Source organism: Python bivittatus, unplaced genomic scaffold (genome assembly GCF_059951505.1).
Source record: "Python bivittatus isolate LINGU-HERP-01145 unplaced genomic scaffold, Pbiv_v1 ctg000350_np1212, whole genome shotgun sequence".
Classification (NCBI taxonomy): Eukaryota; Metazoa; Chordata; class Lepidosauria; order Squamata; family Pythonidae; genus Python; species Python bivittatus.
This window is the reverse complement of record NW_028277074.1, coordinates 35126966-35199054: the sequence shown is the minus strand read 5'-3', so window position 1 is coordinate 35199054 and position 72089 is coordinate 35126966. Positions and strand designations below refer to the sequence as shown.

General features: G+C 38.9%; 1 protein-coding gene and 2 long non-coding RNA genes across 8 annotated transcripts; 2 read left to right on the top strand and 1 right to left on the bottom strand.

The window, feature by feature from the left end:
* The first annotated feature begins 8690 nt into the window (after positions 1 to 8690).
* On the top strand, positions 8691 to 10952 carry TMSB4X (thymosin beta 4 X-linked). Its single transcript, XM_007426916.4, has 3 exons — positions 8691 to 8847; positions 10052 to 10165; positions 10486 to 10952. The coding sequence occupies exons 2-3, from the start codon at positions 10066 to 10068 to the stop codon at positions 10518 to 10520; spliced, it is 135 nt and encodes a 44-aa protein (XP_007426978.1). The 5' UTR covers positions 8691 to 8847; positions 10052 to 10065; the 3' UTR covers positions 10521 to 10952.
* Positions 10953 to 22859: 11907 nt separating this feature from the next.
* On the top strand, positions 22860 to 50406 carry LOC148215154 (uncharacterized). 2 transcript variants are annotated; one of them, XR_015796834.1, is made up of 3 exons: positions 22860 to 22916; positions 45151 to 45244; positions 47628 to 50406. It is a non-coding gene; the product is annotated as an uncharacterized LOC148215154 (long non-coding RNA). The 2 variants fall into 2 exon arrangements; XR_015796835.1 differs by lacking the exon at positions 22860 to 22916 and adding an exon at positions 25342 to 25406.
* Positions 36418 to 44252, bottom strand: LOC112540486 (uncharacterized). 5 transcript variants are annotated; one of them, XR_015796832.1, is made up of 6 exons: positions 43540 to 44244; positions 40903 to 41047; positions 40450 to 40575; positions 39148 to 39343; positions 37713 to 38291; positions 36421 to 37569 (listed from the first exon to the last, which is right to left on the bottom strand). It is a non-coding gene; the product is annotated as an uncharacterized LOC112540486 (long non-coding RNA). The 5 variants fall into 5 exon arrangements; XR_015796830.1 differs by having other exon boundaries at positions 36423 to 37817; positions 38211 to 38291; positions 43540 to 44234; XR_015796831.1 differs by having other exon boundaries at positions 36425 to 37569; positions 38211 to 38291; positions 43540 to 44233.
* Positions 50407 to 72089: the final 21683 nt, after the last annotated feature.

Sequence of the window (72089 nt, the reverse complement as noted above, 5' to 3'; positions counted from 1 at the left end):
CATCTGTAAGACATCAATTTAGGGAAGATTAAGAGACCCTCAGGAAATTTCGCGGCAATAGGCCATCCATCCATCCATCCATCCATCCATCCATCCATCCATCCATCCATCCATCCATCCATCCATCCTCTTTCCCAGACAGCAACAATGACAAACTACTTTTATCTTGTTGCCAAGAACACTGCATGGACATGTCCATAAAGTTTCCAGGAGTTACGTTTGGCTTGAGGAAACGTTATCTTGTCCCTGCAGGTGACAGCAGCATACGGTTGACATGGTCTGGGCTGAGAACGGTCAGATCTGGTCAGCGCTTGGATGGGAGGCACTCAGCAAATTCAATCCCAGGGCTATAGGCTAGTCTGGAAATTTGAAAAGCATCTTAGAAGAAAGCAAAGGCAAACCACTTCAGTACTACTACCAAGAAAACTGCATGGTTATGTCCAGTCAGTCTGTCTGAGGGTTTCTTTGCTAATTCAGTGTTAATATTTTTCACTTGTTAATTTCAGCAACGAACAAATCTCTGACTCTGGCTGGTTGGCCCTTTTGCAGTCGAAATACAACACGCCGCAGCGGACTAAGTCAAGGGAGGCAATGGTGAAATGATAAGCTTTCTCCGCCGTTAGGAAGCTGCCTGTTGAGCAATGCTAGCCTTGCATAACAAACCTGAAAACAAAAGGGCCAGCAGTGCATTTTCAGGCTGAACTTCAGTCATTATGGGACTTAACAGACTCTGCAAACTGAGTATTAAAATAAGAAAGCCTGGATATTGATATTCTGCCGAATCTGTCCTTACTTGGGTCAGCATATTTTTATACTGAATTTAAGCCAATGTTGAATTTAAGCAATTGAATTCAATCATAAAGTTGCATGGTGGCCTGTATGTAACTTCTTGTTGGTATCATCCAATAGGAATGGACATTCCTGATTCAGTAGAAGTGTGTTTTCAACCATGAGAGTATTTTGAAAGTGGAGAATAGAGACTGGTGAGGATTCAGATTTTGTATCTATTCTGTCTTTCTACAGATTAGCTATTTTCAAATATTTCCCTCAGCAGTTTAATAAGAGTTCTTTAAGGAGACTCTCAGAAGCAGCAAACACCTCCAAATAAAAACTTGCCTATTACTGCTGCCTGTATTTTCCAGGAGATTGTATGGTCTCACATCGCAGTACTGAAGAAATACATGCTAGCCTGGCTTTAATGAAGCTACATTTGCCAGTATACGGAAGAAGAGCATTAAAAAAAGTAAAGATCATGATGGGTCATGCAGCAAACATAGGAAATATTGTTCATGACAATATGATTCTATCTGAGATATGCCTAGATAGGACTCAGCTGCAGTCCTGAAGCCATTTGCTGAGAGTAATTCCATCTGAACTCCAAAAGACTCCCGCTAGAGTGGACAGACCTGTCTAGACTTCTACTGCTTTTCAAACAAGAGCAGTCTTCTGTTATAATTTTGGCAAGGCTTTAACTTCTGTGATGGTCATCTTGCTACATTTTGTCTGCTCTGTCAACATGCTTTGAGAGTAAAAAGGAAGAGTGATTCAAAAGGATATTGTCCTTTTGTTTAAAAAGAAAGAGTTCAAGAGTCACTGCACAGGAAGACAAAAATGGTTGTCTTAAAAGTTTCTATACTATTTTTTTCATTCAGACAAAAAGCAGACAATTACCTCTACTAAACTCTAACATTATGCTATTGTTTCTCAAGGACACAGAGAAAGGCTAAGACACACAAGGCTAAGCAGAAAGAGACGATCAAGATCACGTATCTTAATACAACACCAACTCATAATAGATCATTGCTTGCTGGAGTCTGCTGTTTTGTTCATAGATCTGTCTCACCAAATTCAGATGTAATTGCCTGAAGCTCTAGCATCCCAGCCTCAGTCAGCTTCAGACTACTAATATTTTAGCTGCATTTAGATACAACAATACATTTATTACTATGAAATAAGCCTAAGTTAAACTTTGGAAGGCCATCAGAAGGAGATTGTTACTTTTCTTTCAGTTCTGGATTAATCCCAACTGCGAATTATGACAAAAAACTAAACTATAGTTAATTTTTAACTATGACTTATTGAACCAGGACAGCGTAAACCTATGAGTCAGAGGCTCAAATTATTCTACTTCAGACACTTTATGCAAAGATCCAGCTCTCTGGAAAAGGCTGTAATGCTGGGAAAGGTAGAAGGAAAGAGAAGAAGAGGACAACCAGCAACAAGGTAGATGGACTGTTACAATGGCAATGAGTGCACCATTGGAAGACCTGAAAGACCAGGTTAGGACAGATCATCTATCTGGTCGCTAAGTCTGGTCTCAGCAGCAGCAGCAGCAGCAGCAGCAGCAGCAGCAGCAGCAGCAGCAGCAGCAGCATGTTTATTTATTTGGATAACTAGTGAATATCTATCCCAGCCTTAATATTTTCAACTAAAGTTGGGGTATACTGTATATATTTGATAAATATTATAATAGAGATCTTCATAATATTTTTATCCAAATGGCTTAATCAAACAATTTCATGCAATAAAATTAATAACAAAACCACCATTGCAAAATTAGAACAGCAGAAGAAAAATACACATCAAAGAAAATGAAATACATCTTCAGCAGAGGAACATTCAGCATTCTCAGCTGTACCGCAGGTAGAGTAGTAATGTCCTGCACTTCCCTCCCTCCCTCCCTCCCTCCCTTCCATCCATCCATTCATCTCTAATGCTATCCCACTATCCATAAAAAGTGACAGGCTTGGCTAAGATCCAGACGCTGTCCTTTCACAGTTCTCCTCCCAATATGCAAACTGCCTGCTAGAAGTGAGAAGTAAAGCAAAAGAAAGAGAAATGAGAGAGACCTGCTCTCTAGCAGAGCTCCCACCTCTTGTGAGAAGTGCAAGCCTTGTGGTTTTAGGGTTTTTGCAAGACACAATAAAAAAAAAGAAACAGCATATATTTGTAATCTTTTAAATCTTAATTAAATGCAAGAGAACTTGAAGGCCTAGAAAAAGTACAAAAAGCAATCATATTGCATTTGTCCATGAGACAAAACTCCAAAATCCATTGCTGGGTAATATGCTTACTAGGGATCAAAATACAAAGAGTGTGCAAGCTTCTTATTTCTGCAGAATTCTTCATTGAGCAAGATTTTGTGCAAATCAAGAGATGGGGAAGAAGCAAGAGAATTCAAAAATTAAGTCTCCTGGTCAAGGTGTGTGTGTGTGCCGGCAGGGAGGGGGGGTCGAAACAGGCAGGATGGTGAAAAGCTTGTATAATAGAAGTCCTACCCCTTTTTCACGTTTTGCGATTGTGCATTTTTATCACACCTGTGGGCAACCCTGCACCTAGTATAACGAGGAGGCATTCTGCAGCCCAGAATTAGTTTTAAGCTGGAGATTGTAGACAAAATGCATTTTGTTATGATACATTAATTGGATTCACTTAGCATTCTGACAAAGTAACACTCAGTGTCATTTTCACTGGTCCTAATAAAAGTATTATTTACTACAACAGATACTGTGGAGCAGTGTTTCTCAACCCTGGCAGCTTGAAGATGTGAGTGGACTTCAACTCCCAGAATTCCCCAGCCAGCATGCTGGCTGGGGAATTCTGGGAGTTGAAGTCCACACATCTTCAAGTTGCCAAGGTTGAGAAACATTGCTGTGACGTACAGTATACAAAATTGTAGCACATTTTTATAAAGCTATTTATAAATTCAATAAGCCAACAATCCTAATGGCGACTTTTAAATTAGTCTCATGGTGTTTAGAAAACTGGCTTAATGGTTTTTCTGAATATGTGGAATAAGGAAATCTGACTACACGAAGCTGAGCCAGGACTATAGCAAGTGGGGACGGGATCCTCACATAACATCCATATTATTGGGAAACATATGGGGACCCTTAATGAAATCCATTAAACGTACCCCAACTCCCCCATTTTATTGAAAAATGTGAGCTCTGTGCCTTTTAAAAAGAGAGCATTTCTTCCAGCAATTTCAGTATAGATTCTACATACAAGACTAAACATGTATCATAAAATATATAATTTTATTTCATCTCATTATTAGTATTATATTTGGCTCCTGTGCCAAATACTATAACTTGACCTTTAACTCTTCATTTATTACAATTACAGCAACACTTTACAGGAGGGAAGCCAAGTCACGAAACACTAATTTTTGTGGGCCATCTATGCAGTCCAATAGTGTAGATTAATTGAATACTTGCTCTACTGTATATATAAACAACCAAAGCTGTTTTCTTTGGCAATTTTGGTAAGGAAACACCTCTGTGGCTCTGTCTGGTCTTAGCTGCACTTGTTAATACAAATATTCATTTAAGAATTATAACTAGATCCCTCAGTCATGCAATCAGTAGCTACCATGCTTTTTGGTATATAGGTATAATACAGTTAGAGGGCCAGTTTGATGTAGCGGTTAAGGCATCAGTCTAGAAACCAAGAGGCCATGTGTTCTAGTCCCACCTTAGGCACAAAGCCAGCTGGGTGACCTTGGACAAGGGCAAACCACTTCTGAAAAACCTTGCCAAGAAAACTGCAGGGTCTTGTCCAGGCACTGGACAAAACTGAACGGATAAAAAAAAAATAGCAGAGTTACACCCATTTTATGGCTGCAGTACTGACTGCCAGGAGGCTTCTGGCACCAATTCAGAAGTGCCTGTCACCACCTAGAACACTGCAACATTGGGTTATATTAGGGACTGCTTTGCTCTGCATATGTCTGACCCAGTGTTTCCCAACCATGGCAACTTTAAGATGTTTGGACTTCAACTCCCAGAATGCTGGCTGGGGAATTCTGGGAGTTGAAGTCCAGACATCTTAAAGTTTCTAAGGTTGAGAAACAGTGGCCTGACCAGTCATCCAGTGAGGGCTTCCTGAAGGTTCTACCTCAAGGGGAATTAAGAGAGGTATTGACCAGAAGCTGGTCCTTTTCTGCAGCAACTATCATAACAGTAAAGTGGCTGCTCAGGGAAGTAGGCAAAGCCCTATCCTCCTGATATTTTGGAAGGCTTAAGAGCTTTATTTTTCAATGGACCTTTGAGCCAACATTAAGAAGGCTGAGCGCCGAAGAATTGATGCCTTTGAACTGTGGTGCTGGAGAAGACTCTTAAGACTCCTGGACTGCTAGGAGGTCAAAACAGTCAATCTTAAAGGAAATCAACCCTAATTGCTCATTGGAAGGATTGATAATGAAGCTCAAGCTCAGATACTTTGGTCACCTAATGCGAAGAGAGGAGTCTTTGGAAAAGACCCTGATGCTGGGAAAGATTGAAGGCAAAAGGAGAAGAGGGCAGCAGAGGATGAGATGGTTAGATAGCATCACTGAAGCAATGCGCATGAAATTGAGCAAACTCAGGGAGGCAGTGAAGGATAGGAAGGCCTGGCACGATATGGTTCATGGGGTCACGAAGAGTCGGACACGACTTAACGACTGAACAACAAGATTGTTCTGGGGATCTTTCCCGTGACACAAGTATCTACAGCATCCCCCAAGCCTGGCACACTCCAAATGCGCTGGACTACAGTTCCCTGAATTCCCAGCTGAGCATTCTGGGCATTGTAATCAATCATGGGGGGAAACTGCTTTGCAGAAACCATAGATCATGTTGTAAAATTGTTCTTAAGCTATACCACTTCAAGCTAAAGGGGTGAATTGCCTGACTGTATCTTCTGCAAATGGACACGGTGTTCTTGGCCCATAGAGATTTATTCTCCTGAGAGAGTATTCAGACATGCCTTCTGCTGCAAACTCAAGTGGGACAACCCAAAAAACTGTTCTACTGCATAATCTACTGTTTGAGTACACTAACCCTCGAGCTTTAGGTTGTGACTGCTTTATTGATAGAGCCTGCTTACCGCTGCATGATTAGTATCTCCAAGAACACATCTATGTTTATGCAAAGTTAGAAAATTTATCAGTAGAAAGTACCTTTTTTCCCATTCTATGGTTGATAGACCTGGTCTGGCTAATTCTGGAATGTAGCTATTTCTACTGAGGTAGGAATAGTTGGGTGTGTCCTTTCAAAAACAGCATCTATTGTAAAATGTTAGTATCAGGAAGCATAGGATTGGCTTATTTTCCCCTCATCATGAATTATGAGCATAACTTACATGAACTCAGTTGCTGTACACATTTGCACAGATATAAACCAAGCCCCACAGCTGGGGTTGTTCCAAAGCTCCCCCACCAGGCTCGAGATGGATCTGGTGCAGACACTCTGGCATGTGTGACACAGATGAACTGAAAAGGGACATGGCAACTCTCAGATTGCTCCCCAAACATGTGAAGCTATAACACAGCTGGTTTGGGCTGTGTGTAGTACAAACCTAGCCATATGAAATGTGGCTAAGTCGTCTGAACACTGCCTCACTATTATAGCATACAGTATGCACCATATACAGAAGATCACAGTTCTGTCAGTGGTATCTCTGAAAAATTAGAGATTGATAGATTTAAGATTAATAGATGGCAAGACTCACTCAGGGTCTTGCAGGGTACTTCCATTCCGAATAGCATAGAAAACTGCCTTATACTGAATCAGACCAATTGGTCCATCTAGTTGTAAGTTAACCTGTCCTAGCCGGGCTGCGTTTCTTCTGCATTTCGAGTAGGAATCTCTTCTAGCCCTACCTGATCACATGAGGAATTGAATCCAGATGTTTCTGCAGGCCAGTGGGTTACAACTAACCATCTTCTGTTCTTCTCCACGACAGAAGTTCCACATTTTTATGTTCCTATGGTATTTACATAGAGAGACCTTCTTGTAACATATGACACCCCCCACTCCCAATGGCCACATAATGACCAGGAATGAACTCATACACCCACACTTGGTTTGCCTAGCAGCAGAACCGAACATTCTGTGGTTTGTTAGGAGAGGAACAAGTTTGAGTTCCCTACTGACATGCTAAGAACACTGCAGAAGGCACTTCTATGGTTAGCTGTTTGTTTTTGTTGCCATAAATCAGGATTTGGTCATAATCTGAGTTTTAAAAGAATTCCCTGCCAATCCAAGAAAAAAAAGGCCTTGATAATCAGTCAGCAAGTTTTCATGATCGTATAAGCTAACAAATGCAAACAAATAATTTGGGAAATGTGAAAGATAAAGCAATCACCTCAAGGAAAATTAACATAAAAACTTATTTTTATACTATTTTGTAGATGCCTGTCCTTTTATGTTTCTGATTAACAATCCAGCCAATGTAAACATTACGCTTTTTTATTGTATTTTCTTCCTATCTTTCTCCTCCATATGTCTCTAAAGAAGTCTGTCTCAATATTCTCCAGACTTTATGACTCTCATAACAAACGTTTAATCTCTCAGATGTGTCACCTTGGAATTCTTGAGTAAACCTGAAATATTTCTAGCCCTTGCTCACCTAAGCGATGCCTCTTTCAAAATTCTCCCTTCCCTCCTTCTGCAATAGGTTCTTAGATTGTGCTTCTTCCAGACAGAAACATGCAAGAATGCACGGTTTATAAGAACGGGGGAGGGGGAGAGGAACGAGAAGCTCCTTACACTGGAGCTATTGTCTGCTGAGCCTCGAAGAAAGCATGGCACGTGAGACTGCCAGGGACTGCAGAAGAAATTGCAAAAGCAGGAGGCCGGCCAGAATCCCCCCTTTCTTGCTCTGAAGGAAATGGGGAGGAGGGGTCGCCACACACGAGGAAATACGCATGATCTGATTAATTAAGCAGAAGATGTTGCTCAATAGCAGCAGAGGCGCATCTCCAGAATATCACGATAGGCAACCATTTGAGCAACAGACTGCCTCGTGGAAGCAGCCCCCGAGACATCCGCGATTACGCTCCTTATAATTTTACAAGCCGTTTATGGTTGGAGTGTATCCTATCACAACTCTGACGCACAACTTCCTGCAAATGTTAAGGAAATGCCTGTTGAGAATTCATAATCCTTTCTTCTGGTTACCTCCACGCCATACTTGCACTCTCAATTAGCTCATCATCCTGGAAGTGAATGTCTTTGTCTTCTGTGAAGCTCTGAGCTAAGCTCTTGAAACTATTACAGCAAAGGCTTCGGGAGAAAGACTGCAGAGTGCATTTGCTTTTTCACTTCCAACATTTAGCGTACATAAATAAAAACGCTCCCCCAGGGTTGGGAACTAGCTAACCAGTTTAAAAAACAGCCATCGATGGCTTTCCTATAAACAATTGAATCTAGGCGTTGCCTACTACGGGCTCCTCCGTCAGCAGCCATTGTTCGCGCCGTCGGAATCCCCAGCCACGCAGCTGAATTCCGACGCTGCGGGGATGCCCCTCCCCCACCCCGCATTTCTGGCCGAAGGGATGCGGGCGACCGCGAGCACATAGAACTGCGTCGTGATTTCAAGCCCCCGCACCGAACTAGGCCTCCTGCGCGCGCTCCTGGTCTGCAGCCTGACGGTGAAATCACCCCTCAGTCCGGGAATAAAAGCCGCGTCTGAGGAAAGCCAGCCCTTCCCTTTTTGCTAGCAAACGCGCTTGCTGGAAATCGAGCCCGCGCAACATTTCTGGCTCCGGGAGAACCGAAACTTGGGCACATCATTCGTTCTATGTTCAGGGGCGGGTTAATTGGAGGGAGGGGTTTTCCGTTTCATGCCCGAACATTGCCTTAATGGTTTGTGTGTGTGTGTGTCTGTGTGTGTTTTTTTGTTTTAAGGGAAGTCGAGCTTTGGCTCGGCGGTGAAACAGTTAAGCAGATTTGGGATGACATCACTGCAATTTGCATAAAAGCGGGGCTATAACTGGTCACGCAGAGAGACGCTCCTTTTATATTACGGTTCAGAGCGGCTGCAGGAAGGCTTCGGGCTGCGTCTGTTGGGACGGTCTCACTGGTGAGGGTGCCGTTTAAGCTCTCTTGGGCGTGCCGTGCGCGTTTTGCGCCTCGCAGCTCTCCTTCTGGCTGGGTCAAAATCTTGGGGTGGCGTCCGGGCGAGCTCCGGATTCAGAGGGGATGGAGCGCCGCTTTGTTGGACGGGCGCGTGGAGCAGCCCTTCCTTGACGCCTCCGTCGGCGGCGGAGCTGCGTGGAGCAGCTCGGGGGTTGAGGCGCTGTGAAGCGGAGAGACGCCGTGCAATGGCGGGAGGAGGCGCTCGGTCGGACGACCTTCTGCAGCAGAACCTCCGGGGTGTGCTCGGGGAGGGAGTGGGGCGTGGGGGGGTGGCGATGCACGCGCCTCGCGCTCTCCGTGCGGCGCCCTGGGCGACCGCGGGCGTGTCGCGCCTCCGGGAAGGAGACCGCGGAGCGCTGGGGCTTGGGCGTGACCGGCTAAGTGGAAGGCGGCGGTGCTTGCGCCTTCTCGCCCCGCGGCCGCCCGTCTGGCTCGCGGGGCAGGGCTCGTCTTTGTCTAACGGGAGGCAGCCTTGCGGACCCGAGGGTGCTGAGCGGGAGGAAGTGCGGCAGCCGGGAGAAGGGCGGTGGTTGGGGCTTCTCTTTGTGAAGAATGCAGGGCGCCCGCCGACCGAACCGCGGAGCCAGACGCCCAAGATGGAGGATGTGCTCGGCGGCGCTGGGGAGCCTCGTCTGGACTCCCCTTGGGCGTCGAACCGCTTTGGCGTCCTCGGAAGAAATTAGCCTTTATTTGATTTCCTCTAATCGCCGCGCGTGCATAGGCTGGCTGGAGAGAGACGGGGAGATGGCTGTGCGGCCACGCCCTCTCCCAGCGATGAGGTTCGGTTTGTTGAACGGGAGAAAGCAGATTAGTTTATATTTCTAGCATGATTTTCACTTCTAACGCTTTTTTTAATCGAATGCATCACTCCGCCCTCCCCCCCCGACTGCTTCGTCAGAAACCCTGCCATGTGGGCGTGCAGCGATCGCTTAGATTCCCCCCCCCCCCGGGCGCAGGAGATAGATGAATCTGTCATCCTGAATACACGTTAAAGATAGAAGATAGGGTTTTAAAATAAGGGCTATTATGCAGCATTAAACAATATGCAGAAGCTGAAAGGGCTGGCCTGATATGAAGGAACTTTCTCTGGAGAAGGGAAGGAAGGGTGGTGTGCTATAACACTGGGTTTTTTGTCCTTTTGTACACAGATCAATCAGCAATTATGTCTGACAAACCAGATATGGCTGAAATTGAGAAATTCGACAAGTCTAAGTTGAAGAAGACAGAAACGCAAGAGAAAAACCCACTGCCTTCAAAAGAAAGTAGGTGAAATCTTAGAAAAGAGGGCGTGGGCCACAGAGACAAAGAAGTCAGACCATCCTTCTGTATGCTTTTTCTTATCAATTTCTTAATATTGCTGGGGGTTTCATTAACAAATAGTATGCATTTCCATACATATATTTAATTTCATGCACATATATATATATATATATATATAAAACTCCTTATGTAGCAAAGTCCAAATTTTAACACATTGGCATTTTAAAATTTGCATTTTGGATGCTTATTGTGTAATTCACATTTAATTTTTTTCTTTTTGTTCTTTCCCCTTCCCCACCCATCCTCCCTTTTCATTTTGTAGCAATTGAACAGGAGAAGCAAGCGGGTGAATCGTAATGAAATGGGCCCTTCCAAATTATGCACTGTACATTCCACAAGCATTGCCTTCTTATTTTACTTCTTTTAGCTGTTTTAACTTTGTAAGATGCAAAGAGTTGGATAAAGTTTAAATGACTGTACTGCCCCTTTCACATCCAAAAAAAAAAAGAAAGAACAGAGCAAACTACTGATGCTGAACGAAGGCGCTTTCCTTTCCATCTGCCTGTCCAGCTTCTGGTCCGGTGGCACGAAAGCTTGCATGTTTCTTGAAAGAAGATTCTAGGAGGGACTACAGTAATCTAATAACACACGAATATACGCAAAGCTGTACCAGGGTCCTGCGAGCTGTAAAATGCATTTTAATCGAGTGCCATTTTTTTGTTCAAATAATTTTAATTATTGGAATGCACAATTTTTTTAATATGCAAATAAAATGTTTTAAAACCTGGATTGCTTTGCTATGCTATCTGTTCTTTTGGATAATATTACCTAACGAAGAATTATAAGTGCCAGTGCTAATGTGGAATTAAATGCTAACATGGAATAATCCTGGAATTCTTACATCAATTTGACACTAGAACCAAGCTTTGTTTTTTTCTTTTTTGAAAAAAAGAAATGCTTTATTGTTCTCTAGAAAAACACACCTTAGTGCCAGTGGATCTGAAGTTCCAAAGTCCAAATCAGTCAGTGCTTGTTTTACTAGTACGACTCATTTGTATGCTACGGTAGGAGTCTAGCGCAGGGAGTATATCGGAGCACTGGGAGGAACCGCCCATGTTAAAAGCAATGGAATTCTATGGCATTTTCTGTGATGTGCGCACACATGATGTTAAACTTTAAGGATTCTCCACCGATAATGGGTTATTGGATCCAGAGGTGGGTATTGGTCGTGGCAGGGACTGCTGAAGGTTCTGTTGAATGTACCTGAAGGAAAGCATGATTTATATTTTTTAAATTATATTCAAAGAAGGCTATGTTCAGTATCAGTGCAGTAAGGTATCAATGGCAGACTTACTATTTTTAAAGTAGAATTCTGTCAAATGGCATTACTCAGATCTACCACAATTAGACTGTTTTGCTTGATTCTTCTACTAAGCTGTTTTCCTACTTGCCTGATATTTATGGTTTGATGTAGGTTATAAATTGTGATTTTACCTCATAAAATTGGTTCCGTGCAGCAACCGATCTAATCTGGGAAGCGTGTGATTTTTTGATATCAAGACTAGTTCTATCAGCTTTGCCCAACATAGCTAGTAGAGATATTAGGAAACTTAAACATTTAGTAAGCTACAGATTCCTTACTGCTTCTGATACTGTAGTCCATTTAGATGTAGAGTTGGATGTACTAGCCTACTGGCTTGAATGGGCACAAATATGCCTATTTTGAACATTAAAACTAGCCTAGTCTTGTATCTAATTCTCGAAAATATTGGAGACCTAAACCATGAACAGAATGAAGACCACAGGTTTACATATTTCACAGAGCAAACCCTTTAGTGCATGTGTAATAAATGAATTTTGAAAACCATGTGTGACATGTAGGAGGTGAGTATGAGCAGTTCAAGACTTACATTCTACTTGGCACTTAATCCTGTTTGAATTGGTGAATATCTTCTGGGTAAATGTATTTCTGCCATGTCTACATGTTATTTGGGTCCAGGCAACAGAACTTGGGTTTCAAGAACCAGAATGGAACTCTAGGTAAGAATTTGCTTTAAAAAAGCTTAAAAGGCAGTTGACAAAGCTAGTTGTACTAGAGGATTGTATTTGCTTTTGCTCTACCTATGGGCTGCACAGGAAATCATTTTGTTGAAGCTAAGAGAAAAGAGCCACTTACATAGTAGTGATCTTAATCAGAAAGCACAGGATGTAGTAGGGTGCGATGACTCAAAAATAAAATCTACAGTGAATTCACCAATAAGAATGAGTGAGAGCAGTGGAAACTGCAGCAGCCTGTAATTACAATCAAAGGCTCTATCTTAAACAAAATAGCAACCGAGCATTTTTTTTTCCTTAGGCACTGAGGGCTTTTTAATTTTAGATTTTTTTATCCCGCCTTTATTATTTTCATAAATAGCTCAAGGCAGCGAACGTACCTAATACTCTTTCCTCCTCCTATTTTCCCCACAACAACAATCCTGTGAGGTGAGGGGCTGAGAGTGACTGCCCCAAAGTCACCCAGCCCGCTTTCATGCCTACGGCTTTCACGCCTAAGGCTATTTGCAGGGGACTTGCCCATATGTAGCTGCAGATAACCAAATGCGAGGTTATTCTGTTTGGTTTGGTTTTGTTTACTAAGTTGGCATATTGACTGGCTTCAAACATTAAGCCATGGTTCCTTTCAGCCATTGCATATTGAATGAACTACAGCAGTTGGATTCACATAATAATGCTGAACCATACGCATAGTTACAAATCACAATGCCCGCTACACTAAACCCCAAACACATCGTGGCTTAGCACACCCAACCACACCATTTAAGATAGCTTTCCCTAATTGGATGCTGCTCAGATGTTTGAGACTACAACTCTATTATTGTTAGTCAACAGAGTTTACTGTCTTACGAGGTATGAAATTATTGTGTAACTTTACTTATGAGCTTGACTCATATGTGCTAGTACCATTATTCTGTGTATGATATATGTCTGTCTGTCTCAACCTTGTCAACACAGTCTTCTGAAGAAGCTCAATCTGAGTATCAGTATTATCTCAGTGTAATGAGAGTTAAACATGGTGCCCTGTATCCAAGCCCAGTGCACAAGTAAGTACCATAACAGTCCTTAGCTTATCCTGGACTCTGAAGAACCAAATGTTAGTGGTTTAGGAAATGAAGGGTATCTTCAACACTTTTGATTGCTATTTTGTCATTCAGAAATGACATATATCCATAAGGGACAAATCGTATTATAACTCATTACTCATCCTATGGGATTAGAACTCTCCCAGTAAGTTTCACATATATTTCCAACAAGCATTTTTTTTGTGTGCAGACAGATAATATTTTAACTGCCTCTCAGGCAAGCTTCCTTTTTAGCTATTCAAGTTGCTTAAAAATCGTGTTGCAATTATTGTCAACTTCAGATAATGTTGAAATAAACAAACATAAGCAACATTGTTTTAAATGGTTTGGACTTGATCCCTATTTACTAACTCTAGTATTGAAGGCAAATTTATGGTTGTCTTTTGGAAACACAATAGCCGTTTGGACATGTTTTCCTTTTTTTTAATAGTAATTTTATTAAAAATCACAATTACAATGATAAAAAACTAATACAAACTAATTTTTTTTTTAAAAGGAAGATAACTTTCCGATGTTATACGAGGTTCAGACGTGGCTTCCAAATATTGAAGACACAAGTTGCTTTCCATGTACAATTAGCATGCCCTCTTTATTTAATGTATTTATTTATTGCTGCAGTTTCAATGTTCATTTTTTTTCAGGCTAAACCCATTCAAATGCATTTCCTATTACTGCATATACATTTTGGCTTTGTAATTATTATACTTCTATGCAAACCTGAACGTTATGCTATAATGTGATTTCCTTGGAAACCATTCACTTCCTTAGTAACAGAGTAGAACTTAACAGCAAAGAAGAGATTTTGTGTCTCTTATTTAATTGATATGAAACTGTGCCAGGCAAATCATTTTGAAGAGGCAAAAAGGGCACGATGATTCAAGCAATTAGTTTTAATGACTACATAGATTTAAAAGATAACGTAGATATAGAATATAGAAATATATTTATGATATATTGCAACAACAGAAACAAACATTTCTACAGCATCTGTTATTATACTAAGTGTTGCACTAGAGGAAAATCAGTGTGTTAATAGTAATAAACTCAAAGTTCCAGCAAGGAAAATTATCAAAGCAAATGGGGAAATTGAAAAGCAAAAACAAAAACAAATATTGGGCAATGAAGTCATCGAAATTAAACCATCTTGCCCTAGGTACCCTCTCCAAGAGATACACATGTATAGCTTGGGACATATCTCTGAGGAGGTATGTCTAGAATCATACTTGAAACAGATCTCACAAAAGTTCTATTATCCCTGTACAGTGGGGATCCAATGCAAATTTCCACCCACAGAAGGCAGAACAAGAGATTGCTTGAGTTTCCTATAGGCAGTAAGATGCTGTTATGGTATACCCATTCAGTAGTTACAAGGCCTCCCCTTGTACGTACGTAGAAGGTGACTGTAGAATGAGACTGCTTTATTGCTTGTAAGATTTGCTAGCTCTGCACTAACCTCCTACAATGTGCAATGAGGAAATAGAAATGACTCTTTCTTTTCTCCTGAGAGAGAAGGAAGGAGGAATTTTTTTGTCAAAGGCCTGCTATAAATAACAGTTTACTCAACATTAAACCCAAATAAATGTCATTCCCTAACCCGTCAAAGCTGTGTCTTGCTTAGCATTGAAATGCCCTGTAGCATATGGGATCTATGTTGACTTAGGAGCAATGTTTACTTTTGTTTCTGTCCCCAAATCAAATTCTTGTAGAGTTGGCTAAATAACACAAAAATTAAATGCAAATATTTTTCTAACTAAAAGCAGCATGCTCTTAGTATTCTTTGTGGGAACAGGTCAGATTATCAATGGCTCTTAAGGAATCAGCTGTTGGGTTGCCTAAGCTTTTATAAGGACTATTGCAATATGATAGACCAAGCACAAATTATGCTTATTCTCTATCAAAAAGTTATATGTATTTTTTGACCTAGGAGCATCTGTCTGAAAACATATGCAGTAGATTTCTTAACTGTAGCCTTGGTACATGTTGGCATAATTATTAAAATTGTAGAAATTTGGAGTTTTCCAATGACCTGCAGATTTATAGATATAAGACTGATTCTTCAACATAGACACACAACCATTGTCACATAATAATTACTGGAAATCCTCATGTAATTGCTGGTTGCATCCTGTATCAGCTCTATGCTTTCACAAACAGATAGCATTTCAAATGCTATCACAGGACCTGTCATTAAACTATATTGCACAGGCATGTTGGATAAATGTATCTGTTAATTTTTATGTGAGTGAATTTTTTAACATGAGCACTGGAGAATAATAATGAGATAATTTAAGAGTCTCTTTGCTGACCTTAATGGGATTGCCTGAGTGTATCTGTTCTTCAAGAGACTAAAAACACTTTAAAAAAAAGATTGTATTTGCAACTTTCCAGTTCTGCATTCACTATATGCAATGTGAATGTTGGAGATAGATAGATAGATAGATAGATAGATAGATAGATAGATAGATAGATAGATAGATAGATAGATAGATAGATAGATATTTAATCTTAATCTTAAATCTGCATGGTGAACATGCCTGTGGCCATCTTCTCTTTTCTTTTTCTTTTATTTATTTCCCCAGGCGCACAATTCAACTAAGATGCCACAATGTCAAGCCTCAATGAAGATGCTTGGAGACTGTCTTGTGCTTATGGTGAAGCAATCCCAAGATCATTTTTCCAACAACACAATTCACACCCTCAAATTCTATTTTCACCACAAAGGCTCAATGTAAATAGCTGCTGGGTGCAAACTGATTGCTGGAAATCCTCTTGACACTTTGGCTGCTATTCGTAAAGATCAGAAAGCCCATCATATTACACAAATTAGAAATTTGGCTTCCTCTTGTTGAAATTAATATGTATTTTGATCAATCCCACTGAAATTCCATGTGACTTTATTATGGCTCCTTGATAGTCTACAAGCACAAATTATGAATAAAGGCAAATATAATGAAATATTTTATACCTAATAGCTACATCAAAAGCCAGACTGATGTCTTAGTTGAGATTTTATCAGCAAAATCCAAATATTCCCACATTATTTTGGCAAGATGGAAGAATAAACACTCAAACTTCTCTGCTGCATCTGGTTAAGGATAAGGTAACCATCAGACAGATTTACAGAGATGTGTATAAGGAGAATTCACAAAGGAAAAAGTCAATCTGGAAACACAAAAATCTACTTAAAGATAACAGGTTAAAGATCCCCCAAGGCATGAGTCAACTTTAATTTCATTTCAAATTTCATGCTAGAGAATGTGATTACAAGAGGGAGTTCTCTCTACAGGACATACAATTTTGGGTAACTAGTAACATGATAGTCAGAAATGAAACTTCCACCAAAACAAGTTTTATATGTTTGGAACAATGTACAAAATGAAGGAAAATGTAGACATCTTGCAAACAGTTTTCAGGATCATTGCCTTCTCACTCCTTGATCAAAGTGTCTTCATAACATGGTGAGAGATCTGCACCACAGTACACTTTCAGGTAGCATCTTGAGGTTTAACTAAGAAAATTAAATTGACTATACACTGTGCTTGAGGTGGTCAAGTACAGCCTACCCCAATCTGGAACCTCTACCCTAAGATGTATTAGGACTATAATTCTTAAGCTGGGGCTAGGAAAAATTTATTGGAATGACTGTGGAATGCTCAGTAATGGGAGGCATGTGCCAAAAAGTCCTGCATTCCAGCATCGGCCACAAATACACTTCAATAGACTTAAGGTAAGCCATAATCTTTGCACTTTAGTGCCATAACCCCCTGGCCTGTAATGGGATATATATTCATTTCAGTCTTTTTTTTTCTTCAATGTGTATTCAAGGTATATTTTCAAACCTTCACATTGTTGCTTTCTGATTACAATTAGTGATTGATTATTTAACTATGCCTACTTATTATAGAAATATAGTGTTGCAAATACTGAAAATACTGATAGTAGAGAATAATAATTATCCATCTAATTATCCAATTATCTATCAACTATCTCTACAAATATCTACTTTTATTTACATTCAATATTTATGCAGGATTTATATGAAACTTAAACAATCCTTTCATTTCATTAGATCTTCAACACAAATGTTCTCTCACAGGCTTCTAAATTCCATAAATGCTTATGCATATTTACTTCTCTCTGATATGCAGTTAATTTAGATAATATAGCTAGATTACTAACTTATTTCACTATTCTTCTACATTGTTAGTAGCAGTAGTAGTTTTAATCACTATTTTATATGTTTGTCCTTGAGCATCCCATGTCAGAGTAGATATGGGAATTGGGCTTTCTCATTCCTTCTCTCATATGTTTGCAAGGTAACAATGGGCAGAGATAAATGCGTGGTTTGTTTATATTTGATTCTTATGACACTGATACCATGACCTGTAGGTTTTCTTGAAACCCACATGACCTAAAGTGGTTGTATTGAACATTGGATAGTAGTCTGGGTAAAGCCTTCAACCACATTTGAACCTGTGGACGCAAGGGTGGTGTTTTTAAAAAAGGTCTCTGTGTACTTCAAGTTGGTTTGCTTTTGCCCAGTACAGGCTAGGCTTGTAGGAAGTGTTTTAAAGTAGTTTCAGAACAGAATCAGAATCAGTTTTCAAGGAGTGGGCTAGTTCGGATTGCCTTCTTGGCTTTGCTTTTAGTTTTCAAAATAATAACTGAACTTCCTCTCTTAGTTGCCTATATAGTCATCACCAAGGCATAGACTTCCAGTAAGAAAACATCCTATTCACATCCTTTTAAAAATGACTTTGTCTTCCTTTTCTATTCACCTTTGGATCAATGCCTTAAAAGAAGGCAAATGAACAGACAACTATATGTAGTTCAATTATTATGTGATGATTATCCATTCTGAAATTGTAGAGGATTATAGTAAGCCATAGCAATCAATCATAAATATCTATACTGGGCACTGCATGTGGGTGTCTTTGTGCTCAGCTGAGTGCAGCCCTAAAGCTGTGCCCTAACATCCTCCCAGCAGTGTTCAGTTGGCATCACCAAGTGCACTATCTGGCATGCTGTCCTAATGTGACTTTTGGAAAACCACCATAGATCAAACTAAATTATTTATATTTATTCAGGACATTTATATTTATCAATCAGGAATTTCTGAAACGGAGTTTAAGGATTAAGTTAATAATGGCATTGTCATGATTTTACTTTAAGTAGCTGTAACAGTGGGAGCTATGGCATCAAGGGATGAGGTCATTAAATCGTCCCTTTTACACAGTTTATTCACAGTGTGAACTGAGATATTATTGGTTGTAAAGCAGCTTTCTCTCTTTTGCAAACAGCAAATATGGCAGAATTTAATCATGATCACAGTGGTGACAAAGAATTCAGTTCCATTCCTCTCACACTAATAACATAATCTAACTTGGTTCCTTTCCTTAGACTAGCTTTCTTAAAACACACACACACACACAAAAGGCAAATATCCTCTCTAGTTTGACCCTAAGAAATATCTTAGGGGAGCTCAAGCTCATTAAAGCAGGGATGAACAAACCTGTGGTGCCCAATTCCTTTTGTGTGTTTGTGTGTGAGTGCAGGGGATCCTCAGAACCCCTCTGACAATCAAAACTGAAAGCAGTGTCCCATCCCAACACATGGACACTGTAGAGTAAATTCTAAAATAACCATATTGCAGTAAAAAAGCAAAGAAAAAACCCCAATCCTCAGTCCAACTCCACCCATATGTCTGATGTAACCCCATTCTCTTTGAGGCTCTCTGAATCTAAAAAAAGGTTACCCACTCCTCTGTGATAGTAATTGAAACCCAAGGGACACGTTATGGTTAAAAAATGAAATACGGTATTTTTTTTAAAAAAAATAGAAAACATAAGATGATGATGATACCAGCCAGGTACCAGCAGGATGTTTTAGGACAAATAGTCCCCAAATTCAAAAGGTACACAGCCACTGTAATTTTAACACATAACAAGGGCAGCAAACTAGAGAGGTTGATTTATATATTCATAAGTAATGGATAAAAGAATGAGAGTTATTTGACCTGGGGGTGTCAAACATTATGCTTGCAAGATTATATTTTATTTTTTCTATTGCCAACAGTTTCCTGTTCTAGATTAGCAAGAAGTCAATGGTGCTGAAAGTTAATCTCTCCATGAAACTTCAGCTCCTTGGTATATTCCCCTCATAGCACTCAGGTATTTAACATTAGAATCATTATTTACATGTCCACAGACCCAACACAATTCAGCTCCTTTATAAATACACATTAAAATAATTTTAACTCCTATTCAGATGTTTTCTATTTGGTCTGTGCTGAAAGTCACTTGTCTTCAGCAGTAAAGGAGGAACTTCTTGAGAACATGGGTGCACCCTAACCTCCAGTTTCTTAAGAGATGAGAATTTCAGAGAAGCATTGGTAAGGTTGCCTTTATTTCATTTTTAGACATCTTAGTAGTAGAGTTAAGGTGGGAAGATTTTTAAAAATTCATATTGTACAAATTTGTTTGCACAATGTTGTTTTTGATGACCCCTTCAGCTAGCAGGCCAGGAGAGGTAAAAGGAAATTTCCTCCATACAATACGTCAAACTATCTACCACAGCTTGACTTCCAGTTTGCAGGAAAAAATATGACTGCTGAGATGCACAAGTTCTGTGAAAATCATTCTAGCTTATTTTAAGAACATTTCATTAATTTACATTAAACGTCCCATTAATTTTAATAGCATTTATGCATGACTCCTGAACTTCTCAGCACCAAGGCCCTCTGTTTTGATCCTACAGAATGTGACCCAAAGAACAACGCATTCATTTCATGTTAAGGTTTGCTGTCTTTAAGATGGGTTTTGCAAAATTCATTGCCAAGATTCAGTTGAACAGTGAGTAATTTTTATTCCACAGGATTTAATCCAATGGAAAACTTTCTTCTTTAGGCTGACATCTCATAAGCCAGGGCTAAGCAATGAACAACAACAACAAATGGTGTTGTTCTTATTCTCCTTCTTCTGAGTTTTCAAGTAGTTGCTATGAATATCATGGCCTGCAGGAGAAAAAAAGAGAGAATTAAACTTAATAAATAAAAAGAAGGCATGCTGTGCCATTAGTTATATAAATAGCACATTATACTCTCTACTCCAAATATTCAGGATACTGATGCCCACGCATTTCAATAATACAGCATGTTGCTGCTGCTGTTGTTGTTTACTTTGAGATCTACTGCGCTGGGTTAATCTGACTATTCTGGGAAATGTTCAAAATGCCACAGAGATTTTGGAGAATCTGGAATGTCAAAAAAACCAATATTATGCATATAATGGGGACTGAGGTACATGGGCAATCAGATGCATATTAGGGCCGATCTCTGTCTGAGAGTTATCCTCAGCACCGAGGCACAGGCAAAATGTTAGCAAGGAGTCCCTTAATCAAGTGGCATTGCATGTGCTGTTCCTTCAGCTAAAAGCCTCATTCCTCCCACACCATTTTTTCTTCAGAAAAACAAGGGAAGGAAGCTGATCCAACTGAAAAAGCTCCTCCTTCTCCTGCTGTACTTTCAATCAAGAGCAAAGAAAGCAGAACAGTATGTAATGAAAAGAGTGGCTAAATCTTTTTTCCCAAGATTAATTTTGACAAAGTAGGAAGAATGATTTCATCACAATAGCTCCACGGTAGATGCCATTTTTATCTCCTTTTTCTTTTAGACTGCCTGCAGTCCTTTTCTTATGGTCTTGAGAGTCAGTTCAACTGAACTCCATGGGCCTTTCTTGTGAGCAGAAAGTTACCGGGTTTTGTACTATAATGCTCCCACTTTTATTACAATGCTTGGATGTAGAAACAGCTCAGCAGAAGCAAAGAGAGCACCCACAGCATGCTGTGAAAACACTCTTGATTCATTTCTTATAATAAGATTAAGATTAAAATTTGCCTCCTCAGATTTTCTGGGAGAAAAGTCCCTGCGTTGAAACTTTTAGCAGTCTGGGCTGTAACCACTGCCCACATGTTCTAGGCTGGTTTTAGGCTGTCATCATGTGTCTTCAGATCGAGACTTCATATTGAGGCAGTTCAGTTTTTGTTCTTTTACACCTAGAAGAGAAATGCACATGGAATGAGTGTTGTGGCATGGATGTTTTGGGAGCTTTTTCAGTACTGTAGCTCCTTCCTTGCTTGCCAACTCAGTGCTCCTTTCCCATTAGAAAAAGAAGAGGGTGAGGGCATGGCATGGCATGGCATGGCATGGGAGAATCAGGGAGCACTTTGAAACCTCTGGGTTCAAATGTCTCCTGCCCTCCAACCATGGCACCAAATATGGCAGCAGAAGATTCACACCAACGCGGTCGCCTCTTCAACTGCTGGAACAAGATTAAAAAAAAACAAGACCCACCTGATTATTTTCTTTTTTTTTCCTTTGTCAACAGCAAAATACACACTGAACTGGTGGCATGCCTGATAAGCAAACCAAGTTCCCAGTAAAACATACCATTAGCAAAGGCATTGGGTTGGCAAATATATAGTGAAATGTGATAGTTTTATGAAAAAAAAAACCCTTTTGTTATCTAGACTAAACGAGTGGCTGCTGAGCAAGTGAAGAATGAGGGTAGCCAAGGCGCCAAATGAGAAGTGGAGCTGGTGGGATCGCAGTGGGTGATCACCCATCCTCTGACTGGCTTTCTGGGCGGGGGTGGGGTGGGAGGGTGGGGGGTAGCACTCTGCCTGCTCTTTAGGGTCCACTGCTGTTGCACTGGCATCAGTGGCACTTTTTACAGGGAGAGGCTTCTTCCCAAGCGTGCTCTCTGACCCATTCTGCCAAAGGCCGAGCAGAGAGGCGCTTAATTTAGGGGGGGGAAACCCAATAAATGAGTGCAACGAATCAGGATCTGCTCCAAATAGGTTTGTCACGATAGGGCATCTGGGCGCTTTTGCAAGCCCCATTTGCTTTCAAATGGTTTTGTGCAGAAGACATTGTCAAAGGATTTCAGCCACTGAGAACACATGCAGCATTTCTCATATGAATCTAGCTTTGATTCTTCTCTGTTTTAGAGCATCTTTTCTTTGTTCTCCAGAAAATTGGATTATTTATCATCTACCTCTCTGGTTTGCATTTTAGATGCTGGAACCATCATTAAATTTAATCACATTCTTACACAACCAACATGATGTTAATTTTGTTTCTTGTAGATTGCTTGAGCCTCCTGGGTGGTTATGTATGATATCTGTTACCTAGCAGTACACCAATTTCTAGCAGTGTGCTGTGTTTATCCCATTTTGCAAGAAAAATAGGACCCTCTTCATATTTAGCATGCTCAACATATATTTTATCAGACAAGCGTATAACACAGACATCGGTTCTTCTTGCATAAACAATATTTGTTCTGGCAAAGATTTGTGGTGTACAACATTCTTTGATCAAGGTCACTTTCCCTATTCTCCCCATTCTCCAAGCAAATGCTGAAAAAAATCCTCAGTGTAACTGACTAGACTGTGTTGGGGATTAGAATTCTATCTACAGGTACATATATGGGCAAGAATATTTTATTTTACTCTGGTTAATCAGATTGGAATTCTTGTTCTGTACTCAGAGCAACAAACAGCAGACTATCACTACAGCTGTTCTCTGACGTTAAGTATGAATTAAAAGAAAATACAGGTTCCGAGGTCTTTTTATCACTTTGATTGGTAATACAGTTAACAACTTCAAGGGTAATTCACTTGCGTGGGAAGAGCTTAAATGTAATTTTTAAAAAACTTGATCTGTTTTAATCAAATTGGAAGTTCTTTGTAGACTTCTAGGCTAAACAGATGGATCCTTTAAACTGAAGTTACAAGTGGATCATAGTTCCTTAATTTAGACCATTCTTATTAGCATCAACTAGAATATGTTGGAGAAGTTTCTTATTAATTGACTGGACAGGAACAGGATGAGATGTATATTTAGATTAAGGAATATTGCTAGTATTCATGGATTATTCTGTTTCATTTCGTAGATCTATGTATGCTGCAAATTTTATGCTAAAATAGAGCTTGGCCTGTTTGTATAATATTTATAAGGAGAGCTGTTTAAACTAATTCCCATCCAAAAGTCCAGCCTATAATTCTAAAATAACTGGACACCATAGGTAATATGATGATATTAGCTTTCTATTTTATTCTAATAAAACTCACTTCTTCTGCATGTGATTGTTAGGCTTTATATGCACCAGCAATGCATGCAACTGCAAAGTTAGAAAGAAATGTATTTGGAAATGCAGAAATTAGATCATTGCAGGCTGTTTACATTAACAGTTCCTCATGAGATTGTTCACAGTTCAAATAAAGTGCTCTTTTCTGGTGCTCTGTCCTAATTGCTGCTGGGGAATATCAGAACATACAAAAATGAAAAAGCTTTTATAACAGATGATGGGGAGCAAATCAATCTGATGAGCATTACTGCACTAGAAGTGGTAAGCGGAGTATACAGTAGTTCTCTCACAAGCTGGGAACAAAGTGCAGGGAAGACAGGCTATAACTTGTGCAATTTTTTTTAATGCAAATTATACAGCACAGTCAGTACTGTAATACTATAGCAACAATTGGGGAACACCACTGCATTTAATTTATGATGTGGGGCCTGTAAGGCAAGGGTATGCTAGGCATGCAAAGTGAAATTTTGTTTAAGGTCCACCTGATTTTCCTGGGTGCTTTGCATAAAGTAGAAATGAAAGCATGGCTGGAGCAGCGGGTCTTTGCTATTTTAAGACCCTGGCAAACGCCTGATCTTGTCCCTGTGTGTATTTCACACCCCTCTGTATGAGTTGAAGCTGTTTCATATGTATGTTATATGACTGAGGAGTAATCCTGGAAGTGCTGATCACATAGGGCTTTTGGTTATAAAGTGTGAACCGTGTTGACATAGGTACAATATTTACTCAGCAATCAGAGCTTGACCAATAATATAATGACTCACTTCTACTAGTGATATGATTTCTTAGCAACTTTATCTTTTGAAAGCTACTTGGAAAAATGGCACATTTATTAATCAGCTAGATTGTTTCTTTTTTTGCAAAGACTGGAAATAATCCCAATACTACAGTATGTGTACCATGATTATATTTTAATCAAAATAACAAAACATACCAGACAGTCTCCCTTATAACTGTACTTCTGGCCCATAATCTAGCTATTCTAAAAAAAAAAAAACCAAAGATCAGTCCTGCCCATCCTTACCCTATAGCATTTTAAAGGCTTTGGGAAGGGTTTCCCCCCCCCCCCCCTGAAAAGTAATACATAAATGCTTTAAATAAATACTGAGATAAGCAAGAGAGCTCTGATTCTGAAAATCTCTCAAATGGAAGAACAGTACTTGAGGACGACAGCATAAAAGGTAGAAAAGGTTCAGAATAAAGGCAACCAAAATTATTTAAGGATTGACAGAGTTCTCCTGTAAGGAAAGGGAACAGTGTTTCTACATATTCAGCTTAGGAAAAAGTGATTAAGGAAAGAGATAGGATAGAAATATATGAAGCATTGAATAAAAACGTAGTTAGAAATTCCCTCCCCCCTTCATAGCTTTAGAATCCATGGAGATCCACTGAAACTAACGGCTTTGGATTTGATTTAAAAACCCTTCTTTACACGATACATGATTAAATTTCCTGCCATACATACAGTGGTGCTTATCAATTTTTATGGTTTTAAAACGATATTAATTACATTTATAAAATACATTTACAGATACTAATTAAATGCATGAAGGACTGTTACAGGAATTATTCTACTTCTGGCGGCTTTATTCAGAGTCAAGGGCATCATGCCAATTAAATACCAGTTGGTAAGGAAAAACAGTTAAAGTGGGCTTGCACCTTCTGTCCTGTTTCTGACCTAAGAATACATCTGTTTGTGTAAACAAGCTTGAACTAAACATGAATTTGGTTTGATCCATCAACATAGTTTATATTCATCCTATTGCATTTATCCTATTGCCATCTTCTCCTGCTATGCTTTTATAAACTTATGAGGCTGAAGCTTGAGAAACACAAATTAATTTATGTTTGTGGAATGAAGATTTCACACCCCTTCCTTCCCCCTGCAGCCCATCATTCCTGAGGATCCGGAACCTCTATAATGATGCCTGATACAACCATGGGGCTTCATAGAGTGGGTAAGATGCCACGGGATGACAAATGGCCAAAACTGCTTTTGCAGGCTCAGGGTTGTGTGGAAGGACCCGTAGTTAATAGGGAGTAAACCATGCTTAATATGACAGGACCTACTGCTGAATAATATGCACATAATTGCACTTATGGCTACAAATGAGCCTTCAATTTTATCATGCTACTTTTTAGTCACACAGTCCATTTTTTAGTCTAGACTCCTCATCTCATTTCTTTTGTATGATCTTTGGCTTTTTCCAGGCCTTTAATTGCTGGTTTTGCCACATGTTGTAAAACATTATAATTGAAAGCATAAAACTATTTTAAGTAAACACAAACTAAATTGTATCGTCATGGGCTGTTGATATATTGTAAGCAGTTCTGAGTCTTTCAGATGGGTAGAACAGCAGGGCATAAGAACCGATTTATTTGGAGGAAAAAGTAAAATGACAGAAATATTGATTTAACCAAATGATGTGATTGGAGCACATATAGGCCTCAGTTGGACGTGGGGTGCTTGTTTTACTTCTGTGTGGAAGCAGTTCTAAGCGATGAAGTTAATGTAGGACCAATAGCACGCTGATGAATTTACAAAAGAAAAGCACCTGCTAAATATATTCAAAATGGAGACCTTCTGGTTCTCCAAATATGACTAAACTACAATCACTAGCATTCCCAGCCAGGTTAGCCAATGGTGAGAGGTGCTAGAGCTATGTATCATCAGTTATTTAGAGGGACTTCTTTTATACTTATCAGATGCCCTTCAATTAACGTTTGAAAACAACTGACTAAATAACTAAGGCTTGGTTCTAATGAGAAACGTACTGAATACTGGATCTATCAAACCTTTATTATGGTCAAAGACCAGCATAAGGAGGGTGGGATACAGTCAATTAGAAAGCATAGAAAATATGTCAGAGTAATAATTATAAAAAGCTAAAAGACATAAAACAGAAAGTATATAACTAAAAGGAATCTAAAAGGAGGGGTAGGAGCATTATATGGGTGTAGGGGGGGCATAAATATTAGTATGTGGCAGAGTATATCAAATTACAGAGCACTCTAGTATGATGAACCAAATGCTCATTAAGACTAGTTTATGGCACAGGTCATCATTTGACGAATTTTAATCACTGCTGCGCAGAACCTGGCAACATTATATGTTGTAGTGGGGTTGGTATCTGAATACTGAACATTTGTTGATATTTAAGGAACATTTCTGACCACTTTGTTGGTGGTGTCATTCAAGTAAACCTGTGAGGGGGCAGTTTAGGAGAAGATAAAGTCTTCACTGAAGATATAGTCATCACTTTGCATTTTGATGAGAGGAAAATGAACTTGCTGAATATCATATATATACATTTCTGTTTTCAGTATTTAATAGGGTTCTTAATTGTGTTCCTTCTTTGTCCCAAATTTAGTATGGATTTCTTGGCCCTTTCTGTTCTTTGTAACTGTATAAGCCATTTATTTGATGACAGACTTATTAGCCTTTATATTTTCTTTAGAAATATTTTGGAAAAAAAAGTTTCATTTTAAAAGCTGAAATTATTTTATTGAACAAGCATGTTCTTGACTTCACAGATGCTGAAGGCTGCATATTGGGTATTTTGGTTAACAGAACGTATATAGTTTTTCTCACTGGAATATATGTTACCTTGATTTGGCTTGGGGGGGTTTAAAAAAGTCAAGATGGCAGCTGTGACTGTGAAATCATGGGCGGGGGGGAGAAAGAGAGAGAGAGAGAGTGAAGATTTTGATTGCATGGCCACAATCACTATCTTGACTTTTTTGATCACCACTGTAGGTGCCCCAATTTGGCTATATTGTTTTGGGGCTATATTAATATTGCTTTATATTTATAGATTAATAAGAAGGACTTTAGCAAACCTTAAAACTCAGGCATATATTTCCTTAAATGAAGGTCTTTCATTTAAAAAAATATCAAATATTTGAAAAAACCTATGTATTGTAAAAAACCTCATATAAAAATGTGTATTTTCTTATGTTTAGATTAGAAACTGGTGAAGAAAGAGGAAAATGTTTGTCCAGACATCCTGCCTTTCAGAGATTATTTTTATGATAAAACAAGACTTGCTAGGGAGAGGATAAAGAGAATGTATAGTCTTAGATATTAGTCAAACTACAGGATATAACCTGTTTTCAGAACAGCATTTGTTGGGTCCATAGTTGAGAAATGACATGGAAAATTCTTCCTGTTAAGAAAACATATGTGCATTTCTCTGCAGGGAGAACATTTCTTCCTTTCTTTTTTTTTAAACTTCCTAAACCAGGGAAATCAGAAGAGTTACTTCATAGCTAAATACAATGGAGTTCAACTGAAAAAACATAGGGCTATACAGTGTACTCAGTTGCATTAGCACAGTCTTATCTCATTCTTCCTCCTTCATTTCTGCACCTATGTTAAAATGAAATGAGAGTGAAAGTGAATTGCAGTACAGAGAACTAAAACATAAGAAAAATTAGTGACATATAGCAACTGTAAAAAGGAGGGCTGTTTTATCACTCATCAAATATAGATTTCTACCAGAAGCAGGAACCGTCCTTTCATTTTTAAAATTTATTTAAGAACTTTAACAAATCACCAGGAATGAGCAGGTTGGAAGTTATCTGAAGATCACCGTTACTTCTCCCACCTTTGAATCTATCATGTTTTTGGTGGCAGCCACATATCTACAATAGAATAGAATCACAGAACTACTGAATCATAGCATTGAAAGGAACCTTGGAGGTCTTCTAGTGCAACTTCCTGCCCAGAGCAGGAATCATCATAACTTCTCAGATAAATGGCTATCCAACCTTTGCTTGAAACTTCTAGTGATGGAGCGCTCACAACTCTAGGAGGCAAGTTGTTCCACTACTTAATAGCTCTCACAGTCAGGATGTTATTCTTCCTTATTTTGAGTTTTGACGCTAACCCTCTATAAAGCTTCCATCCACTGATTCTTGTTCTACCTTCAGGAGTTATGCAGAGATCCATGCAGCTCCCACCATGATGATAGGCAGAAGGTCATTGAAAACTTAGCTGTTCTCCCAGACCTTGGGGCAGATAGTGATCGAGCCCCTGTAGGATGTGTTGTTGTTGTTATATAGAGTTTGTCTTCTAGACACTTATGATCTGTTTCCGTTTTTAATTGTTCTTACTTTTTTTTAATGTAAGCTACCCAGAGTCATCTGGACTCAGCAGGCTCTAAATTGCATTAAATAAATAAATAAATAAAATCCATACCTCTGTGATACCCTTTCAAGTACTTAGACTGCTATTATGTCTCCCTTTAGCCTTCTTTTCTTTAGGCTGAACATACCTAGTGGACTAGAGGCTCTGAAACTGGGAAATTACAAGAGATAATAAAATGAATGTAACTTCAATTGGATTGTTGGGTTTGGAAGTATGCTGATTGATGTTTCTATGCATTGCTTTTTAAAAAATGGTTTGGGGAGGAACTATCAAAGTAGTTTCTGTTAGAGAGAAGTAATGGTGGTAGTATACAACCTAGCCATTGCAAGACAAAGGTATTGTTATCCTTTCTAACCAGAGAGCCATGGCGACAGCTAGTGGCCTCTGCTGCCTAAAGATTCTTCTCTTTGATCCTGGTCAGTCATTAGATGAGGTGTCACATTTAGGCCTTGTTTCCTAACAAAACCTGGTTTTTGCATGTATTGTTGTCACGCAGTCATTGATGAAGGAAGGAGTTTCTCTTAGCCAGCCGCATCTACCAGCTTGTATGGCCCAGCCAGTAAGGTTTGGAGAGATGGAGATGGAGGGGCAGAAGTTTATAGGAATCCTCACTAACTACATGCTCCATTCTGCAGTCTGCTTCTTTAGGGGCATTTGCCAAAGGGCAGATGTGAGCAACGTTTGGCAGGTCAGGGCCAACAATCCAGCCTTCTGACCTTCCAGAGGGCTTCAGGAAGCTATCTAATAATATAATAAAATCACAAAAAGAGACAGGGACAGTGTTTTGGTCTTTTTTTTTTAATTTCAAAAGTTTTAAAGCAGGTAATGGGAAGCCTATTGTCTGCCCAAAATCATATTTTGTTTTTAATATTTGGGGAGCTGAAGCCTTCTGCTCCCATTCCAGCAGGCCCTCTACTTCCATTTTCATTCTTAATTTTGCTTAATTATGCAAAAACAAGCAAAAAAAAAATCATCCTGCATTGCCTAATTTCAGCATTATGCATCTTATTTGTGGCTGGGGAAAGGCATAAATGAGGTGCTGGGAATTGCAGATTGTCCACCTTTGCTATAATTGAATAGCTGGGACTATATAAAGGTTTTGTTGCTACACTAGCCTGCTGCCAATAGGTTTCTTCTCTTGATGAAACTTGGATAATTTTGTAGTTGAGGGATTGTTCAGAGGGATTTCAACATTACTGCAGAAACTGCTCAGTCTAAAATCTCTCAGTGTCTTGTATCTGCCATAGCAACCATGGACTAAAGCAGCAGAATATTGTCATGGTCAGAGATTCTCTAATTAGCCTTATGTTGGTATGACAGGAGACTTTTTAAAATGGTTCATCCTAAGCACTTAATGGACACAAATAGTTTCCCAAATGTGTTTAAGATATGTTTTCCTGCCTCATTGGCTGATGATACTGTTGAAGCCTTGCACAATATATGGAATGCAGAAAGAGCTTGGGATAAGGGAGTTGACACCATCATTCCTAACCTCTGTCTCACTCCCTCTTTATTTAACTCTTGCTTTCCTGGCTGATTAAACTTGCCAAGGTAGTACTGGCCCAGTGAAGTGGCCAATGCTTCTTGGTGGCCATTGAGTAATTATAGGCCGGTAACAAATATGCTATTACTGGCCATTTCTTTCCCAACCTCAGGATACATTGGACAACAACTCTAATAATTGCCAGTTGCAAGTTCTTTGGGTATGCTGGCTGGGGATAATGGAAATCCTAGTCTAGGGTATTTTGTGGAAAACACACCAAATTTGGGGAGGCTCGTATAAAAATGACTATTTTTTTTTTTGGGCCACATACCTCATTTTACTGCTGAATATTCTACCACATTCAAGATAATAGTTTAGGATAGTATATAAAATCTTTCAAAACAAGGCTGGGTGAGGATACTGACAAATTACAATCTCAGTAGACAGCCAAGAATTAAGAATATTGCTCAGATTAAAGGAGCAGGTGAATACATTTTCAACATCTAAAACTTATAATGAAATCTGTGTAGCAACTGAAACTGGGCCTCTCCCAAATTAATTATTTCTGGCTTTTTTGTAATATTTAAATTCTTTGTTAAATATATTTTAACGATCTCTTTCCGCATGTTTATTACATTTCTGCTGAGAGATTGTGGTTATTAAAAATAATTAATGCTCCCAATATACTTGGCACTGAAAATTCATTCAGTCATCTATTTGCTTGCCTCTTAGCCAAGAATTATTTTGCAGCTACTAATTTTGTAATGTACTAAAACAATTTGAACTGTGCTTTTCTAGCATTTAGTTTCCAGTATCAAGTAGGGAACAATGTTAACTCAACAACAAGAACAATTCCCCCCCCACCCCCCGCACATGGAAGCTGTTGGATTTCCATCTTTCTGTATTCAGAGATCACATTGCTATTGGACTTGCAGTGCATTCCTTATTCATACTATCTATATTTCACACTTTTTGTGACAACCTTGAATTGATTTCTTACAACTTCTGAGGATTATTTAAAACCTACTGCTTTCTTTTCATTGAGTTCACAAGTAGTATTTTTTTTGTTGCATTGAGTATTATTTATCTTAGCAACTGACTTTATTTATTTATTTATTTATTTATTTATTTATTTATTTAAAAGATTTGTATGGCCACCCATCTTAAACAAAACTCTGAGTAGCTCACAACAACAAAACCAATAATTATAAAATCATAAACCATAAAAACAAAACCCCAAACCCAATGCCTCAGGCATCCCCTTGGGATGCCCCACAACCAGCTCCAGATATCCTCTTTCTATTCCAGTGCCTAGGTAAAAAGCCAGGTCCTGACGGCTTTCCAAAAGGCTAAAAGGGTGGGGGCCTGCTGAATCACCCCTGCTGAAAGGGTGGGGGAGGGTGTTCCATAAGGTAGGGGCAGCTACAGAAAAGGTATGCTTCCAAGGTCCCACTAGATGGCAAAATTTTAGGGAAGGGGTCTAAATTACATATTGTATATGTAAGTCTGGTGTGCTGATCTTAGGAAAAACCTGGAGGCTTTTAGCTGGTTAGCAATCTGGAAAATTATCTGTGGTCAGTAGCCATAGCAGCCATAGCAGACAGTATTAAATGATCAGACAATGGTATGTCATATGACATCCTCACATTTTCCCCCAATCCAAATGCACTGATCCCTATTCTCTGGATAAAATATGATGAGTTTGATGTCTTGTATCATGGGAATGTTGAGTTCTAGAGTAGACTGTCCCATTAGATCTTCCAGAGGGGGCATGTTTTGGGTCCCGTCTGCTAGGGATTTAGATTTGGCAGGTCCCAGGAGGTGGGCTTTATCTGCTGTGGTGCCCTTATGGAACATTCTCCTCCAAAGTCAGGTTAGCGCCATCCCTGTTAACGTTCTGTAAGGTCCTCAAGACCTGGCTTTGTCATCAGGCCTCGGGGTCCCAACGGACCAGGAATATTCTGAGATGGCTCTTTATTGTGTTTAATCTCTCCTGTTCTTGATGGTTTATATTTTTAATAATGACTGTTTTATATTTTTTAATAATGATTCTTTTTATATATTTATTGCTTTGTTTAATTGGTGTACGCCAACTAGAGTCACTTCTAATGAGATGGGCGGCTATATAAATTTGATAAAAAAATTAAAATAGAGTAGTTGCTGGGAGGAAGTGGCTTAAACTTGCACATTCTAATTAAATATCTTAATTATGTTTCTTGACCTTAAAGATACAGGCATCTTCTATTTTTTTATATACACCAAAGTTGCTTTTTTGATTTGCTACTACCAAAGTAACCATGGCTAGAAAAATGGAGCTCCTCTATCTTGTTCTCTTTGAAGGAGTGAATGAACAAATTCGACTTTCTCAAGATCAGCGTAAGGGTCTTGATTTTTAGGTACCTGTATAGATGATAATATATCCATCCAGCTGCTTTTCTTACATGAATTACATTCTTTACGATGACTGTATTTTATTTTCCAATAATCAGGTTCATTTCTACTTGCTTTCTTCCTCCATGTAAAAAGTAGCCATAAGACACATATATAGTTATTCTGAGCTGTAAGGCTATAGAATAAAAGGATGAAACCCAGTGTTATGGGGGCAGACTTCCTCTTTTTTCTGCTTATTTTGGCAGTCTATTGCACAGCCTCAAAATCTGATCGATTGGTAAAGCAAAATTGGAAGGAATGTGAGAAACAGGATAAGGAAAAAGTGATCCTTTCCTTGGTTCTGCTGATGGGCCCACACTGGAGCCCTTTTTGTGCTAAGCCACTTTTGAAGCAATGTTGGTTCCAAATCTAACTATTATTCAGAGGGCACATTGCAATGAATACAGTGCATTATCCATTGTATTGAAAATATAAGCATGAGGCATACCTCAATGCATATTGTAATTATGGAAGAAAGAGGAGGCACCTCAAACCTTTTACCACCGATAGCATCACAGCTGTAGGCTCTAGTTGCTGCTGTGCTTATTTTTGAAGTCCATTAATTGCAAATCTGCACAGGTACGATGTGTAATATTTAATGGCATATCTGTGCACAATTTCACATCATCATATGTTCATACTGGAATAGCCCTTTTTAAAAATCAGTAAAACTGCTTTCCACTCCCTACCATCCAAGGAGAGTCAGTGCACAGAGTGTAGCTTTCTAGCAACTTTTTAAAAATGGAACCGTTTTTGGTGCCAATTTTTCTGAGTGAAGGGATTTCTTTGCTTCTTTGCCATTCAACACCCTCGCGCTCTTTCAGTGTCCCAGCCCCACTTCCAAAGTGATAGGCTGATGCCTTCTGCCCCTCTGCTCATCAGTGCAACCAGACTCTGAAATCATTCCCACTAGGAAGAGTTATACAGTGGTAACTCTACTTACGAACTTAATCCATTCTGTGACTCTGATCACAAGTCGAGTTGGTCGCAAGTCGAAGTAAATTTTCCCATAAGGTTCAATGTAATTACCGTTAATCCGTTCCGGCGTCCGCGGACCATGCGTCAGGGGCGGAAAAATGGCCGCTGACCACACGGCAGGGTGGAAAAAATGGCCGCGGACCACATGTCAGGGGCGGAAAAACGGCCGCGGACCACGTGGAACGGGCGGAAAAATGGCCGCAGACCACGTGGAACGGGCAGAAAATGGCTGCAGACCACGTGGCACGGGTGGAAAAATGGCCGCGGACCACGTGGAACGGGTGGAAAATGGCCGCGGACCACGTAGCATGGGCGGAAAAATGGCTCGTAAGTTGAGGTGAATTTGTAAGTAGAGGTAAATTTTGGGGGCTGGAGCTGATTGTATCTCGAAAATTTCGTAAGTAGGGGCGTTCGTAAGTAGAGGTACCACTGTACTGTCACAAGATAAAAAACCATATTTTCTCTGTACAGCATGGAAATTGCCATCATGTCAAATAACTATCGTAAAGACAGTGTGGGAAAAAACAGCACAGGAATAGGATGGAGGGTGTGTTGTATACCTCATTAATGATTGAACCTTACTACAAATATCTTACATTTATGAAAAAAAATCTATATGTATAAAAACAGAATCCATTGCACAGTAAAATTCACATATGCCGTTGTATATGCAAATATGACATTTTCACTTAATTGTACATGTAAAATATGAAACCTAGTCTGTTTAATTGGGGGGGGGGAACTTCATTATAAGCTTCATTAGTAGATTCTTCTTTCCTTCCCAAACACAGTCAGGAAATGGCTATTTTCCTCAAAGACTGTACTCTCATATAACTGGCTAAAAAAACAAACACTAGAAAGAGTAAATCAGTCTGCTGCTCCTCTTAATGTTTTTGTGGTTATACTGGTCAAGGCCAAAAGTTATCTAGCTTAGCATTGGCTGACCAACTCAAACCTTTGATTCAATAAGCAATTCATAGTTGATATATTTGATTTTTAAAACTCCTAATATATATGGAAGTTTTCTTCCTCTTAAACAGAATAGACTATTACTACGGTATTGCATCTCAAAGGTCAATATGCTTATCATATATAATCCAGTTTTAGGTTGATTCATATGACCTGGAAAAACATTCTGATGTGAATTGATAGCATGTGCTGGGTTCAGAGTTATGAGTCACCATCAGCAAAAATACAAGTAGTCCCTAGTTTAAGAACAAGTTCCGTTCCCAAGGTCATTCCTTAAGTCAAATTTGTATATAAGCCGGAACAGTATTATTGTATAATACTGTATAAGTAGTATTGTGTAGTTAACTCGAATTATTGTGTATTTAACTCAAATCATTGTGTATTTAACTCAAATTTTGCTACAGTAGGCTTTGTTCTTAATTATGGGTTGTCTATAAACCAGACATTCTTAACCCAGGGACTACCTGTATAACGTGTCACTATACAGTGCTCCCAGCTATGACAATACCCAGGTAAGAACACATCTTTGGCATTTGGGTGGTCAGACTCTATATGTAAGATATGTATGTATCTATCAATTTTTGGAATATACTTATTATTTATTTAGGACTACTGTTGTATTGAATGTTTAATTAATATTGATCTTTTCTGTAAACCACCCAGAGTCACTTTTAAACAAGATGGGTGGTGACAAATTTGATATATAAATTAAAAAAAATAAAATATGTAACTAAGAAACTGATTGGAAATAAATCAAGATCATTTGGCATACAAAAATATGAATCTCTAGTTAGAATAAAAGCACTGCATGAAAAATGAATACATGATATAACAAAGCTCTTTTCAGGAAACCGGGTTATAGAAGATTTGGCTTTTGATCTACTAGCCGGTGATAATAAAGTCCTTGATTTAATACCCCATTTACATTCTCTCCCAACAAATGATCAGTACAGTATGTTTGCAAGTAATCTTGCCAATCTAAAATGGTGACTGAGGATGTTTAAGGCCAGCCATTTGTACATACAATAGCCATCAAAGCCAATTTACTTGCAGTGGTGCTAAATCATTACCATGACTACCGTACTTTCTTGAGTGTTCAAAGCATTTTGCCCATCCACTACATCAACAACCCTTGCCATTCTGCGCTGCAGGCAAGCATTTTCGTTTTTCACTTAATCTGAGCGCAGAGGAGGCAAAGGAGAAGCAGGACTGGCCTAAGGCCACCCAGACAGTTCCAAACCGAGATGAAATCCAAAGCAGTAAACACTGCCACACCTTTCTTAAAGGACAGCACCTACCATTTTATCTCAGAGTAACTGCAAAAGCTTTCTTTTCCTCCTGCCTCTTTCACTCTCTCTCTGCATTGGCAAACAGCAAGGTTGCTTTACAATAATCCTATTTTCAAGGTGTTTTTTCTTCCTCTCTTAATCAGTTGGACAATCAGCAGGTCATTGTTTTGGTGTCATGTTACTTATTGCCATAGCAGGCTAATGTCACTGTAAAATGCTTTGTTCTTGCAACCTATTCCTTGCAGAAACTTCAAGTTTGCATGATTGAGGTTAAGATATAGCTGAATTCAATGTTGGATTAGCAACAGGGTTGACTGTGGGTCTTTCCCCACTTACACCTAATCATAGTATAAACAAACCTTGCTATGCCCCCATGACTATTACTTCATCTCATTCCCAGCCCACAAGTGAGACAGGATTAAGTCATTCTTAACTTTACTGGTTTAAAGTCTATAAAATCTAACCTCCATATGATTGCAAAGCCTTTGTATAATGTGCAAAAAATGGCTTTTTACTTGTCTAGAGTTCCTCCAGCTTTTTCCAAAAGTGGAAGAAATCGTTGCACAATTCTGGAACAAATTGGCCCTAAGGAACTTATTAAGCTTCCTGCTTACATTTCCCAAATTCCAAAAAAGTTCAGCAGGCAAGTTCAGAGCCAAATGTTAGGATTTTCATAGTAGTAGACCAAGTCGAGAATAAACCTGGGTGTTCCGAGCACTAAGGTTGCTTTAGTTTGTTGTTAATGGGGAGGGGGAACTAACTCCATGGGCTATGTCTTTTCCCTGGATACACTAGATATGTTTTGGGGCAAGCAGGCATATCTGGAATTTTGGGTGCCCACTGAGGATGCTTGTTCAAAATGGCTGCGATGGGGCAGGAAGTGGGAAGGCTGTATGTTGGCTGTCGCAGCTGACCTTTCTCTTTCTTTCCACGCATGCTGGTGCTCTACAGTCACCATCTATTTGATTTTCAAAACATGTCTATGAGGCCTACATAAGGCACAAGCATTTTTGTAAATAAAGATGATGTGAGCGGCCTGGTTCTGCATTCACCACATCCACTTCTTGTTTGTTTATTTACCGAGACAAGAATATAAAAAAAATGCAAACAGATGTAGCAAGAGTTTGATACAAAGGAAGCTGCTTAGTTTTTATTTTATTTTATTTTATTTTATTTTTATTATTCAATTTTTATCCCATCTTTATTTTTGGTCAGCTCAAGGCAGCATACATACTAATACTTCTGCCTCCTATTTTCCCCACAACAAAACCGTGAGGTGCATTTGGTGGAGAGAAAGTGACTGGCCCAAAGTCACCCAGCTGCTTTTCATACCTAAGGTTGGACTAGAATTCATGGTCTGCTGGCCACAGGTAAACGTGTAGCCACCACACTGCTTAACCTGCATTTCGACCTATTCAGCTATTGTCAGCTATTCCTATCATCAGCCCTGTGCAATGGGGAAAGAGATTTAGTGCAGTGAGCTTTCTATTATCCTCTTGAATGGTTTAGGGACAAGCACAATTATATTGAACATTTAGAGCACGACAGTCTTTTCTGCTTTTATGAAAATGAGAGGCAGTTACAAGGGTTTCTGCCCCTTTGCTGGAGCATTGTGTATAGGCTGGTGAGGGGTTTCATTTTGCTTTTTCTTTCTTAACTTATGTGCAGAGAGAGAGGTATTCAGAACTAAGACAGCCGTGTGCTGATCTTGATTCAAATCAGGTACCCAGGAATCTCCTGTAATTGCAGATGTGGGCAGATCACGGACCACAGGCAGTCGGAGCATCCATTTGCAGCTTCCAGATTATTCCAAAATTGGGCTGCTGTAATTGGGTTGCAAAAATATAATGCAAATTTTTGTTACGTTGTATTTCAGGCACTCATTGTTCCATCACACTTTCCCGCAATTCCTCCCTCAACAGACTTAAAAAAAAACAACAAAAAAAACAAGGATTGAAATGGTTACCGTCAACCTCACACAGCTTTTATTGCTTTAACTCCCCACAGTACATCAACACTCCTTCAGCAGGCCAAACTTTTGGTTCCACCCAGTCTGGCAACATCACGTCATCTGCCACGGCCAATAGATAGATAGAGCAAGAGATAGAAAGGCAGACAGACAGCTATCGCCCTCTCCCAGCCATGAGAACGCTGTTCCTCTAATTAAAACAAACAAACAAAAATCGGGCTTGGCTATCTAATGTATATTGAATGCAATCTGTGCTTGGCCCTTTTCAATTCAGCATGATCAGGTTCTGACTCTTGCGAGAAGCTTTGTGTAAGTACCACAGGCTGCACGATGCAGGAAGATGGGTGGGCAGAAGGCAGCTGGTTTAGTCCTACACTCTCCTCATGCGCGTGTCATTTTGAATGTCTGAACAGACCTTTATTTACAACTTTTACTTACAACTTTTACTTTTTTCATTTGGACTCATATTATTATCTTCCAACAATAAACATTTACCTATTGTTGAAGACGAATTTGGGAGCTTGCGTGTCCTGTTGGGGAACTGCATTCTGAACATGGTTAGATTTACAGACACATCTGAAGTAATAAAAAAGAGAACTGATAGCAAAGAAATTTATAATAAAGGAGATAAAGCAACCAGAATAAGGTCTGTATATGTCCCCACAAAATTTAGTGTACTCTAAAAGTGCTATGACTGTTTTTTTCTATATTAATAAAAAACCCTGAGAGAGGTTGGAGAAGTTTGACTGGTGTGCAACTGGAAGAGTAGGAAGAGGAAGAGATTTTTCTAGTTTAGGTCCTCAACTAGAAAGTCAATGACAAAAGCAACAGCTGGAACCCTTTTTTGCTTTCCCTTTCTATCTTGAGAGGGTTCAGTTTCAGTTCAATATACCTCCAGACAGAAAATGACATGAAACACTGGTTTGGCCCCCAGCATAGTATATACAACCTTGATACATATCCCAAAGTCACAGTGTTATTCAGAAAGATGTTTCTGTTAAGCCCAATTTCCAGGGATGAGTAATCCTGGGTCTTCCTCAAGGCTGGTGCTAGACCAAAGACAATGCTAACCACTGACATGACAGGGAAGTTACATTGCCACAAAGTAAACTTTAATGAAAGAGCTCATCCTTGCTGAGCAATCAGAAAGGGAATAGCAAGTCAAATTAATCACCAAAGAAATTAAATTTTTACCACAGCATTGAAAGGTTATATGAGTTTACCCAATATCTTCTGGTATAGCAACTGAACATAAGTGGTCCAATTTAGACTTACGTGGTTGAAGTCACCCAGTGTGCTTATTGTTATTTGCAACCCCAACATTAATACCATTTAGAGATACTAGCAAGTGCTGTAAAAAATATAAGAATCAGAAAGGAGGAAGGACTGTTTATTTCAAATCAAAAGCGTGTCATTGTGCCTTTTTAATCACCTGCTTCTTTCTTTCTTTCTTTCTTTCTTTCTTTCTTTCTTTCTTTCTTTCTTTCTTTCTTTCTTTCTTTCTTTCTTTCTTTCTTTCTTTCTTTCATAATGCTCCATTCTTGGCATACTGTCTTATCAAGGAACACATACTGTTATTTCCCTTAATATTTCACTGATATTTGAAAGTGTGTTGGCATGTCTATGTGCTGTGGAGAAGGAGAAAAAAAAATCACTTTTTCATGTTGGCACATTCAAAGAAACAACAAATCCAGTTATTTGTAAAATGGGTTTTATATTATCAGTTATTTTCTCTATTGTTTTCCATTTTTCAACAAGCAATCTCTTTTAGTAAACCATCTAAAGCAACGAAATAACTATTAAATAACTTCTCACTTGGTTTTCAAAGGCCACCTAGATTAAAGAATCAGGAAATCCAAGATGGACTCAGGGGGGGTTCAGATATTAAGTGATATTACCCAATTTTGAGGGGATGAGTTCAATGGAACTCATTCCACAATTCCACAACAGTGCTAAACATTTGATTCAGAGAAGCCTGAAAATTAGCTGACAAAAACAAGGGATAAGTGTGGGGGGCAGCATTTGTGAAATGAAGGGAGAAGAAAACCTCTTCCTGGTGTTAAAAATGCCAGAGGAGGCTGTCCGGAGATAAACAAAGCAAATGAAGTGAAGCAATGGAACCACTTCACTAGCTTTTAGCAGCAAGGGAAACATCACTTTGTGAGGCTGCTTCAAGGGAAACAGAATAACAAAGGAATTCAAACATGATACTCTAATACCTACAAAAATCAAAATTTATCAAAAAGGGTAGTAAGAACTTTCGACTTGTCCTGGGTTTACTTACATTAATTTTAGAGTAAGCATATGTGAATTGGTAAGGTATTTGGAATCATCATTTTGCAAAAGGTAAGCTGAATTTCTTTGTTCCAATTCAATGTATTGCTGACCAAAGGTATTTGCTATTGATATTTTGCTCATTCAACTCTTAGGGACAGCAAATTGAAAAATATTGATGCTCTGCTCAGATTTGGGTTTTTTGCACATAATACACCAACGTATGAACATGCAGAAGCTCCATAATCAACCCTGACTCCAACTTGTAGTTCTTCAGCCACTAACATTCCTTTAATCTTGTTGGCTTTTGAAATTAAGATAGATGGTTAAATCCCCATTCTAGATACTTGTCAAAACTTGCCTCCTTCCTAACCCCTTGTTAAAGAGATTAACTGAAGAATATTTTCCCTTTTGACTGGGGATGTTTACTGGGAGTACAAACAAAGCTAGGGATACTCACCAATTGCTCACCTTAACTTGTGAATCTGTAAAGGCAGCAAAACATCCTACTGAGGCAGAATGGAGCTCAACAGTCAAAACAGTGCAGAATACAGTATGCGGACATTCTTTTCTGCCACTTTAAAGACTGGAGAAAAGAATTTTAATGTGGTTGTGAGGAAGCGCCCCAGTATTACACAAAGGGCAAACAAGTTTAGTCAATTGTATCAACATCAGGACAGATGATTAAAAACTAATAAATGTAGCATAAGTTGGTCAGATGTGCAGAAAAGTACAGTAGCTGCTATCTTCCAAAACACAAAAGTTGAGGGTCTTCCTGTGTCTCCCTCCCCCCCAGCAATAACAATATTTTTATATTTTATATGAAAAGCTCCCAATTAACATCACATTTCTGCTAATGATCATTTGTCCCATGTAACTTTTAAACATTAATGACAGGAAGGATTAACAATACCTGCTGATTTTAGGTTGCTGATAACATGGTTCATACAACTGTAATCATCCAAACATTTCCAGGAAGGAATGCTGTGTAATCTAGGAATTATGCTTTTACTGTTTAAGGCCCTGCAGACTTTTCCATGTCAACATTGGGTCCATCTCTGTGATAGAAAAGAAATGTGTGGTTGGCCCTCAAGCAGGCTGTGTAGGAAAATATTTTTTGTCAGAGACTGTGTGTTGCAGTTGCTTTGAAGAATCACAAAAATCATCAGCTCAGCTTTTGTTACAAATTATTATTGTTGGTCGCACAGTCAGCCAGATGTTTAGACTGGATCTGGCATTTTTATCTACCTATCAAGTCCTTCCCAAGGATCTGGGATAGGCAGATGTTGTTGTTAGATGACGTTAAAGGTATCATCGTAGATTGTAAGCTGTTCCAAGTAAAGCTGCCTTTTGCAATTGACTGATGGTGATTTTGTCAATGTTGTTGTTGTTGTTGTTATCATTATCATCTAGACTGCTATCCCCCTTTCTCTTGGTGCTTACAGCAATACATATAGCACTTCCTCCTCCCATTTTTTTCCACAACAGCAACCTTATGAGATAGGTTGGGCAAAGAGAGAAGGAGAGGTCCAAAGTCAGTCAATGAGATGCTATGGATGAGGTGGACTTGAACAAATGTCTCCCCTTTTTTAGTCCAAGACCTTAACCACCTACACAATGTAAGACATGGTTCATAATGTAATCTCTGTCATCTATTTATATGAACAGATGGTAGCATGTGCTGGCCTTGTTCTTTTGCTTGATTTTGCATATCTATTCTCTCCTTTTGGAACTTAAGGTCATATCTTGAGTATAACTCAGTACTGGATGAATTGACGGCTCTTGACTTCTTCAGAAGAGGCCCTGTGAATAGCAGGAAGCCCAAAACTGATTCATTTGGTCCACTGACAAAAACCTCTTCCATGCCATATAACCTCTTGTTTTACAGGATGCATTGTGGACTTTATATTGGGTGATAACAATCCAGGAAATACTGTGTTTACAGATTAGCATATATCTAAAAGAGGGATAGGAAACTTGGTAACTTAATGAAGTTTCAGACTTCAATTCCATTAGCCCCAGCTATTACAAGTATTGGATTGTGGAAGTTATATTCCAAAACACCAGATAGGCTATCTCTGATCTAAATGGTTTGCAGTGGAAATTGTGAGTAAAACTGTAGCTAGACTTGCCAACTTTTCATGTTAAAATTGCTGTCACTCTATCCTTTGCTGAAGGATCCAAACCCATGCAGAATAGGACAGAGAGATAGGAGTATAATTTGTTGAGTAATAATCAAGTTTCTGTGTGTAATCACCATTAAGGATCCAACTGCATGAGTCATAAGTCTATAACATCAGCTATAAAAACTCTAAATCATACTCAGATTGTGAAGGGCATGATCTAGAAGTGTCTATGATCTAGACTTCGACTTGTGAAGCAACCCTGATCCTCCCTTCTGAAAATAGAGCAAAGCAGCCATATTGCTTCACTTTGCTGTTCTCCAGAACTTCCTCTGGATATTAAAGGGAGGCTGTCAGATGATGGGAGGTGCCTTATTGAGGCAAGTCATGCCATCTGCTCCCTCAACAAGCTGCAAAGTGTCACCTTCATAATACTGAAGGGCTTCTTAGAGATAAATCAAAGCTAACTCACACAGGCCTAATACCATCCCAAGTTGGTATTTCCTTATAAATAGCTTTCTGCAATGACTGTCATGACCAGGTGGTAACCACCAAATATTATAAATATGCAACAGCTGTCATGCTATAATGTGAAGATCCATTTTGACCATTTTGAGGGCAGCTTCTGAAATGAGCGCAACCTAGGCTTTACAAAGGCTCTGAAGAGAAGAGGTACCCACTCTGCTACAGATTGCTCCCTAACAGTGGCATATTGCTAATTTGCAACCATCTCATCTGACACTGCATTTAACTATTATACTCCCCTTCCTTTGTAAACTCTTCAGAATTTCAGAAGCAGTTTCAAGCACAGACTCTAACAATCCCCCATCTTATCTCACAGACAAAATAAGTCATGCAAAAGTATTTACAAAAACAAACAAACAAATAAATAAATGTGAATGGTCAAGTATCATTTTACAATTGGGGAAACCTGAAGAAATGTGATAGATCACTGACATATTTTGCTGAACTTTTACAGTTCTATTCCATATTGCCTTTAAACATTTCAGTGGGCCTTGCAGATGGGATTCCCATCTGCACCCCATTAGCTATATTGCTGGGTACTGCATCAAGCCCAAAGAACGTATCAAGATTTATAGGCATAGAGCAGACAAAATGACCAATCGCTGTTAGAAGAATGTGTATAAATGACCCTTGGGGTAACATACTTCTTTCTCTTTATTGGTCTGGGACAATAAATAAATAAATAAATAAATAAATAAATAAATAAATAAATAAATCCCTTCTCCCCTTTTTCACACCTGAGTCAGGAATGAGATTAGAAGCTTCAGCTTCAAACTGAGTGTATTTTATCCAAATGAGAAATAAGAAACCATAATTGGCTTTGCCTTCAAACCTGGATGCCCTTAGACTGCCTGGTAAATGATCCCAATTTTAATTGCCAACCATGCAAAGTGAGAACTTACAAAGAAAATGGGAAAAGGAGGAAAAAAGTCCAATTAAGGCTCATTTCTTCTCATTCTGGTAATAAAATATTGATGAAGGTAAGCTTGAAAGAAACAGATATTCTGGCAACCGGACTCAGGTCACTTTCAGAGAGCTAGCCCTTCTGCTTTCCAAATTTCTGATTCAGGATAAAATGAAACTGAGGTTCATCCTAGCTGTTGGAATAGTTTGCAGCTCTATTCTCTGCCTTCCCTTCCTGGATAATAAAGAATAGACTAGCTGCACCAGCTGACTGGATCGTCTCCTCACCCCCCCACCCCTGGCTTATCAGCTTGGCAGAAAACAATTGCCTTGAAAGGCAATTTCCCTGTCCGGAGAAACAATGGGGATATATCAAGACTGCAAGCCTCTGTTTACAAAACCATCTGATTAGTGGGGGTTCATTCTGCACCAAACTTTGGACTAATCACGTTTATCTGGAAATAGTCTTAGACCAAAAAAACCTCCCACAATGTTATGTGTTGAATCTTTCAATGTCAGAGCAAGGCATTTTGGCAAAGATACAGTCAGCTATAATCTAGTAATGTCACAACAGCTTGGCCCATTTGCAAAATGGATCATGTGAGGTTGGGGGAAAATAAAACCGAAGATTTTCCTCAGACCAGTCTTAGGAAGATTCCTCATTCCATTGGCTTTAGAAAGATGCTTAATGTTTCTTTTAATTTAAAAAGAATGGGCAGCTAGGATACTGCAAAATGCTAGCCTGTAACATATTGTTTACTTACAAAAAGGTTTCTGCATTCCATGTAACAATTCTTAAAAAATAAAATTGAGGGGTATTTTCAATCCAATTCTTTGCTTTTTACCTGCACATAAAATAGAAAATTAAGCTACATTAATTAATTAATTAATTAAGTAAGTAAGTAAGTAAGTAAGTAAGTAAGTAAGTAAGTACAAAACACCCTAGTTGACTAGAGGAGGTAAAAGAGTGTAACCTTTATTTTTTTTTAATTGGCCACCCATGTCATGGCAGCCATTTTGTTGATGGACAAGCTCCACCCACCTGGTGGCATCCTGTAATTCTAAATGAATTCACCAGATTAAAAGTTGTCCATCCTTCTCTTCCCGAAGATGGGAACACTCCAGGGATGTGGATTTCTACTGCCATTCTAGATGGGAATTGTACCAGGACTCTTGCCCACCTAGCCGGAGATATGGTAATGCCCCACTTTCCAGAGTCTTCCAAGAGAGCTTCTTCTGGTGAGGAAATGAGAGACTATAGGATCAGATCTGGTGCTTTTATTGCAATATTACTGTTTTGGGGAGCATAAACCAGGACAGTGATTTAGAATGCAGTGTATGCCTGTAAAGGAGTTGATTCAAGTAATCCAAAATGGGCTATAATTACAAATCATTACATACTGGATCCTTTATTTTGAAAACTTATAGAGACGTCTTATGACTTTTCTGATGGAGTAAGATGCCACTGAATTCACTGTTCAGACCCACTGCCTTCGATATTTTCTGTGCACTCCTACAGATGGCTTGGAAACCACCTACGTCTGGCAGACCTGCAGCGCTGCCATTGCAAATATGCAGTAAACCAATGTGTGCTTTTTCTCTTTTACAAGGTGATACATTCCATCTAAGAAGCTAGAAAGGTATTTCATCAGAGGACATGCTTCCACCTTGGTTGCTACACATAAGGGACTGAAGAGTTTCAGCGTAAGTTCACCCTGTGCAAGAATATATACTGTATGTGTGTTCTTTGACCTTTGGCCACCGAATTGGAAGTCATTTCACAAATTACCTTATGACATTTCTTTTCTGGCAGCTTGTTTTTCATAAAAAATAGGATAGGTAAGTAGATTAGATTTTATAGCACATTTGGCCTCTAGAACATATTGCACTGTGCAGTCAATTAGGTTGCAAAGAGTCATCTCTCAGTTTCTGTTCAATTCATTAAAAAAAGTCACGCCTCCCTTCCCCCACTTCCCCATCCCTTTTTCTTATCAGCAACCAAATTCTGGTAGTTCCCATAAGATCTCAAAAAGAGGACATCCAGCCAACTGGCTTTAAAGTAAACAATCAGTGAAAAGCCGGCCCGTGCAAATGAGTATCTTTAATGAAGCAATCCTTTGCAGAAAGAAAAAGAAAAACCATTATTTGCAGAAATGAAAAAGAAGGATGCAAGAAAGGACAAACTAATGATTGGTGGGTCCTGCTAAAGAAACGCATACTGTATGTGCAAGCCCTTTCCCAATTTTCTAGTCTCCTGCCCCCCACCACCACCACACCTTGGAGAGCAGTAACTCTAAGATGATTTGAAACAGAAGGAGGAAGTTTTGAAAACAGTGGAAAAGGAAGGAAAAGCTCTGGTTACTCACTCTTGATTGCACTTCCTGTTATGACCTCGTTACACTGTTTCAAAACCTCCTGAGGACTGCAAAGTCCTGAGCTAGCAGGAGGAAAGTAAGATTGCTTGCTACTCACTATGTCGCTCAAGGCTAGCTAGTAATATTTCTGCTTTGACTACCTGAATTATTAAATCTCCTGGATCTCATTTCCCACCATACTTAATTGCAGCTCCAAAAACCTGGAAAAGCTGCTTGAAGAATCATTCAAACTTGACAAGTGTCTTTTAAGTGGCGTTTACTTAAAGACATCTGAAGATGCCTTAAAAATAAGCAAGTTGAAAATAAGGCTGATTCTCTTCCCTATTGGTTAAAAGCCCTTTGGCAGTTAGACAGTTTCTAAGTAGCCTCTCAGCTCAGTTTAGTATCCGGAGCACAAGCCAAGTTTATCTGTTATAGCAAAAGTAACAAACACATTGGTGACACCATGAAGTTGTCATAAGCTTCCTGGAGTAGTCTGTAAAATTTTAGACCATGACAAATTTATTCTTCTTGAAGATGCTACAAGAAGACTCTTGATTACTTTTCCCCCCTGGTTTTCTATGACTAAATCTCTTATCTTAGGCAGAATTTCACTTCAAACTCTTGAGTGTGAACTGGACCCTTAATGCAATCTTTGTTTACTTTCCTAATATAATCTTTATTCTAACATTCATGGAAGCAGTGGAACATTGTGGTGGAAACCATCAAGAATATTAGATACTGATAAAAGTTGATACTAAGGTAAAATAACATAAAGGAAAGGTCCCTGATTAATGAGGCAGTCTGAAACTGAAGGTGCAAATCTACCTTATAAAGGTCTGGTATGCTTATTATTTTAATCCCATAATAAGATTTGTTTTGAGAAGCACTTAGTATGATCCACCATAGCTTGCAAACTATAGTTTGTCTTGTAGCATAGTTCACAAATCACACTGAACTCAAAATAAATTATTCACTTTATGAGTTAGCATTATATGTAAGTTGTGTTCTTATAGGCCTTGGGGATAGATTTATGACTTGAAGAAGTGTCTGTTGTGAACTATTTATTCAGCAATCCATTCAATACTTGAAAGATATTGTACAACAAAATCATGTGGTATTAGTAAAAGCAGACAAATTTATTATCTTGTTTCATGGTGAAAAATCATTAAGTCATGTTGTGCATCCAAGATGTAAAATACATTACAAATGCAATACAGCTAGTCCCCAGTTTAAGAACGAGTTCTATTCCCAAGGTCTGCCCTTAAGTCGAATTTGTATGTAGACTGGAATAGTATTATTGTATAATACTGTATAAATAGTATTGTGTAATTAACTTGAACCATTGTGTATTTAACTCGAATAACTGTATATTTAACTCACATTTTGCTACAATAGGCTCCGTTCTTAACTAAGGGTCATCCTTAAACCAGTTCTTAACCTGGGGACTACCTGAACATAGAAAAGCATTCAAAAACTTTTGGGAGGGAAGTCCCCCAAGCTGATACTGTCTAACTGAGATGCTGAGAGCCAGCTCTGAATTATTTGAGAAGAGGGGGAGTAGAAATATGGCATGAACCAGTGACCTACTTCCTTTCAGTTGAATGGCTGATCATTTATTGATACCCCTAGTCCAATCTGGGGGCAGAGCAGCTATAGTAAACGACTAGAGTGACCTTCCTGAGGCCGCCATCTTCTAGAAGTGATGTATTTATACATTTCATCATCCTCAGCCAGTGACCCAGTGGAGAGCAGCAAGTTGGCAAAGGCAGAAACAGAATAAATGGTTATGACCAGCTAGGAAGACCTGAAGTTATCAATGACATTTTGTGAAAAGGCCAGTTTGGGCTTTAGTTGCTTCAAATACTTGTGAAATTCTCTGGTACATTGAAGGAAATGACTGTAATTCTCCACAGACCAAAGCCCACAATCAGATGTTACATTTTCTTGCCTAACGGCAGTGTTTGGTGTGGTCGCCTGCGTTCTTGGAGGAGTAAATGAGGCTGTTACAGGATACCGCATATGTTGCAGGGCAAGAACTCCTCCCTTGGGCAGGTTGCCAGCACCGACTGCAACTGCAGCTACAGATTCTGGCCTAAAAATGAGCACTAAAGTGAATGAGACGCAAGTCTGGCAAGAACGTTCCAGAGGATCCACTACTGCCATTCAAAAGAAGGGATTGCTGAAATGCTGAACTCCTCACAGTGATGGCCAGCTCACTGAAGTACTGAAGGGTATGAGATTTTGGAAATGTCCAAGCTAGAAATGAACAGCCATTATGAAATATGCCATGAAAAGAAGCAGTAAACATTTTAATTTCCTGTATAATTTGATCATCTGAAATGCAGCATTCCTTTCGATTCACATAACCATGAATATTTTCCTTTCTGGGGCTGAGTTACTCAAATGCCAGGATGTAACAGATGATTAATCTCTGAGGAGGAAGTTCATATGCAGGGAAACATAGGGTAAGAAATGGCTATATTCAGTTATAATCCCAGTTAAAAGTTCCCCTTTTCTTTTCTTTTTTTTCTTTTTAACCAAGCTTTTGATATATTTAAAAATGACTTGGGGATACTTTAGCAACATTTAAATGGAAAGTATCAATAACAGTGAAAATCCAAGTGGATGAAGTGCCAGGAACACACCCCACATAGCAAAGATAATGTCAGAAAAGTCTCCCCCCCCCAAACCCTATTCTACAGCTAAAAGAGCTGAAATAAAATACACGATGGGATAACAAGGTTGCATTGCACATTTTTTTGGGGGGGGGTTGTTTAATTAGTGCCACAGTACAAGGGGCATCTTTTATCTTTGTGATTTTTAATTCATATTGTAGCAACATAAACATACATACTTGTTGGTTTTTACTAGAATTACAGGCTGTATAAGAGATTTAAAAATAGTGTCTTTGTCCTCTGGTCTCAAGTGCACTGAAGTTTTCACAGAGGAAATAGGAGAAAATGTTACTAGAGACTTGTTCTTCCCACGCTTAAGTTGTGCAAGGGGTAACCGTTATAATTTCTTTTTGAGATTATTTATGTAACAACCTCTGTACATGCTCCGAATGATCACTCATATACCTCCATCCATCTTTCTTTCCATGTAAGTCATCAACCATGCAGTTGTGTTTCAGAGAGCCACCTATGTAGGAATTTGCACTAAAAATCAAGCCCAAGAAGTAATTGGAAGTAATTAGGTATACTGGCATTTATATGCTTTGAAATAACCTAAATTCTTCTCACTGTTCTCTGATTCCTCCTTTCTCAGTCAGCTACAGGTCGTTGCAAGGCTATTTCAGAATTCAAAATTCTGCTCAGTTCCTTTTTACATTGAGTCATTCTAGAAAATCATGATGATCCTATGACCCCTGCCTGTGTGACACATGAGTGATGATAGGAAGAAGAGAATTCACAACTCTTGACTGAACACATTTTTGTGATTCATTTATCTTTACATGTCACTACAAAGCTAAAGATAAAACATGTCATTCTGTCAGATTCCTGATCTGAAACTGGATTTTATTCACCTTCATATTCTGTGAAAATTCTTAATAAACCTATAGCAACATTTTGTTGCTGGGTTTATTGGGCAGGATGGATGAATTAGTCGGGTAGGCAGACAGTATTGCTAAAGGCAAAACCTTTCTACTACCTACTTAGTCTGCTTTGAGATGGCAAAGAAATGTACAGCTTTTATTAGAAATATTATCCCTGTAACTTATTGACTGGGACCAGAGATAGGACAGTGAGAAAAGAAGGGGTTGGGAAAAGAACACATTAAGTATCTCAGGATGCACCTTTATATTCACTTATGTAGGAGCAGGTCTATTTAATCAGTCAAATTTATTTCTGAAAATGACAAACGTTTGGGCTGCAAAAAGGTATTTCAGCTTTTCTTTAGTAAAAGCATTGGGAAAGCACGAACGCACACACATACAAATTAAAAACACACATCACTATAATATTGTAGTTGAAACAAGATGCAGAACCTTTGCCTGGTGGGAAAATTAACTGTTCAAATGAACCACAGTAGTGAAAATCTATCCTTAATTGTAATTCGTGCTCTGTGCTAGACTGTCTGGCACAGAAATATCTTTGCTCTGCGTAGAATTGACTTCACAGTTGGAAGCAGGCAATCTTCTGTGGGAACAGCATTCCCCAACCAGGAAGGATCTCTTCAGTCACCACCTACCTAATTTCACTTAGTTCAGAGAGGACCAATCTGGAAAAAAGCTGGTGTGATGATAAGCACGATTGGAACATTTTCATCGGGTAGAGAATTATCATTTTAGGTTCCTAGTGTCTGGAAACGGACCAGACGCTGGCTATTAATTACTGGTAAGATGCATTTCATATAACAAATCCATTTAGTAGCAAATTGCCTTGGAAGGTGTTCACAATATATATCTTTTTTTAAAAAAAATAGTAATGTAAAGCTAGAGTATAATCTTATTTTTCATAGTCTGCATTGTACACATGTGCACATCACTGATTAATTTATTGCTTTATACATATGGCTTATATGTACCATTTATTAAATGTAATCATTCTTATCAAAGGTGTGTATCATCTTTTCCCTTTTCTCCATAGTCTACAGGGGTCATCTCAAGGACAAGCAATAACTAATAACTAATGCAGTTGATTGATGGGGGATGTACAAAGGAGAAATTGGTGAATTCTCTCCCCCCTCCATTCACTCACTCACTCTCTCTCTCTCTCACTCACACACACACACACACACACTTCTTTCATCTTACTTACTGTACAAGGGCAAGTTTACTGCTATTGTGTCTTACTGTGCAGATGTAATAAAATGGATGAGTGCAATGGTGAAACCACTGACTTGCCTGCCATTCCATTAATGTCACTCATTGCAGGATAAGTGACTAAGAAAGTAAACTGGGATGGGATTGCAAGTGATACATATACTGTGGCCTTACTGACAATATACTTCATGAGGCCTCCATGTAGAAGAAGAGAGCTGAAAGCTTGGGAAAGCCAATTACAAAAAAGCGAAGGGAAAAATATCACACTGCCAAATGTTGAGCAGTTGGACTATGCTCGCAGAGTTCCATGCCCTATGGAACTCCAGGTGCAAGGGACCTGGACAATAACATTAGTCAGCCCCCCCTAAACAAAATGGTGCTTAATTCCAGCAAAGGATGCATTCTATTCAGTTCATCATGCTAAGTTTCTTGGAGGTCAGGAGGTCTATCTCTATAAGTATTCTTAAAATGGCAGCCTTTGGCATATCTGATCCAGTGGACACATCTTGCTCTCCTTATATTTGTTCACAGTCCCCTTCTATATGTTTAAGGCCGCAATAGAAGGTATACAAGGCCAATATAGCTCAGCCTTTTGTTTCCATAGCAGCCAACCACATGCTTGTGAAAGGCCTATGGGCAAAGCAAAAGTGTGGCATTGACACTCTGCTTCTGTCTCCAACACTCAGGGGCTTGCTGCCTCCATAACTAGTGACTATAGCTATTATATGAAAAGCCATTGGCTGTCTTATACTCAGATAACTGGCTTAGTTACCTTTAAAGTCCACCCAAGTAAGTGGCCATCACTTAAGGGTGAAATAACTAACTCATGATTTAATAAGTGTTATGTCAAAAAGTAATTCACTGTATCTGCCTGGAATGCTTACAAGAGGTCAGAAACTTCTCCCTACCCAGTTTTCCTGTTACACCCAAGATATTATTTTATGTGCCTCTTCCCCTGTTCTCTAAGCTAAAAGTCTCCAAATATTGTCCCCTCTTTCCATATTGTCATCAGAACTTCTTGATCACTTGGTGTGTTATTTTTTTTGTACCTTACTGTCAAAGTATTCAGAAAGGAGGCAAAGTCATATATGTGCATTCATGCATGTATTTTACAGTCTAACCTTAAGGACTGTGAAAAAGAATAAACCAGAAGGAAGAAAAACACAGGCCTTGCCCTGACCTTGCAGAATAGGTGGTATTATGTCTTAAACTCCCAAAAGCAAGATCACACTATCATCTAAAGTCAAGGAACTTTATCCCCTCACAGTGTTTTTTTGCATGCTCAAGCAGCTTCTGCAATCTAAAAATGATTCTATCAGAACTTTCTCTTTTGAAATCACAGTGCAAGTTGTACCCTGTGTTCTTGCTTGACAATGGTAGGTATTCATTTGCTTTGCAAAAAGGAAACACAATGGGTTAGTGGCTTTCTTCCCAGACTGAGCCTGTCATATGTGGAGTTAAAGCAAAGGGAAGCAGCTGCTAGGAGTATTCGTGTCTTCAAAGCAGGAAAAAATAATTCCCCCTTTTTTCTGGTTTTTCAGAATACTGCTCCATAGTAGCCTTCAGAGCTATAAGCAGTGGATTTCCCTGACTTTGCATGATCTGCATTTCAATTTGCCACCTCCTTTTTACAATATCAAATTCTTGAGTAATGAGAACACTTTGGCTGCCTTCCAAAACAAAGCTTGAAATCTCTCTTCCACCCCCTCCTGACTAAGTTTTGATCTCTTCTGACCGGTATAGAGGGGAAGTGAAATTGTGAGAATGAAAATAGTTATTTGAAAATCAAGGTTTTGCAGCCACTGAATGAAGAGTCTCAGATAAATCTAGATCATAATTAAGCTGTTGCCAACTTATACAGAAGACAAAGTTTCTTCTTTCTTTCTTTCTTTCTTTCTTTCTTTCTTTCTTTCTTTCTTTCTTTCTTTCTTTCTTTCTTTCTTTCTTTCTCTCTCTCTCTCTCTCTCTCTCTCTTTCTTTCTTTCTTTCTTTCTTTCTTTCTTTCTTTCTTTCTTTCTTTCTTTCTCCTTCTCTCTCTCTCCTTTTTCTTCTCTTTCTTTTCCTCTTCCATGGAAAGAAAAGAGCCCCCCCTTAACAGATGCAAAATGTTTCATTTGCTAGAAACTAAACACTACAATCTCATTAATTCAGAGGCGGGAAGTGTGAGCGGTTATCTGTATAATCCTACCACAGGTATGTTGCCAGCGTGTTTACTGACCTGGTTTGCTTCCATACCTTTCACATCAGCTGCTTGATGCTTGGACATTTAGCAGATACAGCTTTTGGAACACAGGAAGCTGCTTCCTATTGAGTCAGACCATTGATTATGATCTAGCTCAGGCCTGTCTTCATGGAGAGACAGTTTTTCTCCAGAGTTTCAGCCCAGAATCTTTTTCAGATTTACCTGATGATTCAGGGGATCAGAGTGGAGACCCTTGACACATGAAGCACATGTTCTGGTTCTAACACGGAGTCATGGCCATTCCCCCATTACAGGTAGTCCTGGGTTAAGAACATCCTGTTTATGGACAGCCCATAGTTAAGAACGGAGCCTATTGTAGCAACATTCAAGTTAAATACACAATGGTTTGAATTAATTACACAACACTACTTATGCAGTATTATGCAATAATAATGTTCCAGCTTACATACAAATTCAACTTAAGGATAGACCTTGGGAATGGAACTCATTCTTAAACTGGGGACTACCTGTACTTATACTGGGGTTGGGAGGACTTCTCAATTTTTAACTTTCAGTTTCAACAAGCCTCTGTGTAACTAGAGGTCCTTGGCATAAGACAAAAGTTCTAACTCAGTTTACCTTCATGAAGGGTCCCTAATCCTTTCTTGCTCTTTAACACTTATTTTCAAACATCTGTTATTAAAGAATAGAGTTGTATAATTCAAAATGTATAAACCACTTTGGAAACCTCGGCCAGTCAAAATAGAGGTTTATTATTACTTTGCCTACATGTCAGCTGGCTAAATTTTATGAAAGATGCAGTTGCAATGGGATCAGGAAGTCCTAACATATTAAGGTTATATAATAGAAATTCATAAAGAAGAGGATTGTATTACTTGAGGCATTATTTTCTAAGCATTTTTATTTTGAACTTCATATATGCTTTTGATTATTTTCTCTTGAAATTATATTTGGGACTTATATTTTAGGAGCCTGGCCCTTAGTGTGCAAATAGAGTTGCAGCTGAAAAAGAAGACTGCTTGAATACAGTGACAGATGCTATTAATTAGTTAATCTTTATGAGACGCACAATATTTCTGGGAACTTTCACCTTCTGCATGAAAGTTTATGCTGAATACATCATAAGTGACTTTCAAAGTTGTTTCTTTAAAGAAATCTCCACAGGCAGGCAGTTCTGCAGCATTGCTGAGAAAATCCTTACACTGAAAAAAAAATCACAAAACTCCCATAGGTACACAGACACACACAGACAAGCCAAATCCAATCAAAGACTATCTTATACGGAAAAGAAGGGAAGGATACCCCCCTCCCCAAAATCAATGAATCAGTCCTGCTGTACTGGGGGTATAGCATATTCATCTCAAATGCTTGAATGAGGCAACCCTAATCTCTAGGTTGCAATCAGATTGCAACCTAGATGGCAGAAGAGGAAAGTTACTGCATATATACTGTAGGTACTAATCATTCTGTGACCGTGTCCATGTAATCACAGGGAGTTGAGCTCAACCCAGGGCATCTGTATGTTTACTTTAGTCATATTAATGGTATTTCATGATTACCTTTAAATGAAATTAATCAAAATTGATTTTTATCCTTGCTCTGTCCACTATTTGGAATATGGCCTATGTAATGTCATTCAAAAATCAAGTGCTTCTTGATTTATTGAGCTGAATTTCCCTTGTATCCCATTATGTGCAAAAGGGGTTATGTGGAAATAGGACCTTATCAGAGATAGAAGCAATCATCAATCTTTTCACTTAAAAAAAAAACAAAAAACAGCTGGCTTAGGTTGCAGGGTATATGTTTAGCAACTGTATGCAGAGAGAATAATCAAGCAATCCAGAGGTTTTGAGATTTAGTTTTAGGCAATATATGCAATTGTTTTAACAGCTGCACCAATATGCTAAAAAAAGAAGACAGTGACCTCATCTTTCCTTTCTTTCCTTTCTTATGCAAACCCATTTATTATATCCTAATGAACACGTGTGGGAAAGAGTGTCTCCTTTCCTTCTCACCCCATGCAGTTCCTTCACTCATGTAATTTTGTTACAGACTTTTATTTACGTTGAAGAAATAGTATGAAACGGGGGACTCTGTGGAGTTTTCTTCTTGCATGCAACCATTCTGACTGCAGCTGAAGAATCCAGAGGCCACACTGAATCCAGACTTCAAGACCACGGCCACACAGCCCGGAAGACCCACACCAGCCATCGTATGCCGGCCGTGAAAGCCTTCGACAATCCAGAGGCCTCTTGGCTAAATTGTAACACTACAGTGCAGCCAAGCAAGTGGAGATATGGCCATCTGCAGCATGTGGTTATGTAAGAGATGAATTAGTTTCCATACTGAGAAATGCCTTATCAGGCACATCCTTGTAGAGTTCCCCTTTCCCCTTTCTTGAAATGGGAGTAGTTTTGCAGGCTGCGAAATATGATTTCTTTTTGTGGTATGGAGCAGAAAGGACTTGAATGGATCGCACTATAAAGATAATCCTATGCACAATGTATTTCAGCATATGGCATTTCCTGTGTCATAGTTGCCCCGCTAAATAATTTACTATGAGTGGAGTGATAGTCCACAATCAAGGCTGAGCAAGGATTGAATGCAAATCTCAATCCAAACTGAAAGCGCTTTCTCTGCAAATATGCCTCGATGAAACAACTGTTTTTGTCTTCTTGATGACCACAGCATCATATTTTAGGTAGCAAGAACCTAATTGTTGTAAACAGATGCAGTCAATATCAGGGTATATATGCTAATTTTTATAACCAATATGACAATCATTGTGTTAAAATTCTCCATGAATTGGCCCCTAGAGATACTTCATGGACCAATGCACAATTACTAAGATTGGAGATAGGCAAACAGGGCAGAGGGGACATGCTAGATGATTGATTGATTGATTGATTGATTGATTGACTGATTATATGCCATCAAGTTGGTGTCAACTGTTAGTGATCACATAGATGCCATAATCTTTGTGGGCCTCAAATCTGAACAGAGCCATAACATTAACACTAAGCAATTGTTCAACTTGCTCATTGGAAGCATAAATGGTTTAAGGTGCCTATAAAAGTTTGTTTTCTGTATCCCCATCCATCCTTTGTTAATAGAAAAGGTTGAGTCATCTTCTTATTACTTGAATGCAGGTAGAATCATCTATGATCATAAACTCAGAAAAATTGTTAGTTTTTTTGAGAAATCTACTCTATATGGCCACTCATTCACAGGAGTGATAAAGCATTACTACTGTTCATATAAAAGCTTTTTCTTGCATCCAAGCAGTCATAAATAGAACTATTTTTTAGACCAGCTGATTCTACAACAAAAAACGAGGATGTTGGACGTGGTTATATATTTGATAGATTTACAGTATATCCTGCCTTTCTTCCAAAAGCTGGAGGCAGCTTGTATGAGGATCTTCCTTCGCCTTGCCCTGCAACAGCAAGGAGCTGCTTAGCTGAGGAAGACTGACCCAAAGTCACCCAGTGAGCTTTAATGGCTAAGGGTGGCGTTAGTTATATTTTTGGCTTACAGACTGACAGCATGAATATTATTAGTCAGCTCTAGCCAGGCTCCACTTTCTAACCAAAAGAGGTAAATTTTGTCTTTAAACGTCTGTTTCCTGTCTAGATAAATGTAACAACAGTTCAGTTAAGAAATTTCAGGATCCCAGTCGCTGCCTGGTAGGAATTTTAATCTGCTGAACCAGCACACCGTATAGAACTTTAATATTTGGGAAACAAAACAACAGATTATAAAATGGAATGCAGTAATAAAACGTATTAGAGTAGCCAAATTTTATGGTTTGATATTTTGAAAAAAACTTGACACTTACATTGCAACTAATTATGCTTTTGCTTAACTAGCACAACATCCTCTGCATCCTCTTTTCAAATGCAGATCTGATTCTTGCTTTTTGATGCAGCAAGTAAGGGATAAATAGAGTTATTTTATTATACCTGCTAAGTTATAATTGAAAATGCCCCTTACAACATTAAAAAAGATTGTATTGAAATTGCAAGGCAATTTATCTTGCAAACTGCATTAGAATCATTACTAGTTGTGCTGCCAGATTTGATGTTGCTCTGGACAAGATGCAGTCTAGACTTCCCTACTCCTCTTCCTAATCGTTGTAGCTCCACTGAAGCTTCATGGTGACTGGACCATTTTTCCTTTCATGGGAGTTTTTGTCAATTTATAAATAGTTTCACAATATCTATAAAATCAAATGCTTTTCCTGCCTATCAAAGTAGCATGTACCACATTCTTATTTCAGCTCCCACTCTAGCTCCTGGACTCAAGCAGGACACTCCTCCACCTCCAGGGGCTGTATTGCAATCTACAGGTAGTCCTCATTTAGTGACCACAATTGGGACCAGCAACTAGGTTGTTAAGTGAAGCAGACACTAAGTGAAACTGTGATTATGCTTATGATCTTCAGCTTTCCTTTGCTTTGCAGACCTGTGAAGGTCATAAATATGAGGACTGGTCGCAAAGTTACTTTTTGATCACTGTCATAACTGAACAGTCACCAAATGAGTCAGTCGCTAACTGAGGAGTACCTGTATAAGCCTAGTTGCAGCAGCTGGAAAAATATCTGGTAGTAAAGTTATGATGTCACACCATCATTACAGCCTTCAGTGTGGATTTATGTATAGGAACAATGATGCCTTGATGGCCAGTCAAATTTCTACAAATGCAAATCATTTTTTGTTTGTTTGTTTGTTTGGTTTCATCTGTTTCTTGCAAAATGGTAGACAAATATATTGAAAATGTGGGGAAGACAAAGGGACTATTTCTCTCTCTTTCTCTCTCGCTTCTGGATTGAGTGGGATCTTTCCAGGAACTCCCATAGTTCATCTGGCAGTGAACTGAATTATGATTTTTTTGCCATTTCCTGTTGATCAGCTGGAGGAAGCACTGATTGGCCCATGGCATTCTTCTCAGCATTCCAAAGGTGACAGGAGTGAGGACAAATAGCTTGATGAGCTTCAAAACAATTTGGAGGGCCTGGAGAATTGAAATGGGGAGGCCCAGAAGTATCCTTATTTTGTCTCTCTCCTCCCAAAAACAATTTATTGGCCTAGTATCATTGTCTCAGAATAAATAAATGGCTCACATTCATCATTCTAACTAATCACCAATATATTCTTGTGTAGCTTTTATAATTTCTGCTGCCAAAGAAAAAAACTGTTCTTTCAGGCAGACTTTGCCTTAGAAGGCCTTTTACTATTTCCTGAAGAGCTGGTTCACAAGCTGCCTCTAAAAACCTCTTCCCTTCCCCCTGCCCACGTGATTATTGCTAAATTTTTCTGGATCATTTCCTGTGCTTGCAGCAATTTAAAAGAAAATAAATTACCCTTGTGTGTCCTAACAATCTAGGCTTCGGCTTTGCTTTAGTTAATTTAAGGAATTAGGTGAGAAGTCTACTAATGGTGCTATTTCCCTTCTTTCCCAAATAAGATTTCATGTCTCAAAGGATGGAGAAGGCTTTGGGTCTCTCCAAAGGAACTTTGCTGCTCCAAATTTTATATTGTTTCTAATCCCAAGGAGCAAAGAAATCACCCTACAAAATAGCAGCTGTAATTTCATTTGTCCTAAAAGACCCAGGGCCTTGTATTCATTTCCATACGCTTCCATAAGGCTTATTAATGATACTATCTGCAAGACATTATAACAGATGGAGGCACTCTTGCAATTGGCTAATTGTTAAAAGAGGGCTGTTACAACTTGAAAAATACCCCAATTGTTTCACAAAATACAGTGGTACCTCGGTTCACGAACGCTTCTGTTCACGAACAATTCAGTTCACGAACAGCTCCGTTTGCAAAATTTTGCCTCCATTTGCGAACGCCAGATCGGGTTACGAACAGGATCCACGGCCATTTTCCCTCCCGTGACATGTGGTTGCGGCTGTAGGGAGGGGGACTCTCCCTCCAAGCAATATCCGCCTCCCCACCCGCCTTCCTGTCCTCCACGCCAGAAGGTTAGCGTTCTCTCTCTTCGTGCTGTACTTTGTGTCATATTTTTGCGGTTTAAAAAAAAAAATGGTTCAGAACGGATTAACCGTAATTACATTGAACCTTATGGGGAAATTTGATTCGGGACCCGATCAAAAATCGGTTGGCGACCAAATTCGGAGGGGTCAGAACAGATTAACCATATTTACATTGAACCTTATGGGGAAATTTGATTCGATTCACGACCAATTCAGTTCGCAACCAGAGTTGCTGAATGAATTAAGTTCGTGAACCGAGGTACCACTGTATGAGCATAAGAGAAAGTGCATGCCATACAAAGCAGGCATTTTCTGGAATAGCAGGTGTAATCAAACAGAGTTGGGAACTACTTCAGTGGTTGGGAAGAGAAGCATTTAAAGGAGAAAGAAATCCTTCTTTTTTCTTGGCTATAGAGTAGCATTGAACAAATAGATCATTTTAGCGATCAGCAGTGTAAGAAACTGAATAAATAAATATCTTGTTTTCAAATCCTTGAAGTCACTTTTAGATACTCACATTTTAGAGAAGGTGCTGAGGTTATCAACTCAATCAGGCAGATGACTTCAGACACCAATTGGATCTACAGCTCAGATACTAAGCTCAGTATCTTAGTGAGAATCTGCATTACTACTTAGTAGTATCTGCATTACTACTTAGTGATTCTTCTGTATCTTCCTTCTTTCCTTGCCTGGTATGAATGAGCACTTCTACTTTTAGCCCTTAGTCTTCATCTCCCATATCTGGAAATGATACTTCCAACTTGTCCTTGATCATATCATTTGCTTCTGATCTTTTGGACCTCCATGTGCCTGGGCCAAAGCTAGACCCCCAACAGTTACTTGTATGTGACCTTGACCAAGCCCTGGCAGCCAATTTTCCAGGCAAAAGCAGGAGTGAATTACATCTCTTTGCTGTTGCCATTCTTTTTCCAGGAGCTTTGGTGATGACACTTGAGCCGAAGCATCAAAATCTCACTCCACTGAAGACTTTGTATCGTAATTCCACTTTCTGCTGTTTCCATGGCTATCTTGTTGGTCTCTAATGTATCTAAACAAATATCCCAAGATTTTGGGATGAAAATGAAACAAACAAAATGAAAATGAAACAAAACTCATTTGCTCCAAACACAGTTTTAAATAATTGAAAATGTTGACTGCAAAGTTCAAAGTCAGCCCATGTGCTGTACAGACCAATCTCTTCCTCTAATGACTTCCCAGACAAGTAGAAAGGGGAAGGGATCATTTGATAACCAGATTCAAATTTCCATTTTGAAAAATAAAGCATTCTACTTTCCCACATCAAATCAACTTGCTTTCAGTGAATTTGTGTTTGCTGTGATTCGTTCCTACAGTTGGCCTGTACTTGCGCTTGACACAACTTGAGCCACAGCCAAAGCTTGCTTTGCATGTTCAGACACCAAGGGCCAGATCGAACAGCCTTCTCCAACGAGTGTCTTCAACCATAATGAAGATTTGTCTTACAGGCCTACATCTGGTATTGGGGCACCTTGGTCTCTTGCCTTTGCTCTCTGCTTGTGGCAAACTGTAATTCTGCATGATGGTAGGCTTCATTTTCCTATGACACATAGGATAATCTGATGCAGATGTACACCTGCTTCCAGTTACTTGCATGTGTGTGAAAAGATTCCCTGCCTTTCCTGAGGATTCCGTGATGGCTCTGCATGAGGCCAACTACGTGCATGTGAGGAAACACCAAGGCTATCTGTCCAGACCCAGGAAATGTCTTTTCTTTATTTACCTGCTCCAGACCTACTTACTGTTTTTCGCAATTGGCATCCATTAATTTACATGCTGCCCTCTCAAACAATTTAAAACATCTGCTCCATCCTCTTTTTGATAATCCTTAAGAGATATGGAGTTGGCTATCCTCTCACTATCTTCTTTTCTGTAATATTCCCTCACTCAAACAAGTAGTTGCCTAAAATTACCACCAACTTCCTCATACTGAAACTTCTGATACAAGTTAGATACCAGTTATTTGCTGAGAGTCATCTTCCCCTGAGAAATGGCTTTGTGTCTGATACCTAATTGTGCTGATGGTGAGATGGCTGCATGCTTGTGTGTATAATGTGATGCATGGGAATCAGTGTGATTCTTGCTAGAGGATACTGCAAATTAGCAAACAATTAGTTCCACTTTCAGCCAATTTTACACTGGCCAGACTTCCTTATAAAAAGGCACAAAATGTATCCCTTGAAACTTGTGCAATTTTTAACTCCCCCAGAACCAACCTGCTAAAAGAAACCCAGTAAATATCAGTATAATGGGAGCGTGAAGCATGTTTAATGCTTAGATGGATAAATGCAATCTTGCAGTAATTTTGTAAATCCTTCTCAGCACATTTCTGTTTTCAATCCAGCTAATTAAGTTCTGAAGGGAAGCAATCTTCCACCCTTTTTGTTAAGAAATTAAACCAAAACAAAATATAAACAAGCTTATTGTATTCTCTTGTAATAGACTCCAAGGCCATCACAGAGATAAGTTAATTATATTGACAAAAGTTGTTTCAACAGACTCCATACAGTATGTTTAGAGGAAAAAGGAAACAAATACATTTCAGTTCCACCGTATCTTGGCGTGAAGTAAAGCAAATGCACTTCAAGTTGATGATGGGCTGGTCCACAAGTAGGAGTGAGATTGCTAGAAAGTCAACATTATCCAACTTTCTGTTTGCAAGGAGGATTTCATTTCAACCTGTTTGCAACTTCTTCAGGGAATAAAATGATTCCTTCCGTTGTTAGGAAATCATTCGAACAGGCATTTTCTAACTGATGTGTGAAACTTGCAAGACTCATTGGCAGTTGTTTCTTGAAACTGAAACCAACATTTCTTGTCTACTCTAGGGGTATTAGGAATAGTTTGCACGTCATATTGCTCTGTCCTTTTGGTAGAAATGTGTAATGTATATTCTTGAACTACATTAGTTAGGGAGACAATAGGGAGGGGCTATGACAGGAGGTCAAATGCCTAAATATTATCTACCAAAATCTCCCTGCATATAGAAAACTAGAACAGTAGGGATGTGTGCTGACCTTCTGTGTATAAACATGGGGGGAGGTGGTAATAAAATATTCAGATAGTTATTTCCCACACGTGGCCAGATACAGTCCAGTCCATGGAAAGCTGCAACCCATAATTCTAATGCAGTTGTAAGTAACCTAATATATAAAGAATTTCTGGTGATTGTAGAATTTGAGGAATGTGAATTTCTACTGAAATTTGAAATAGCATAGCTGCTGACAAGTCTCTCAAATGCCATTTTATGTGTGTGTGCTTTCCGCTTATATACACACTTATCAGGGACGATAGCCAAATTAGCTGCTTGACATATATCATGGTTTCCTTCGTTGCTACCGGCTTAGATATATGTTGGTGGGGACAGAACCCAGAAAGCTGATCAGCTGAAGAAGTGCATGTCCTTGCCTGGAAAAACTAGACTGCTTCATTAAAAAAAAACAAAAAAACACCTTCTTGTAAAATGAGCAACGTTATGCTTCCTTATCTCATTCTTGTTTCTTGGTATTAATCATGTCCTTTCTGGGCCATTTCTTGCCTCTCTGAGGTTGCAACTTGTGAGTCACTGCCTGCCTGATTAGATAATCTAAAGATGGAATACTTTTCCTTGTACCTTGCCACTTGCCAGCTATCCTAAAGGCCTTCATGCAATTAAGGGTGATATCTGTTTCTCTCTCTGTGTCTGTGTATGCATACTTGCTATATCAAATTGTCCAGGCTAAGTTTATACAGATCACTGAGCTGTTTTTATTCTTCTTCTATCATACATGCTCCTATTATCCATGCATAAGCTTTGTTGATAAAATGTAATGGATATAGCACAGGGGCCCAACAAGATTCTTACATTTTCTAATTGGGTAGCTACAGTTTTCCTGGAGTTGTTGTGGTCCAATCCTGTCGTACTTAACTATGGGTCTTGCTGGCTGAGTCTGATCAAAACTGGAGTCCAACAATGTTTTCTAAAAATTATTTCTTTCATAATTTTACAGGTTGCCTCTCTTGGTGTAGTGAGTAGGCAGCATACAGTACTGTAATAAATGTAAATTACAAATAGCAGTAAAAAAAAATCAAGGAATAACAAAAACCCATGTTGGGGAATAGCATAGCAATCCTATAATCTAAAAGGCATCAGGGAACCCAAACCAAAATCAGTATCAAAAGCCAGGCCTTTGAGACTTTGCTAAAGGATGGCCAGAGGGCTGTGGTTCCCAAGAGGTTGCTGTTTTAAAACAAAACTGGGAGCACCGTGCAGCTGGTGATAAATATATTGTGAGCTTCTCACTCATGCAGGATTAGGGCCTTTCTCACTTGTACCTCATCATTAGCATGAACAGGCTCCAGAAACCTCATTCTTCTGCCATGCACTCATGTTGTTGCCTTCATTTCATACTGTACCTGAGAGATACCTTCACTGTTGCAGGGTTAAACGAATGTTTTCTCCTTTAAGTAGGCAACAAGCTGCAGCAGTTTTGCCATGGTGCATGTTATTGACCATTCAGTTCCTTTTTCAATTATATAACCTAGGAGGACCTATTGGCTACTTCCTCTTGGGCCCTGCCTTCCAAGGCCATACTAGGTTTGGCAGTGGAAGGATCTGGCTTTTTCAACCAGCCTCTTTCCCTGTACCCACAGATCTCCAAAGTGACCCCTAAATCAGCTTGAAAGCAGCTGAGCAACAAATAATGGAGTGTTGTGATGCACATTAAAAAAGGGATGGGCCTTGATCACATGGTTGTAGCCACCATCTTGACTTTTTTTTTAATCTCTTCCTTGTGTACACCCCTGAAAACAGGACTATAATGAAACAGCCTCCATTTAGTGAAGCAAAAGTCTTATTTAGCAAAAAGCAGCACTTGCCATTTTTGTTGTGGTCTGCACACAGAAACTCCTCCACTTCCTTTAATTTACTACCCTTATGAAGTAATATATGTCTCACATGAACAAAGTAATGCCAAAACTATACTTCAAATATAGTTTCATGCTATATTAATTATCTTCTCCTCCATCTTATTATTGTTATTAGCCAGATACCCCAAAGTCATATAAAATAACTTTCTGGGTGCAGGAACTGAGCTAGTGAAATATCCTTCCAGTAGGATCAGAACTGTTCTTCATATGCCAATCTTAAGGCTTGAGAAAATTTTAAAAACTCTCTGATGCACTGTGAAGAGGGTAAAGAAGAAAAAAGGTTGAGAGAAGTTCAAATGCATACTCAACCCTTATCACCAAGCATTGAAAAGAAAGGAAGAAGGGTGAGTGTATCTCCTGATGCTCCTTCTAACCACCTCATTCAATTTTTGCAAGAATGGTTTCTCAAAAACCGCACTGTAGTGTCCCGACATTCTGAAATGAGAAGCACACAAAACCTGCAGTGATAGGCCCTCAAATAGGGGGCGGGGGGACCCCTTAAACTATCTACCCACATATGTGATATGGCTCCCATCCACTTTGCACCCTTGTTCTCTTCTCCCCTCAAGGTTTAAGAGTGGCCTCCCAAAACATGCACACATGCACACACACACACACACACACACACAATCCCAGCCCCTTGTTAGATGGTTGAATGGAGAATGTAACAGATGTGCCATGTTTTCTTTCAAGGACATATTGCACCTGAATTTCCTTCCAATCTTTTGGGATGCAAAATATGTTCCTGCTTGTATGAAAATCTTCTTATTTCCATTATTTCTATCCATCCATTTTATTGCACTTAACAGTTGAAATTAATACATTATCTAGCATTTGCAATTATATTTCCTCATACACTTTTCTTAGGTAATCAATATTGATTGAGAAGAAGAGAGGGTGCCTCAATTTCTGCTATCTTAACGTTCATGAACATAATTTGTTCTGATAGGGTGCAGGGATGGGCAAGGATGCTTCTGTCTTTAGGCTTTCAGGTATATATAGAGAGAACTGAACCTTCATGTAGCCTGAAGCACATAGTATCTAGACCAGTGTTTCTCAGTCTTAGCAACTTTAAGATATGTGAACTTCAACTCCCAGAATTCTCCAGCCAGCCATGCTGGCTGAGGAATTCTGGGAGTTGAAGTCCACATATCTTAAAATTGCTAAGATTGAGAAACACTGATCTAGACTGAGAAAGAAGACAGAGCCATGTATTTACCCAGATTCTATTTGAACATTATAATTACAGGTGGAATGTGTTTTTGAACTGTCTGGTAGGCCAGAGTTTAGCTGTATAGCGTACAGCTTGATATGCTTTTATTTACTTATAGCTCCAGATTTCATGGATTTGCCAGAGGGGGATATTAGATCATTACGAAGGCTGCAAATTTCACCCATTCAGGTATTAAAGTGACCATGGACATTACCATCTGACTATTTTTTAAGGTAACTATATCAACCCATAGGGAGTGCCCTAAGATCCAAAGGGAGTTAATTGTGCCTCAGACTATGACTATGCCATCAGATACATGAAATAATCTGAGAAGATGATGTGACCAACCATGTCAATAGAAACTGTAAGATGTAAATGCAGTCCAAGCGATACAAGATGAATCTGCATTTAGATCTAAGAAGGTAGCTGCCATTTCCTCCAGTTTGAAGAAACCCTCTTGTAGTTCTTTCTCGTCTTTGTCTGTCTGCGGAGCATATTTAGTTCGGCTTTAGTTGTGGTGCATCACAAATTGCACTATATACAATTTCCTTTTCTTATGCTGAAGCTCTGGAGATCTTGTGGATGGGCCAGTTTCCTACGGGCAAGAACTCTCACTTCAGCCTATTCCATAACTCCTGGGGTACCACAGCTTCTCCTTTGCATCAACTAGCAAAGCATCAACTAAGAAAGCATCTTGCCAAAATACTAGTATTCCGCAGCTCTTTCAAATGCAGCGAAAGGAGATTGCACTAATAGTCCTTCCCTCTCCCCGTCCACTACTTCAATTATTTTTAAAAATCACTGGACAAATGCATAAACCCTGAAACGAAGACATGGCATTGATCAAATGCTGCTGCTGCTGTTGCTGCTGCTGCTGCTCCTCCTCCTCCCCCTCCTCCTCCTTCCCCTCCTCCTCCTTCTTCCTGCTCCTTCTTCCTGTTCCTGCTCTGGAGGGAGCATAGACTAGTTGTTGTTGATCTCACCATTTCAGGGGTTGGTAGCAGTGGAGACAATTGTAGGTCAGCTTCAAATAGCTTTTGAGGAACTGGAACTGGAAATGGTGAAACTGTGTAGAACTGCAGTTAGTTATTGTCCTTGCAGCAGCTGTGCTGATTCTTCTTAACAGCTTCTATATGCTTGATCATTTTAATTGTATTTGCAATACCTATGAACCAAATTGTGATCTGAGCTCTGGATTCTGTTCTAAAAATTCATGTTATCTGGGATGGAAAGATTATTCTTAGATTCCTATTTTTGTTCAGATTTGAATTGTCTACAAACTGTTGATTGCATAAAATCTGAATCTGGTGACTTGTATGTTTTTATCTTGTCAATAAGGCTTATAATTTCATGTTTTGTCACATTGAACGCCTCAGTGATTCTAGTCCTGAAAATAAAAATTCAGCATCAGATATCTGTTCTGTGTCTTCAGCTCTGGAAACAGATACAGATAATTAATTGACATTAAACTTCCCTGCAACAGTCTTGTCTTATTTTAGTATTCCTAGCACCATTATTACCCAATACCTTCCTAGCTGGTTTCTTGCTACTGACGCTTTTAAAAAAAAAATAAATTGTATTGTTAACAATATCCACTTCCCCCTTCCCCCATTCTTTTGTGCTTTCTTAGTTTCTTTTATGGAAGATGGGGAAAACTTCCATTTTTGGAAGGAAAACCTTTTGCTACTAATTTCCTTGACGCTATGCTAGTAATCTCTCAGATGTAATGATACCTTTCTAAATCTGCAGGATGCTTCTATAATTACAGACTTCTGAAATTCAAACTCTTTTGATAATCCAAACTTTTATAGGCACCTTTCCAAAATTTTACAACATTCATTTTGCATTTATTATATAAGACATATAAATTAAGTTCCAATGACTTCCAGCACTTGACTATTCTAAATATGTTCTGGATAATATATTCTCCCTGAAAGCTGACAAGGGACTTTGAAGAATGCATGATTACATGGGAATTATTGACTAATCATATATGTATTATACATAGTATATTGTATGTACTATGTATATGTATTATACATAGTATACATAGGCAACATTTTAAAGGCTTTTCTTGCTTACACAAATGTGAGAATTTAAACTTACAAAAAGCACTTCAGAAATTGAATTAACAAAAGTTGCTTTTACAACTAAACAAAAATGACAAGACAACCACAGTGTACAGAACAGAATGCCACCTCTCTCTCTCTCTTTTTATTTTTGATGTTTCAGGTCAGTCTTGACTCTTGATGACTACATGGAGAAGTCCTGAAGTTTTCAGAAGTGGTCACCCATGCCTTCTTCCTAGCAATGTGAGAGAGTATGTCTGGCCCAAGGACACCGAGCTGGCTTTGTGCCTAAGGTGGGACTAGAACTCACAGTCTCCTGATTTCTAGCCTGGTGCCTTTAATCACTACACCAAAAAACCTCTCACAGCATTCATTCATTCATTCATTCATTCATTCATTCATTCATTCATTCATTCATTCATTCATTCATTCAATATCTTACCTTTCTTTCGGGAGATTAAGGCACACATAGAACTCCCTCCTCCTATTCCCTCCCCCACCCAACAACCCTTTGGCCCAAAGTCACCCAGTGAACTCCCATGGCTGTGTTATCCCACTTCTCTTCCCACAATTTAACATTAAACTGCATTGCTTTGAATAGCAGTTCTGCTAGCAAAAATTGTTTCTCCACTACCATATTCAATTGGGTACACATGCACACATATGCAACAGTACATATCTTTGGGTATGAAAACTAATTTCATAAATGCTTAAGGTATTGGAAAGAAGATACTTGGTTTCTCTGAGTGCTTTAAATCTACCTGAGGTTTAATGCACTTATTCCAAATACTGGAAAACTGCATCCCATTGCTGCAGAAAAAAGGAATTAGGGACATGTTCATGTCAAGGTATCATATGGCTCTAAGGCTGAAGGTTTTCCATCTCTCTATTTAATCAAGCCATAAATGGTCACTGAACATATATTTTTGTTATGTTTTACATCATAACTGCCAAACAATTTCATAAGCAGTCTCTGTATTTCTGAGAATGAATCATTATACTCAAGATTACCAAAACCTTGGGTCACTGCAATCACAAATAAAGCAGGCATTCCTGGAAACAGCTAGGTCCTTTAATAAAATGATTATTTTAAAGGAATAGCCATATAAACCAATGAAATAGTTGAGTAATTTAAGGGCTCAAGGGCTAAGAAATCAGACCCCTTTGCCTCATCTTGATTCTATTAAATTAAACTTTCCTGTATTTGAATTTTACATCAATCCTAAATATTCACAGGAAAGTAATTTTTTCAACTATTTTGAAAATGAGTCCCCCCCCACCCCCCGGCTCCCATCTGATTACTGCATATCCCCAATTGCTCCTTTGACCATGTCATCCTATACCTAACAAATCCAGATGTAAGCTCCATTCAGAGGCTTGGTCCCAGGTGAATTTGCATAGTTTGCAACCTGATCTGATCAGGGTTCAGGGTTGTTGACAGCTCATGCAAAGTAAATAGAAAAACTGCTAGAATTTGGAAGTTTCTGTAGTTGAGTGCCTGTAACTGAAAGAACTGCTGTATGGAATTCTGCTGAGAAACTGTACACACAAGATACATTAAAACAGAAACCAAACAGTCTAGTAAAAAGTAATACCTATCTTCCACCCTTGATCTGGCTGAATGTAGAGGAATTAACATGTTCTACTGCTTTAAGAGCTTTTGTGATCCTTCTTCAGCAAAAACAAAATTAAGCAAATCTTTCCCAGGAATCCACCAGCTTTTCCAAGGTCATGAAATGCCTTTTTGTTTACTCTTTTGCTCCTGCCTTTCTTTGCTAAAATTGCTATGAATTCCTTTTTTTTTTTTTGGTTAAAGATGTGGGTTGGGGAGCCAAGGGGGGGGGAGGATTTATAATGATCACAATCAGACAAAAAAAATATACAGCTTGTTTTGTTATTGTCATCATTTTGTTTTATCCCAAGAAAAATGTTCAATTCTGAAGTGTATATTTGTCACAGACACCCACTAATAAGCAGGAATAAGAGGCTGGCCTGTGTTAACTGAAAAGAAGTGTAAAAGGAAGATTTATACTGTAATTACTTTAAACAGTTTGAAAATACTTGTTTAGGATTGCAACCTATTCCCATTCTGATTTATGGGAGTCTTGCCGTTGACAGTAGCAGTGTATGCATTGCATCATAAACTGCATAATATGATTATGCTCAGCCCATTTTTCTGAGACACAAGATGTACTGGAGGACATCACTGGAATCCTGTGGAGTGTTGAAATATCTGAGAGTATTTACAAAATGAAAAGGTTGCTTACAGTATAGTACAAATGAAGGTGTGCAACTACAGGTGGTTTAGGGTCACACAAGGCTTTCTGTAGTATGTTGAAGGCCACACTTTAGAAAGGTCATTCTTGCCAACCTTATTTGAGGCAAGGGTTTAAAGAATGCAGTGAGTTCCTTAATAGCTTAAAGTAATCAAAATTGGGGGGGAAAGGGTTTTAGTGCTGCTGGGTTACCTGTTAGCCCAACAGGTAGCCCAGGGCTGCACCTTTTCATCTATGCTTTAAATACTTGAATGAATAGTCAGAACCACCACCCATGTTAGAGACAGAAATCCCAGAAAATGGTTGCAGAGTCCAGCTTTCTCTGTGATAACTGTAGGAGGTTTTCTCTTCTCCATCTTTAGATTGTTTGACATGCTAAATTAGTTGTTTTCAGTTGAAGAAAGGTTTGATAACATCTAGTTTGTATTAAACTGTCAAGAGATGAAGTGTGTTATGGCTGCCAGAGGTATTATGGGAACTAGTTTCCAACATCTTTTGTTTATGAGATTCCTGTTCCCATGCTGGTTTGTCTTCTAAAGTTTTATTAAGCTTGTGTCCCTGATATGGGATGGCTTCCTAGGGAATCTCAGTAGCTCTTCCCGTTGTTGTTCTTTCAGCACCAAAGATTTTTTTAAAGTCTCCCAGGCCCTTAAACATTATATCCTGTTGTTAATGCAATTTTTGAAAATCTTACAGATGAAATTATTATCTCTACATTTTTTTTAGTTTTAAGATAATTCGAATCTTTTTATGTGTGAGACATAGCATCTGCCTTTAAAAATTTTGAGTTGTATGTCATTAGACAGCCCCTCAGAATATACAGCTCTCTAGTCATGGATTCTTGTCTTTGGCTTCTGATGAACTCTGCTGCCATAGCTAAGAGGAATTAGGCCAAGAGAGAGACAGAGACATTAGCAACTGTTGTTAGGTTAGCCCTGTGACAGTTCAAAATGAAAAACTACAGAATAAGCCAACTAGCAAAATTTAAGAGAAACGATTTAGTATCTTTCATTTCGTTTCATTTCATTTCATTTCATTTCATTTCATTTCATTTCATTATTGTGGGGTTCAGCTAAGCTCTTTCTTTGGAGCTTTCCTCCCTTTCCCCATCTCTTTTTAATCTGAGTACAGTGGTATTTATAGAGAATATTAACACTTTGATGTTTAGATAACTTAAACCTTTAAAGGAAGAGAAGAAGCTTATATCAATATTAATTATGATTTCTAAAATGTCAATATTGATAAGCATAAAAATGTTTAAATTTTGCATCCAAAGCTAAATGTGGCATTAATAAACAACTGCAAAATAAATCAAACTATTTGTTACACAATAAAGGTTTCTTTCTTAAGCTTAATACTTAATACTAAGATCTTCACTATATTGTTACTTATTATTGTTTGTACATATTAAATAAACACAAAACAAAATAACTTAGCATGCAAAACTAGTATTGAGATAAGTTTTGGAAGGTGGGGAGAAATGAAAGATTTAGGCATTGCTGCAGAGACATACCAAACAGCTGTGGAAGAAAAATACATAACCTTTCGATTTCAATCATTTCAGCTCACTTTACAATGCACCAGAATTTAACATGCTTTGGTTGATCTGTGAGGGAAGAAGTTTTGTCTTCACATAGGAAGAATGCTCGTGGTGTCAGAGTGAGGTTATCCCATGGCAATTGGTTTTTTAGCGGTACAAGAAACAGAAGTCTAGCTGGAGGGATGAAAGCTGAAGGAAAGAAGAATCAGCAAGCAAAAAGAGATATGGAAACAGGGTCCACTGATAGCTTTTTAATTTAAATTAATTTTAGGCTTGCAAAAATAGAATGCACCACTATGGTATAATATAATTGGTAAAATTTACTTGGCACGTTGAACCAATCAAAGCCTTCCTAAGTTATTGTCCCTGTATGCAGCACACTACTGCCCTATCCTGCCTTGTTTCAGAACTGGGGTTTATGGGTAACTGCTTGATGAACAGCAAGTGAGGTGTGTAACACTGAAATAGAAGCAGGAGCCCCTTCCACCTCTACATGCATACATTAAAAAGGCCTCTCAGCAGTGGAAGGACAAAGTGCTAGATATGCCATCTTGAACTTCTAAAAAATATGGGATATAAATCAAATAAGTCAATAAATATTGTACAGCTGTCTTCCCCAGCTGTGTGCCCTTCAGAAGCGTGTCCTACAATTGCCATCAGGTCAGATATCCTATAGGAGATGCCCTCAGTTACTCACAGAATGTGACACTTTCAAGGAGAAAGCAGACAGAAGCATCCATGGGTTGGGCCAACTGATGAAACCATTGGATCCTGCAGATGCCTCTGAAGACAGCTGCTTTCTACAGGCTCCCATGTACTTGGGCAGTTGGGAAGATCAGTATGAAGCCAATTCTTTATTTGATTGGTACTCAAGCTTTTGAGTATTCAAGAACGCTCATAAATAATATAATTAAAAGCATAGGTTAACATTAACAGTAAAATAGGCACTAAAACCATTTCACAATTAAAGCCTAGCAAAACAGATGTGTCTTTAAACATTTTTTACTGCTGAGAGAGTGGGGCCAAAGCAACAAGGGAATGTGTTCCATAGCAGCATAGGGAAGAGCCCTCTTCCATGAGCCATACTGTCTGGACTCTGATTGGAAGCACCTTCAAAACAACCCTCCTGCAGATTTTAACAGGAAAGTAGATTAGGGCATTGTAAATCGATATGAGTATTT

What these genes read in the sequence shown, in the direction of transcription:
- TMSB4X (XM_007426916.4), top strand. Translation starts at nt 10,066, where the DNA reads ATGTCTGACAAACCAGATATGGCTGAAATTGAGAAATTCGACAAGTCT. An exon ending in CCCACTGCCTTCAAAAGAAA is followed by an intron (nt 10,166 to 10,485) that starts GTAGGTGAAATC and finishes TTCATTTTGTAG; the next exon opens with CAATTGAACAGGAGAAGCAA.